General features: G+C 33.1%; 1 protein-coding gene and 1 long non-coding RNA gene across 4 annotated transcripts; one reads left to right on the forward strand and one right to left on the reverse strand.

Moving 5' to 3' along the window:
* The first annotated feature begins 10,084 nt into the window (after positions 1–10,084).
* Positions 10,085–13,782, forward strand: LOC123557422 (uncharacterized). Of its 3 annotated transcripts, none has more exons than XR_008368365.1 (3): positions 10,085–10,155; positions 12,238–12,351; positions 12,969–13,782. It is a non-coding gene; the product is annotated as an uncharacterized LOC123557422 (long non-coding RNA). The 3 variants fall into 3 exon arrangements; XR_008368364.1 differs by lacking the exon at positions 10,085–10,155 and adding an exon at positions 11,273–11,392; XR_008368363.1 differs by lacking the exon at positions 10,085–10,155 and having other exon boundaries at positions 12,151–12,351.
* A 181-nt stretch (positions 13,783–13,963) lies between these two features.
* LOC123538811 (receptor-type tyrosine-protein phosphatase kappa-like) lies at positions 13,964–49,054 on the reverse strand. Its single transcript, XM_053529869.1, has 22 exons — positions 48,919–49,054; positions 45,725–45,850; positions 35,085–36,119; positions 33,999–34,161; positions 33,032–33,108; positions 32,619–32,927; positions 32,186–32,307; positions 31,707–31,794; positions 31,375–31,433; positions 29,629–29,668; positions 27,983–28,086; positions 23,150–23,275; positions 22,483–22,631; positions 22,058–22,193; positions 21,299–21,418; positions 20,879–20,975; positions 18,399–18,463; positions 17,755–17,889; positions 17,025–17,153; positions 16,604–16,764; positions 16,148–16,283; positions 13,964–14,628 (listed from the first exon to the last, which is right to left on the reverse strand). Exons 1-22 carry the CDS (start codon positions 49,052–49,054, stop codon positions 14,542–14,544), a joined length of 3,600 nt encoding a protein of 1,199 aa, XP_053385844.1. The 3' UTR covers positions 13,964–14,541.
* Positions 49,055–72,089: the final 23,035 nt, after the last annotated feature.

Consider the following 72,089-nt stretch of genomic DNA (forward strand, 5'->3'; position numbering starts at 1 on the left):
CTATCGTACTTGCAAAATCCTGTTCAGTTTAAAAGTTTAAACAAGTGGGGGAGAATTTTTTATAAGCTTAAAATTTCAATTTAATCCCTTGTTAACTTTTTGTAAACTGTAGAATTGTTATTTGCACGCGATACTAATAGTTTTAATAAAAATGTTTTAAAAAAAGTTAAAGAAAACGGAAGGTACCCTTGGCAAGGCAACACCGGGTTCCCGGGAATTCTATTGGGAAAACTTTAGATTTATGAAGGGCGTAATGAAATTGCCCCTTTTTTTGGCTGCCCCGGTTTATAAAAACGAACCGAGTTTACTTTGCTTTGTTGCAGCGACGTTTTTTCTCACAACGAGAAAATGAAACATCAAGTTTGTTGGGTCGCCCTTCTTCTTGCAAAATGATATAAATTGAGATAGGACGTTCCAAAATAAAAAAAAAAAAAACAAAACAAGAAAACATTTTGATCAATACCATATAGTTGATTAATAAAGTTGTCATTTATTGGGTATTTGCTTTGGATTCTCTTACACTAGAAATGTAACAAAGTTAATATGAAATCACCTGATTAATAATATATATCAAAATCACAACAGAAGTCATCGAAAGCCGGTGCTGGGAATGCGTTAGGGGTTTTCTCTTACATCACCTCTTATGAACATTAAATGCGACTCATGAATTTCATACAAATTAAAATAGTAAGTGCATGATTGATTTTGTTCCGTTTATATCACCTCTTTTGAACTTTCTCCATCAAAAGTAAATATTATTTTCTATTTGGTTGCATTCCCGTGTCCAAAGGATTTCGTACTTTTTATTTTTTGAAAAGTTTTGGGTTTTTCAAGCCGCAATTTCACATTACATTTTGATGTGACGTCGTTGCCATGATGGTTAACATGTGGGCAAAGTAGGTTGAGGTAAACTAGTTCATTAAACCTTTTTTGGCTCTGAACCCGGACAAAGTTCCCCCAGAGTAAATGATGGTTTTGGGTGCTAACCAAACATGTTTAATGGCTTTACAAAAGTGTTTTTTAGATTTTATTTGAGAAAAATAACGCTTTTTGATGTGCGTTGAAATGATTCCCCATATATACGGTTTTAAGCAAATTTTTAAAGAAAAATATTTAAATGTATATTTTTGAAATGATAATACTAACCCTAACTTTTAGTAGTATATTATACATATTATAACTAAAAAGCATGCGGACATGCAAAAATTTGGATTTTTGCCCGTGCGCTCCAATTGAACCCACTTCCGGGCATGGCAAACGGCGCACCCAATCTGTAATGAAAAACTCGTATTTTATTTTTTATCCTCTAGGAACGTTTCGCGACCTATATATCATCAACCAAAATACCAATTTTTTGTTTCAAAATAATGTGAGGGGAAAACGTAGGATTTTTTATAAGGAAAAAAATATTTTGTGTCAGTTACTAAATATGTAGTTTTTATGATAAAAGACAGTTAAAGTTTCAAACAAAAATTTTATATATTAACCCTTTTGGGGATTTTTAAAATCTTTCTCAGACTGAAAGGTCTCTTTAATCTGATCAAAAATAAAAATACAAAAGTAATGCATCTTTTAGATCACCCCCATATTGATTTTTGGGTATCTAATATAAAAAATAGTTTAACTGCCTAAATTCCCTAGACGTAAAAAGCTTTGTGTTTCAGTGTATACAAAATTGCAGTTAAAAATTAATATATAGGTGATAAAAAGGTTCAAGCCTAATGAATTTTCAATTCCTTTATGAACATAATTAAGATCAAGTATTCATTTATAAGGCCACAATCTTGTTTAGTCTTAACAAAAAAATAACACTTACCTATAAGGGTTGTGCAGTTGATTCCCCTTTAAAATGGTAATCGGGGGGGAAAAGCAAACAATTTTGTTTTAAAATTGACATTAAAGTTGATATTTCCCGAATAAATTTTAAATAAATTTTATAAAGAAACCCTTTAAATATTTTGTCGCGAATGAGTTTGATAACGAAACACAGAATGTGGAGATATATGAATTAAACACGGCTTCGCATATAGTAAACGCACTCATAGCTGGATTTACTGTTTTGTTAAATACTATTGTTTTGGTCAGTTTAAAGACTTGTCGGAGGAAACTGCCAGATGCAATTTGGTACCAACTTCTAAATCTCACTGTTGGCGATTTGTTATCAGGAGTATGTTTTGGCCTTTGGTGTCTCACTCTATTTTCCTCTGTGAATACAAGCACAGTTGCATGTACTACAATAATGTTGCTCTGCGCCATATCACAGTACGCTACCTTATTGAATGTGTGCGTATTAGCTATACACAGATGGAAAATAATCAGACGGTTAACCCAGCCTTCAGTCTCGGTATACCGGAGTGTTTACTCCTCGCTCTACTCTTGGATGTTGAGCCTTCTATGTCATCTGCCTTTTTTGGCATTTATTCCGAAACGTCTGCAGATTAACGGCTGCTTGGCACCTGATATAGTCGACAACTGGACAGCTGTTGTCTATATTCCTTTTCTGAATTTCTTATCACTACTTGTGGTTAATGGCATTTATTGTCATGCTGCTATAGTACTCTCCAGAAGACACACTCGTGAGGTGGGTTTAGGAAATGAAAACCAATCACGTACGGAGATGGTCAACATAGAAACGAATCAAGGCAATAGCAAAAATGTTAAAAATCGGAAACGGAGTATGGATTTTAAAAGAGACGGGAACAGCCCCGCGTGCAGCAGACGCCCTTCAAACCAAATACCAACCATTTCAAACGGTGATCTTTCGGTTGATTTTGAATTGAGCATCACAGAATCTGCGTCTGCGTCACAAACGGACGTGACATCAGTAAATGAATATGGAGAAGGATTTTCCGTAAGTGGTTGTCAAGGAGATACTGTTTCTCGCTCTGTCAGTATGATTACGACCGGTGCAATTTCAGTCACTGCGGATCGAATCCATGAAAAACGAGCAATTAAACTTTTGTTGATAGCACTCATCACAGTTGATATAGCGACCTTGTCATATATTGTCATTTTCGTAGGCTACATTTTTGGGATTTTGTCAATAGATCCAAACAATGTTGCTGTTCCTGATTTGCAAATGCTTGCTCTGAATTCGCTTTTAAATCCATTGATCTACAGTTTTCAGGTAACAGAGATTAGAACGGCCCTGAAGGAAAGTGTGAGAGCATGGGTAGCGCGAACGTAACAAAGTACGTCAAAAAATTCTACATGTCGAAGCCTATGTACCTGTATTATGTGCTCGATTATGAGACTTATTTTACAACATTAGTTTTAAGTTACAAACAATTCGCTGATTCCTGTAGGTCGTGCTTAGCTTATATTCCGGCCAGCATCGTATTTGAAAATCTTCTCCACAACAATTGCCATGTTAGGAAACAATTGTTAGTGAAACAATGTGCCAAACGTATGAGAATAAAGTTTTTTCTGGCTGAAATTGTTGGTATGGAAACCTTATGGATTAGTTAACAATATTCGGCTCATAAAACTATGAACTGGAAACATGTAATTTCAAGAGGTCATTCAGTACTTTAAATGTATAAGTATATAAGAACTCCGATTAAACATAGCCCGCTATGCACATTCCAGAAGAAGATATCCCGAATATTCAAGTTGAACGCGCTACAAGAATTGGATTACCAAGGACTGCTAAGCCGAAAAATGTGTTAGTGTCCTTCAAAGATCTGATTATGTCAAATCGTTTAAAGGAAATATATACCCAAATACTTCGGTCTATTCATGCATGATAAATTTAAGTCTTAAGGACTGTATCGCTGACGGAATAAATGTTGTTAGAAATAATTTTGATACATGATACAATTATTTGGATTAAACTGGACAGAAATTTCTTTGGAATAGAAAAAAAGTATTTCTATGCTCTACGTGTATTTGAGGACAAGGCTCGCCAGCGTATAGCGTGGCCAGTCAGAACTTAATTTGTTTGAATTAATTGAAAGTGACACGAGCTTCAACAGCAGGGTAAAGTTATGATTGCGGGAGGTGTAAATAGTTGAACCGGATAAAAGGCGGTTAACTTACCCCTTGGTCGCACTTTAGTGGACAAAAACAGTTAATAATTACGGTACACAATTGTTAGATTTACACAAGGCGACAAGTTACGGTTGTGTTACGGGAGACTATAACCACGGGGGACGTTTACATATACTGACTACAGAACAAATACAGTTATAGATAATTTGCTTTTTGAACAGTGCAATTTCAAATATATCTTGTCTTTTAAAATATCCGATTTAACTGTGTTTTCCGATCATGCTATATTACAATTTGATATTTGCACAAACAATAACAAATACCCAGACATTGAAAACGGACGCTAATTGACGCAATCTACTAGTATTTGAAAAGAAATAAAAATATAAAATTTGCACTTAAAGTAAACGAAGACGGTATAAAACAGATAAAAGATTGAATTCCTGAAACATAAAAAGCCACGTGATTTATTTTTGGAAACAGAGCAATAAAGGTGATAATATTTCTTTAACAGATTCTTTTTCGAGTACTTTAAAAATTTGCCAGTTGATATTAATATCGCAGTAGACGAAGAACATTTTGAAACATTTTGTAATGAGACTATACAAATGATGAACTAGATGAGGCGATTTCATTAGAGGAAATACGACGAGCAATAAAATGTTTAAAGATAGGTAATGCTAGTGGTTGTGACTCTCTCATTAACGACTATTTTACCGAAGCAGGCGATATCATCGACGAACATTTAAGAGACATATTCAACATGGTGTTATTATCTGGTCTCTTTCCTTTTTCATGGGCGGAAGGGTTGATAATTCCAGTTTACAAGAAAGTGGATGATACTGATGTGCAGAATTACCGAGGAATTACTCTTGTTATCGTGTTGGCAAAACTGTTCACGTCAGTTCTTAATAAGAGACTTACGGACTGGAGTAATAAGCATAACATTATATCTGACTCGCAGTTTGGTTTCAAAGCAGGACTTGGAACCAAGGACGCAATATTTCTGTGTTATCAATAATATGCTTAACAATTGGAAACGCTTATATACTACATTTATAGATATGCGCAAAAGCTTGATAGCGTGTACGGAAATGCTCAGTGGTTGAAGATTTCTAAGTTAGGAATTAATGGTAAAATGCATAGGATTATGAGTTCAATGTATGATCATGTAAAGTGTAGGGTGCGACATGTGAACAATTATTCTGATTGTATAGAAATAGCTGTTGGATTAAAACAGGGAGAAAACTGTTCACCGATACTATAGTCTAAGTTTACTGAAGACTTGGAATTATATCTTATATCCAATTCTGATAGTGGCATTAATTTAAATGATCTTACAATGGCATATTTATGTATGCAGATGGTAGTGTTGAAGATTTACAAAGAAGTAAAAATGACCTGCACACTTATTGTGAGCGTTGAGGTCTCACATGGAACACTGATAAGACTGAAGTAATGGTTACTAGGAAAGGTGGTCCTATGCGTAATAACGAAAGATGGACTCATAATAGAACTTTACTTGATATTGTTGATAATTTCAATTATTTTGGTGTTGTTCTTGATTCAAATGGTACATTTAATCACAATGCTCAAATGATCAAAAGGTAAAGCATTAAAATTAATGAATTGTTTGTTAGCAAATACAAAGGAATTTAACTTTTCACAAAAAAACTATGTTAGGTTTATTTGTATTCTTTTGTTTTTTCTCTATTCTAATTTCTTCAGCAGAAATATGGCGTTATTCTAAGAAAAGAGATATTGAAAGAACTCGACTGAAGTTTTGTAAAATAATTTTGATTGTAAAACGTTCAACGAGTAATGTTGCAATATATGGCGAAGTGTATCGCCACCCTTTGTATATAAACAGATATACGAGAATATTGAAATACTGGTTTAAAGTAATTAAAGCTGATAAACTGGTGTTGTTATGTAAATGACATGTTATACGTAAATAGTTTTGGCTGTAGGGTTAACGCACGTTTTTTTGTGTAACAACATCTGCAGAATCCCAAGGGATTGGTTGGTGCACGAGCCCGTAGGGCGAGTGCACCAACATAGCCCGAGGGATTCTGCAGATGTCGTTTCACGAAACAAACGTGCGTTATCGCTATTCTTGCATAAAACACAACTTAAGTGCTGGAAATATCGAAAAAACAAGACTATCCAGCTGACATTAGCCGATCGAAGTCGGCCGTTTCAGGTTGTTATGGACACATGTTTTATTTATGCATTTCCAGGGCATACAGAAACAGTGCGTATTATGTCGAACGGACATTCTTGTTGTGGTAATTTCTTTAATATTAAATATATGTAAAATAAGCATGACTTCCCCTTTTTCCGATATATCGGTAGGAACTTTAGCTTTAGAGGCTGGGAATTATGAGAAAAGGGCATAACCCTACACGGCATCCTGTCTTTACACAATTTGCAGGTGAGGTGCCGACAGAACACAATTCTGCTTGGTTTAAATTAATAGTCTGCCCCTTACGCTTTTTAAATGTAAATATTATCGTTTAATAGAAACTGGTATCAATACCTATATTCTTCATGTCGTTAAGAATGAAATCTCTAGGCCTATAACTAGAAAATTTTGCTTTGCACCCCACCCCATCGCGATCAAAGTTTGATAAACACAAAAATTTGAATTTTTCCAACATCGATATTATCAACTTAGATTGGATTTATAAACTCAAACATGGTTGGTGAGATCTACAAATAAATTGAAAAACATATAATAAATACCTTCTGTTCATCAAATGTTCATTAACTGTGGAAAAATCCTTCAAACTTTACGCTTCGTCATGTTTATGCTTTACATTACACACCATCACTGTATCAGTAGACTGCATAGATGTGTAAAGTAGACACAAACATTTTTTAAAAGGGATCCATAATTTGCTTACGTTGGACCCACAACAGCATATTCAAAACGTTCACCAACAGCGCGTGCTCACGAGAATCTCCTTGTTTGTACACGTTTTTTCCCTGTTTGTGCATGCCCAAAATCGGCAAAAAACAAAGGTTTTATGCAAGAATATGTATTGGAAATGCCTGCTGTAATAAATGTTAAACAGCTCATACCGATGTTTATGCAAAGGCTTATTGACAATTTCATACAAACCTGGAGAAACAGTGTACAAGGTAACCAGGTGTTAATTGTATATAAGCATTTGAAACAAGACTATGAATATTCAAGTTACCTTAGTATTGTAAGTGATAAAAGATACCGAACATTGTTAACCATGTTCAGAGTCTCTGCACATTATCTTAAAGTTGAAACTGGACGTTATGGTCAGAACAGAATTGACAGAAGTGAACTAACTTGTGATTTTGTGGTTGTAGAGACATAGAAGATAAGGTTCATATGATATGTGTTTGTCTGCATTATAAGATGTTGAGAAAACATTATATTGATAGATAGATATTACTATGAACGACCAAATATGTGGAAATTTATTAAGCTTTTGTCATGTACAAATGAAGAGACACTTAATAATTAAGCCAGTTTTATTAACTGTGCTTTAAAAGAAAGAAGAAATACGTTAGAAAATTAAGTATTTATTTCCAATTGTAAATGTCCAAGTACATTTATCTATACCCTCTAATACTTTTTCTTATAAATTAGTTCATGTTGTATTATTTACATTCTGACACATTTAATTGATATTTATAGTTGTTGCTGTGTTTAAATGTCTTTTAAATTGTTTTTCATGTTTGATGATCTTGATTTAATATGTATATCTTGTAGGGATGAGGAGCTCATTGCTCAAACCTGAATAAAGCTTTCTGTATTTGAGCCGCACCATAGGAAAACCAGCATAGTGCATTTGCGACCAGCATGGATCCAAAATAGCCTGCGCATCCGAGCAGACTGGTCAGAATTCTTGCTGTTCGCTAACGGTTGCTCTAATTGCAATAGGCTTTGAAAGCGAACAACATGGATTTTGACCAAACGCGGGATGCGCAGGCTGATCTGGATCCATGCTGGTCGCAAATGCACTATGTTGGTTTTCTCTTAGTGCGGCTCATTTGGAGTTTTTTGTTGAAGAATGAACTTCAATCAATCTTCAAGTATTTAGTATTCCTATCAGTTCTTTTTTGTATATATACATGTACAGTTAAAACTTGGTATCTCAAATTCCAAAGTATCGAGTGTTTTATTTTGATATAACACAAATTCATGGCGCGGCTTATTTCTGTATTCTGTATAAAAAAATTACATGTACATGTTTTTATCTGTTGTTGTTTTCTCCACTTAGAGCTGATGTAAGATTATCATTTGTATACAATGTTGTACATAACGAAATTCTCTAAAGCTCACGTAAAATAAGCCAGTTCAGATACCAAAAAGTAACGTATATATAATTTCATTGGCATTGTACTAAGCGGCTCAGGTTCAGATATTTGCACATATTTATACTACTGACACAATTTTTTTAAATATCTTTTTTTTCAGTTAAATGCCGTTATATATTTTTCAGCTGTATTTACGCAAATACATGCTGCTTCTGTCAAATAGAAAAAACAACAACATAGGTTTGACCATAGTTTCTACGGTTGCAGAATCTACTTTTATCATCTTTTCACTATCAGTCAATTGTATATTTTAAAAGTGAAAATTGTAAATGTCGTAATGTATTTTCGCAGCATTTTGGTGGTAGTTTATAAAGAAATAATCATTTATATACCTTTTACTTCAATTTCTTAAATAATGCATGTTAAATATTACTGTAACAGTAAGTTACATAGTAAGAATATGCACCAACCCAAGACTCTTCAAATCGAATTTTACTTTAAAACAAATAAACACCGATTACGTCACTTTTCTTGCAGATGCTACAAATCAAAACTGAGTCTTGTAACTGGGACTTCATTACGGACAAAGGTTACTATTACGTGTATTTCTGAACACGCCCTTTATGTACCTTCTTTTTTATCCGCACTATTTTGCGAAGATCAGTTTTAAGTTAAGGAAAGAAATTTATCTTAAATTTATTATTTGTATGTATTGACAATATGAAAAACACAAACTGGAACAAATCGCAAAACTATTTTTTTATTTTTGAAAGGTTATTCTTATATAAAGCTTGACAACAACATGCTTAAACAATAAAATAAGGCAATAAAATTGCTTTACTTAATGCTTCAAACTAACCAGTTATTATTGACAATGACAATGGGAATTAGAAAGTGCATCTAGTTGCATCCGCAAGATGCGTGATAAAAAAAGATGTAGCATATTTCCTTTCTAAAGATTTTAGCAAACATAAATGCGACCAAGGTGCCATTAAAAAAAAAACATGAATGTTTGTTAAAGAGGTATATTCTTTTTCAGTTTGAACAGTCGTGAATTAGAAGAACATTATTTTCCATTGGTCGTATAGTGTAGCCGATTGTTTTGTACTTGCACGAAGTTTTCGTGCTCGCGCTACTGTACTTGAGTTGTCATTTATCTTTAGGCGATTGACGGGACATTATTGATATATTAAAAGAATGGCAGCTTCAAGTATTTATGACATATTGCTTAAAATTACTTCAAGTTTTTAGATTTCTTAAATGTCTTTAACTCTTTATTAATCATAACTCTGTGATTTTCTATATATAATCAAACGTTTGCAGTAATGCTGAAATGAAAATTGAACTCAATACTTTGAATGTTTATTATGATATTTGCTATTATAGTAGTCGCAACTTGACCGCTATGTTTGACCTTAGGCTGATTATTCATATCGATTATTTCATTGTAGAAATAAGGGGTGCTTAGGTTAGCCGTGTATCTAAATTTATGAATGCTAAGAGAGGAATCGTTTTACGTACACTCCTTTTCAATAATAGGTTGTGCCTCATTATGTATTATAATACAAAGGTCAACCATCGGGGTCAGGTTGCGTCCACTATATCATGATGTTGAATGACGTATAATAATTATGATAATTTATAATGTTTGTATGATAATAAGTGATGTGTATTGATCTTTAGTATTGTGATGTATGATTAATAATTATACATGTCTTGATTATCCCAAACGAAAAAAATAATTAACAATACACTAATAAAACACTTACAAAACATCAACAAAACATATTTTGATATTTTGTTAGGATGTTTTGTTAGTACAGCATTTAACAAAACACCAATACTGTACTTCCAGGATTTTAAGTGGTTAGTATTTTGTTAATGTTTTGTTATATCAGTAATGTTTTATTGATGTTTTATTACACTTTGGAGAATGTAAACTATGTTTTCTTAGTGTTTCATTACACTTGAATTTGTACATGCTACATTTTGTTGGTATCTAATTTGACTTATAGAAACAGGAGCTTTTGTCTAGGAAAGTTGGACTTAACCCTTAGCGTGCTGGCAGCAAGTGTCTATGCCTTTGCGACCAGTGCAGACCAAGTTCAGCCTGCACATCTGTGCAGTCTAATCATAGTCTGCACTGTTCACTATGCTGTCTGTAAATTTTCAGCGAACACCCCTTTTAAAAGTTAATGGTTCTGTCCAAATTGGAACATGGACAAGTTCATTATAGAAATTTAGCAGGGTAAGGGTTAATTAGTAAAATTTTGGAATGGAAAATAGCATGAAAAATAATAACTTAGAAAGCTTTTGTGATGGAAACTATAGTCACAGAAGTTTTGGAAGGTATTTCTTGTGAACATAAAATATTTTAATGTATAAGTATTTTTATGACCAATAACTACAATAAACTCAATTAGATAGGTAACAGAACAAATGGGATTAAAACATGAATTGTAATGCAACTTGTATATATTATAATGTATTCATGCACTTTGCAGAAAAGTTCATTTTGAACTAATTAAGAATTTATTGAAATAATTATCATTACTTTTTCACCTAGAGTTACATCAAAAAGAACATCACTAACAGTAGTTGCATATAGATATTTTTCCACCTGGCTGTTAAGGGGTGATAAATTAATCTACTGCAGTGTACATGTTGCTTATCTCACAACAGGAGATTACCACAGACTGATAAGATCTTGTCTGCTTTATATTTAGAAACTCTACCAAGAGGTCAGCCAATGAAAATAAAGTCAGGGAACTACTTCTGGCGACTGTGCATGTACCACAAAAAGTAATCCTTAACTTTTTGGGTTTTTATCAGAGTAATCTTTAAAATTTATGTGTATCTAAATGGAATAAAATCTTACTCTAGAACAGAAATAGTTTCCACATCCTACATGTATCTTTCATTAGCTGACTGTAAATGACACATTTGCCCAAGAATATTAAAAATTCAAATCTAAACAGGAAGTTCTGTGAGAGCATGATGGAGTTATTTCACTACAAGGAAGTTTATTTATATAGCTCTTTGTTTTCTATGTGCAGTTTATATTTAACATGGAAGTTTAAGAGTGATGAAAATAATACAAATGGTGAGTCAATATAATTTATTTATTTTCCAACAGTAATCTAGATTACCTGTAACTATGATAAATCATGGATTCAAACTGGAAGCAGGTTGTTTACTTTTCGTTTTGGTAGCTTTCACAAATGACTGTTGCTTCACATATTTTTTTTTTGTTCAAATGCTTCTGTTTTGCAAATTAAAAAGCTGTATGTTTTAGTTTATCATGCTTTTAATTTACTAAATAAAAAGTGAATACTTTTAAATGAAATTATTCAACGGAGACAAAAACTTTAAACCAGTAGAGTTATCTCCCCAATCACAGGGTAAACAATGCTACCAGTCTGCTTACCATGGCACTGCAATTACTTCAGTCTGTAAATTCAGAGAATAATATTTTGCTTTAAAATTAGTGTTTTAACCTGTTTTTACTTATTAATTAGTCTATTGGTGTTGCACACATTTATGTTAAGGTAAATGAAAATTATTGTTAACAAAAATAATTGTTTATGGATTATTTACTTGCTTTTATAAATGATTATATGAGCCAAGCCATGAGAAAACCAGCCACTATGTTGGTTTTCCCATGGCACGGCTCATATTGTTTATTTTACAAGACTGGGGTAATTAAATTTATTAATTTAATCTTGTTCATCCAGATAATTCTTTTAATCTATTGAAGAGTATAATGTAATAAGAATAAAGACTTATGTAACCCTCTATTTAAATTGCTATACATTTGGTAGAACTAGTAACATTTTTTGGCTCCATTATCACAATGTATACAGTTAAAATTTTAGTTCATTGACATACCCAATAATAAACCAAAGGTTTTTATGAACATTTTAAGTTTTAAACTAAATCTATTTTCAGGTATAGCACCATATGTCATGTATGTATATAGGTATGGCACACATGAATGAATTGGGACCTTATCAACGTATTGTGTTCAAAGAAAACCTAACGAATCCAGCAGTTCAAAAACATGTAAGTATATATACTGGCATTATATATTACTATATACATGTATACACTGTCAATACCATAGTTGTATGTTTGATTGAATGTGGGCAATTGAAAAAAAATTCCTGAACATGACTTAATAGATCAATTTTAAAACTTACTTCCAGCAAACTCATGGCAGGTTTTATAATTATCTCCTATATATCAAGTCCAAATCAATATATAATAATTAAAAATACCAAATTAAGTAATCACAACTTGAGGTGTAAGTGCAGGTAACTGGCAGAAATCAAACTAAGTTACTATTTATTATAACAATATGGAAAGGGTAACACCAATGCATAAGACCAATCTATTAATCATTTTCCCAAATCATTTAATATCTGTCTGCCATCGCTGGAACCTTATCAACATTTGAAATCAAATTTAGAAAAATAAGTTTCTTGAAAATATAACAAGTAATGTTACAGTTGTTACTGGATTAAATCTGCAGTGTTGCCTGTATCATAAAGATGCACTATTTTGAATACCAAATATTACTATGACTATGATAATTTAATTTTGAAACTATAAACAAAGGAAAAAACTAATGAAGAAACTGCTTTTATGATTTAATATCTCTTGGTTTATTACATCTTCAGGTTTTGCAGTGAGACGAATGGTGACAATGGCTTTGTGGCAGTTAGTGAAAAACTGTGGCATTTTACACTGATGATGGCTACAATTTACAGAAAATTTCTCAACCAATAGTGACATTCAATTGAAAGTAATAGCATATCTTACACCGACTATACATCAGAATGTTGCTGAAAAAAGCCATGGCAAAAAGTGGAAAATACTGATCAATATACTTCAATGACTTTAGAACTGAGTAGAAAATGGTGACATTTTAGCACCATATTGTGTGTATACTTTTTCTTGCATCCGCACAGTCCGGCCAGGATCCATGCTGTTCACTAATGGTTTCTATGGTTGCAATAGCATTTGAAAGCGAGCAGCATGGATCCTGACCAAATCAAGCTGATGCGCAGGCTGGTCTGTAGCCATGCTGATCGCAAAGCCTCTATGTTGGTTTTCTCCTGGCACGGCTCATATATAAATTCATGTATGTAAATAATGTTTTGCTTATGGTATTTTGTCAGCACAGGTAATGAAATACTAAAAAAAACATAAAATATTTTGTTAGTGTTTTGTTTAAATTTGTGACCTTGCTCTTTTGCATATCATATGTTTTGTTGGTATTTTGTTAGCAGTGTTTTGTTAGTGTTTTCTTTAGCACATATAATGAAACACTAATAAAACATTAAGTATTCTGTTAGTGTTTTGTTTAAGCCTAATTTGCATATCATGTTTTGTTGGTATTTCGTTAGCAATGTTTTGTTAGTGTTTTGTTAGTGTTTTGTTACCTCATTTGCATGTCATTTGCTATACTAATAAAACATCATCAAAACACAGTGGAGTATTAGTGTTTTGTTTAAGTGTTTTGTTTCCCCCTTTTTTCGTTTGGGTACACACACAGTTCACCCAAGTGCTTCTTACAAAATAATACAAGTATATTATCTCATTTCTGTAAATGTAAATTTTATATCCGGAACCTTACTTTTTATCTTAAAGCTATTTGCCCACATTTCCGGTGAAATTTTTCAACATGTTTATTTTCACCAAGTTTGGCATAGAAAGTACACATGACACTGAAAATGATAAAATAGAAAAACTAGCAGTTAGTTATTGGTAGAAATATAAGAAGAAAGCATATTTTCTAAATTATTTCAAAAGCGTTGCAACCGTTTTCTACCTTCTGCACACTGTTTTTTGTTATTTATAATAATATCTTGCAAAAATCTTATGTCAATAAGTTTGTATCACAAGTCACTTTCAGAGTACATGTATACACTTTATGGATTTTTGAGAGAAATTATTTGTCGCCAAAAAATGTGTTGGTTAGTCCCTTTAAAGCAAACACAAACATCCCTTTACACATGACGCAACATTATTTATGTCTCATAACTTAAGAAAAAACATAATGGCAAACACAAGCATATATTGCGGCTAAAGGAATATTGTATGCTAGTATAACAGAAATAAATGTGTGTTTTTTGCAGATTCAGAATGACTGTATTCACGTCTTCAAACTGAGCAAAATGAGTTCCTCTATAGAGAAACAGTACGCTTGTTTTTGTATTGCGTTCAAATTAAATATTCATTTCTTTGTATTCATACATTGCCAATATTGTAGTACGTGTTTGTGTCTGGCATCTCCAACAATTCTTCAATACAGCTGTAGCAGAATCGTAGCTGTTCCTGAAATGCAAATGAAAAATTAAACGCAATTTTTGACTTAAAATTGAAACTACACATGTCAAAGTAGTTTTACTAAAATTATCTTAATTTCGCGCCGGATTGTTTACAAATACAAACGATGATTGCGTTTGTATAAAGAAGCAAGGTATGTAGAGACATCTTAAAAAGATCAAATTGATATCTCTTGCGTTTTTGGGTTGTTTTACTTGTTTATCATCTATACAATATACGACGTATTATAATTACTAATATTTAGTGATATGCTTGATGTTATGGCTTTTACTGTAGTGGATAAACTATATAATATAAACCTATTGTATTTTCATTGTAATACCTTTTTGCTGTTGTGAATAAACTATATAATAAATAACTTTATGTATTTTCAATGTCCAATATCATTGATAAAACAAGAGGGCCATGATGACTCCATATCGCTCACCTATTAAACTTGGCCTTGGAATCATCAAGATAAACATTCTGATCAAATGTCACGAAGATAGGGTCATGGATGTGACCTCTAGGGTGTTAACAGGATTTTCCTTTGATATGACCTGGTAACTTAGTCTTTGACCCCACGTGACCCAGTTTCTATCTTGGCCTAGAGATCATCAAGATAAATATTCTGTGCAAGTTTTGTTTCAAATCAAAGTATAAATGAAACCTTTGTATGGCGGAATAGAAAATTTAGCCCCTATCAGGGGTATTATCTCTAGAACCAGTGCTGGAATCTAGTCGGTTTCGAATATTGTAACTTAAGTGTGGTTAAATTTGAATGAACAAATTCACTTCTACCGTGTTCACAAGGTAAAAATTAACAAATGTTGGCTCTTTCAGGGGTCAATCAGAGCGTAACTGCGGAACATATAATCGGATCTGTGTGATTTATCATGGAATCCAAGATCTATTGTTGTTAAAGATATTTTGCCACTTTGTATTAAATCAAATCATAAATGAAGTCTCTACATATAAACTACCATCCAAGCTAAAACAGAAGTTTCTAAGTCACTTAGAAATGGTAGTGAAGTTTGCCAAAATCCTGGCTTTGCAAATATATCCCGGTTGCTGTTTATGGCTGTAAAAGCAAAAATAAGGGGCTATAACTCTATAACCCATGAAGGAATCTGGCCAGTTTTCAAAAGGAACTCAGATATTATGCCATTACAAATTGTGTTTAAGTCTGATTAAAGGCTATCGTATTCACAAGCCAAAATAGCAAATTTGGCCCTTTAAAAAGCCATAACTCTCGAACCCAATGTGGGATCTGGCCAGTTTTCGAAAAGAACCAAGATGTTATGCCAATACAAGTCGTGTATAAGTGATTGCAACATGTGGTCTCAATCATGTTCACAAGAAACTGTGGACGAATGAATGACGAAAGGCGATCACAAAAGCCCACCTTGTCACTACGTGACAGGTGAGCTAAAATCTATAACCTACTATATCTCCACCTTGAAAAGTTTGATATTCTACGTCTGTTTGTTGTGAAATAACTTTGTTATAATATAAAAAATCAACTCACAATATCCTGAATAGCAGACCTCCTTCTTGAGCGAACCTGACAAATTGTGTTGAGCACGCTCAGTTCGTTCTCAATAGTCATCTTTTCTAAGAGTACGGACACTACACAGAAAAGACCACTTCTCTCAGACCCAGTCCTAGAAAACAGCTTCCTTGTAAATTCTCAGAAAAAAATTATATCAAAAGAAATACTTACATTTATAGGTTGATACTATGTATTATAACTATCCATTCCTGAGGTGCTGGCGTTGGTTAAAATACAGCAGTTGTTTGATGTTGTTAACACTGTATGAAGGGCCTCTACATGAGATGTGATGTAACTAATTAACTAATGTTTTCAGCTTTGGACCTAACCGCCGAATAAGATCCATAAAGGTCACCCACAGTATTCATATTATTAAGTCCTTAACGTTATGCAATAATTATCACATTTTGAAAAAGATTATAAAATACATACAAGCAGTGTATAACTATTGGTTGTTCTGAGTGTGAACCTTTTCTGACTTTTTCAACATCTACGACTGTATTCAAGAATGAAGAGGTTTTCTTTGGAACAATGTCTTGTCTTTTCCAACCTTTAAGCTGGTAGTGACGGACTGTCAACTCTTTTGCAGGCGGCTGGTATCCGACAAAAAGAGTAAAAGCAATTTAAAATTTAGCATCTTACATTGCAAATTAGCAAATAAAATTGATACAATTACCATCTTACTTGGTGGAATAGCGGGTTAAAAGATTGATTATTACATGCTAAGATAACCATACATTAATCTTGTAAAAATTCTGAACAATTTTACATGAAATTGTTTAAAATCAACTAAAATCTTCTTTCACATTACGATATATAAATATGAGAAACAACAACATTGCATTATACGCACCGATCCAATTCGCGAGAGTTTCAACTCTCTAATAACAAAACATTCCCTTGAATCACTTCTTGTGCATGACACTTGAAAATGACCAAATGTTGATACTTTGTTGGCTGGTGGAATATACTGAGCAACTGTCTATAGAATATAATCATAGCAAACTAATAATCGTTATCAAGTTTTATATTGTCTTCTTATTTATAGACTCAGCTATCAGTTAATATGTTTGTTTATTGTTTATTTCAGTCTCATCCATTTACATGTTTACAGTATAAAAACATGACATATACATAATAAAACACAAGTAAATGGCCACTCAAATTTGAATTACAAGAGACTATATATATAAAATTTCTACATATCACATATTTCACATTATTCAATATATGTTTCTAATGATAATATAATGAGCATCACCGTGTGACAGCCAATGCAAGTGGTCCAACAAGCGATATAGCCAGCAGATCCAAGCCACCAGGAACAGAACCACAGCATCCTCCCATCCACATAATATGTTGTAATCAATCTGTTTTGTTTGCCTAGTCTAATCGTCAACATCAGAAATCATCATTGATTAACTGCTTTGCTCACTGATAATAATTACATCTACTTGAACCGAACCTTTTGGCAAACTTTATTTTTAATTCTTCTATATTCATGCTATAGTACTTGTATATTTTTATTTTGCAAAATAGCAAACGAACTGTTTTAACCAAGGATATTCTGTTTAAGGTTTTACCTTATCATACATATTTTCCTCGTCCAGACAGACAATACATGAACACCTTTCTTGGTATAACATGGACACAAAGTCCTCAACAGTATCCGGCAAAGGTGTCTGTGCAAGGATAAACTTGTTTGTTTCTATATATCCCTAAAATTATACATAAAACTAGTTTACGTAAGAGTTACCGGTAACAATATATCACCCGTCATGAAAACAAGCTTTTAAAAATAAGTTATAGAAGGTATTAAGATTAAGATGAGATATATAAAAACATTATTTCAAACTGAAATGTGGAAATTTAAATTCCCGTCCTTGGAGTAAATGCAATCAAGCTTCCAGTTTGGGCTCAGAGTAAAATGAAATGTTTTCTTATAAAATATTTTTATTTTTTTGTATTATTACAAGCAATTGCTCAACAACATAAACGCCTTGTCATGTCAGAAGTAGGCCTATCCCGGCTCTGTGAAATAAAATATTATCTATGAACAAAATGTCTTCAGAAATATATACAGAAACAGCAGGACGTCTGAATTAATCATGATTAAGTAGATCTACCGTTCACCCAATATATTATAAAAATGTCTATTGTAGTATCGAATACATTCAAAATTTTCTCTACTTGCAAAAACCATTATGATATACGTTTTTTTACTTACATTAACGTAGACAGCATTTATATAATCTTGTTTTGTCAAAGTCAATCGAACTCTATAACCATCCCCTGGAAAGAAAATACTTCAGACATTTTATTCAAGCAGGACAGACTTACCCAGATAGGAGATCACCTTATATAGATAACTTCACGTGCGCATATTGAAATCATAATTTGATCTCATGTATAATGTCTTAGTGTATGAGAGAATTTTAGTTTACAATATCTTTGAAATTTGTTGCGATAATAGCAATGGTGGGCAAGAAAAATCTAACATGTCTTCCAAAGTCAGTCAGGTGTTTTCCTAACCCTCGGGATAGCGTGGATGAAAATTCTTATTAGCGTTCGGTTTTACACAGTCCTGTGACTTTGGAACATGATAGGGGTAAGAGTGAGGTCAGGTGCACCATAAACCGGTTTAAGCTCCCTAGTGGTGGTTTTGCCACTGACCATTCCAAGGTGGTGCCCCACTGTGTTCCTATATTTGTTTGTGTTGTGCTTGTGTGTTTGCTTTGTGTGTGTGGTGTGCGCCTGCGTTCGTACGTGCGTGCGTGCATTTGTGTGTGTGCGTGTGTGGATCGTGTGCGCGTCCACGTGATGGGTTTGCGTTAGGGGAGGCTGCGTGTTTAGAACGTGGCTTTCCCTGTTTGATATTCTTGTTTTTTTTTATATCATACTGTCACTAAGGTTTGAGAAAATCCTTTCTTGCACAAGCAAGTATGTGAGATCCTTTGATACTGAAATCTAAGAATCAGTTTCATTATATTTATAATATGAAAATTGAATTATAATTAAAGATTATGAATGCAGAAGTAAAACGAAATACTTATTATGACTAGTACCATCAATATAACCTTGATATTCTATTTCATGTCATGGAAAAAGGTTGTTCTATAATAAGTAGAGGATATTTGTTTATTTCGAAATATCTTCCAACGAGTGCGCATAGGATGCTTTATTTTCAAGAGTGGCATAGCTAGGTATGAAAATGTAAGCTCTAGTATCCGCGAGTGAAACGATATTTTAAGTGTACATGTAAAACAAAGACATTTTCTTTTATAATTCATTTCTTCAGAAGTTTTAACAAAAATTCACCAATTTTGTTACAGTGAAAAATAGATTTGATCCTGTTCTCTATGAAATTACCTGTTATATGATTATAATTTCACTCTTATATTACTATAATTCATTTAATCATAATACACTCCTCTACAGATGATAGATAATAAAACAACACGGGCCTTCAAAACGGTATTAGATATTATTACAACTACTTAAAGACATTACATATTGATTATTGTATAGACATTTTAGTATGTTTTAGGAAGAAAACTCATGTTTAATTCCCTGCTTTAATTTTGATGCACGAAATACGATTTGGAGGCAGTTAGAACTGTCTTCTGTCTTATTGCATTGAGAACTATTTTAGATGAATGTTCTTAATGTTAAGAATGCTCCATACTAACATGAAAGCATTAATGCTACTGTTTCTTTTTTACAATCAAATATATAATGGTTGACAAAACCACGTTGAAAGTTTTATTTTCGTTCAATTTGAATAAAGTTAGATCTCTCAAGATGTAATCGTGGTTTCAAACGCATAGCTTACTTAACTTCCTTATTGGATTTTCACTCATAATATGAAGAAGGAAGTTTAATGAACACAACATGAATAGACTTAAAGCAAAAATGTCTGTAAAATAAATTTAAAAACATTATGAATATTTTCATTTGTACACTTTAACTCTTTTTAAGTCTGATTTATACAAACTGAATTTTTTTAAATTTTAATTTAATTTTTAATGTTTACAGAGTTGGTTGCGGAAAAGACTTTGACACTTTAGCTGATTAGAATCACACTTAAATGTGTTTCCTGTATCTCTTCTTTGTGTTTGTGAAATCAATAGTAGCGAGAACAGCTTGTCACGGTCCGAACGCAGTAAATATCAGTTCTTTACCACACGAAGACTGCACAGAGAACTAATTACTTTGTCGATTGAAAAATAAGATATTCAATCTAGAAATTTAAATGCAGTCAATTTTGAAAATATTCTTCCTGGTCTCTTTTCACAAGACTTTTAAATGCGCACACTATATAACATTAATCATATAATGGGCACTTTTCCAGCAATGCTTTGTTGCATTTATTATTCGCTCGGTCGTAACTACGCACACTATATAACATTAATCATACAATGGGCACACAATAACTACTACTTTAAATATCTTCCCAACAAAATCTAAAGAATAAATCAAAATCACACGACACTAATCATCGTTAACAATCTCATGTATAATATTAATTTAAATACATGCAGCTACCGATATGCTTTTATATCTTATATACATTATTGCAAGTTTAGTGGTTTTGTATTAATGTGCAAATACAGACCGTAATTAAATGTAATTAAACTAAATGCACAACCCTATATGCACTAATCTGAAGAGAAAAACTCCAGTTAAAACTCAGACAAAGAATTTTACCAGGGATATCGGCCCCTTTTCTGTTTTCTTTTCTGCTTTTGGCTTGCACCATCAGCCTTTTATTTTTGTTGGTCAGTAGCGTAAAATTCTGCAACGACTAAAATATAAACATTAAACAAAATATACTTTTTACTTTTATTACAGGAGTGACCACAGTATAAATGGTATTTTAAATACTTTATAATAATTTTTGTGCAAGTATAATCCTGTAAACTGAAACTAAATCGAGACAAAAATGTTAAAAAATGATTACAAGATTCACATAAATAGAAAGACAAATGCCTGTTTTAAAATATTCGAAGGTGTTCATATTCAATCTGCCATAACATTTAAAACAAGTGAGACATTATATTAACGCAAAAGAAACAGAAAGAATGGCTAAATCAAGGCAGTTTCGAAGATATTTGAAATGCTCGTTACCTGATATTGTGTCGCTATTTTCTCATCTGTAAAGACATGTGGAATAGCAGCGTCAGGAAATATGTCAGACTCACATGTTAGAGCATAAAGAACACAGTGGTGAAGAAATATGTATTGTTCCTGCAAATGAATTCAAAAGCATATGCTTCACGATAAATATAAACTATACGAAAATATAACTTTCCGTGGCACATGAAATAAATTGCTTGACATGGATATTGTCATAATCGTAATAATGTAGATTCTAAACAACTACGTTCTCGGCCTTCGCACAACTCTTATAAATCAACATCAGAAAGGTGTAGCTTTGCCAGTCATTCCGGCCCGTCATATTTTTGTACCTTGATTTCTGTGTAATAAGCAATTGGCAAGCCGAGTACCAGCAATTAGCCAAAAGCTCTTTCTAACTTGGCTTTTGCGGTATATGCACATCACTACGCGTTTCGGCATAGTAACAAGTCATTGACTGTTAAATGTAAATATGAATCAGGATAGAATTCTTAAAAAATGTAAGAAAAAAGTTTGCTGAAGAAAAATTATCTTAAGCAGGACTAAGATTCCTGTTACAGTTGGGTATACTTGTTATTATTCTTATTAAATGAACCCAGGTTTACTTTATGGCTGTACGTATGTGCCATTGTCATCGTCTTTAAAGGAAGTGAATGAGGATATTATTCAAAATCAGGTCATAGCGACACATCTTTCAGTCCAGTAGCATAACAGGCGATCTACAAAACGCTACAAGTGTGACGTACTTACAACATTCTGCACCAGGTTAACTCTTTGTCCACGTAGAGCTATCACACATCCGAAAATATCAACAAAGTCTTCTTCCTTGCCTTCTCTTATCAAAATGTCAAGAGCAATGTATGTTCCTGTACGTCCAATGCCAGCACTGAATACATTATTAAACTATTACATGTTTTGTCAATAGTTGTAGTAAAGTATGAGGTTTTATGAGTTGAAATTATGGAAGGAAGCTAATATGTATTTAATCTATACATATACTTTGCCTAACAACAATAGGAATATATCAGAAACTCACACATTCGATCGAAACTAATTAAGCATATAATACTTACAAAGACCGTCTCAAATTACCTGCAGACGTTATTAGAATAATTTTAAGAATGTAATAAAGATGATTGAATTTACGAATTAAAGTAAATAGGAATACAAAGTACCTGCAATGCACTATCATTGGACCAGTAACTGGTGCATTTCCCTGCTCTACTTTATCTCTGAACTCTATCAATGATGCGACAGTATGCGGAACTGTTTTGTCAGGCCATGCTGTGTAATGGTACTGCGTTACTTTTCTTGTTTCGGAATTCTAAAAAACGCAATTTTAGCTAAGTAGGGAGTGTTGGTTTACGGATAGCGGGGTCGCGAGTTTGATCCCCGGGCGGAGCGTATGTTCTCCGTGACGACTTGATAAAAGACATTGTGTCTGAAATTATTCGTCCTCCACCTCTGATGATTCATGTGGGAAGTTGGCAGTTACTTGCGGAGAACAGGTTTGTACTGGTACAGAATCCAGGAACACTGGTAAGGTTAACTGCCCGCCGTTAAAAACTGACTGAAAAACTGTTGAAAAATGGCGTTAAACCCAGAAAAAACAAACAAACAAACAAACAAACAAACAATATATTCAGTTTGTAACAGTTTGTAAGGTGATTAAGCTGTGTTAAGGCTAAAACTTCAGGCAACGCTTAGATTTGTGTATGTTTTTGTGAGATAATGTCAGGCATAAGTACTTGCCTATATGTCTTTTAGAGTACTATTATTTATGACTATCTATTTCAGCAAAAAATTAGACAGAAAATACACGATATTAACGTTTTACAATACCTGAGCTACTGTAAATTCCCTGACGACAAAGTCTGAAAACACCTTCTCAGCAATGGAAGTCACGATTATATCTCCATATATACTTCGACTTCCTCGATCTGGCCAGTATTGTTGGCATTTCATTTTCTTAAAGTAGAAATACCCATGTTTTAAAGTACATAAATCAGATTAAATTACGTCTACAATGTTTCAAAAGTAAGATTATAAAGCAAACACCTCAAGTAACCTGAATTTGTAGAGAAACTGTTATCCGTAATATTGAGTTAATCGTTATAAACAGGGCCATCCTAGTTTGTTTTTAAAGTTTTTTTTTTATTATTTATTGTTTTCCCTTCATGTACATCATACAGACAATAATAATAACGTTATATAATACATATACAATTTTACCAACTAGTTTTATATATCGAATACATGTCTGCTTCTATTGTTTTTCAGTTTTATACCATGATGCTCATATATTATCATTTGTTTAATGTACATCAGGAAATTTCTTGAAATCTCACATCAATCTCACACCCACCCTTAAACATACACATTTTCATACAAAACAACCTCCCACGCAAATCATACACACACTCACACATATCCTTATATACATATGTGATATCAGCAGATATAGTGTTGTATATCTACGTTTTGTATCCAACTGCCATATTCCAATCTAAAAGTACGTTTAGAGAGAGTTTTTTTTTTTTTAATTATGTAGTTATTTGTAGAGGGAATCCATTCCATTTATGGTAATATTCATTTATTTTGTCATGTTGTAGCGCTATTAACTTTTCCGTTTCCAATCTTGTCTTCAAGTAATTTAAGAAATGTTCCAAAATTGGCATAGTTTTATTTATTTTATTTTTATAAATAAAATATTTTGCTGTTAAAATGATACTATTTTTAGCTTTACTTTGTAGAACTGGTTCCGTAATTAAAAAAGCCACTGTCTCATATGTGAGTTCTAAATGTACGTTATTTTGTTGAAGAAATTTTCTCAAATCTCTCTAAAAAATTTGTATATGTGGACATTCCCGGAAAAGATGTTCAATGGATTCAACATGCATCTGACAGAAATCACACAGGTTTGATTCGATAAGACCTTGTTTTAGTAGAAGTTTATTTGTCGCTATTATTCTGTGTATAAATTTATACTGGAAGTTTCTAAATGTACTATCTATCGTTGCTGTAAAGATATTTCTATATATTGATTTCCATATTAAATTTGCTTTTGAAGTAATATTCTCCCATTTCGTTTCAGCTTTATTTTTCAGTGCTTCTTTTTTTATTTGATGTTCATATAGGAATTTATTTGCCCTTTTTGTGTCTGTAAACCTTTTCAAAATAGCGTTTCTTTTTGAAGTTAAAGGGACATTTTCTATCTTGATTTTTTGTTTTAGTTCGGTAGCTATACTTTTTATTAAAGACATGTATTTGAGGTAGTCATGTTCAGGAAGACTATATAGTTTTTTAACGTCTTCATATGTATAGAATTGATTTTTTCGGAAATCATATAAATGTTCGAGATATAACACACCTTTGTCGATCCATGTTCTATAGAAAAATGTTTTATCGTTTACTTTTATTTTCCTGTTATTCCATATTATCTCTTTATTTACATTTGTGCATTCGGACAGAATACCGATTTCAATCCACGCTGTAATGATATCTCTTAAAAAGGGATTTGTCTTATATTTTTTAAATATTTCTCTTTCATTTAAATTACATTCAAAAATCAAGTTTGCTCCTATTTTTTCTAGTTTATTTATGTAAATAGCTTTTATTATTGATTTGTTATTATCATCCAGTAACTTTTTAACCCAACAGGCCTTTAGTGCTCTATTAAACTTGGAAAGATCTATCATTTTTATACCTCCATTTAAATAGTTTTTCTTTATTGTTTCCCTTTTAATTTTATCCGGTTTCTTATCCCATATGAATTCAAACATGTTTTTTTCTAATTGGTTTATTGTTTGTTTTGGTGGGGTTTGTAAAACAGATAAATAGTAAATCAATTTTGGTAGAGCAAAACTTTTTATAACTGTGACTTTTCCCAGTAGTGTCAGTTTCCTATGCTGCCACTGTTTGAGGCAGTTCTTAAAGGATTCAATTTTTGTTTCTAAATTTTTAGATTGTGACTTTTGTTTATCTGTGTAAAAGGTAATTCCTAGAGATTGCGCAGAATCTGATGTCCATCTAAATCTTTTATTTGTACAATATTTAAAATTTGTCTTACGTATTGAACCAGCTTTTAATACTTGACACTTTTTTTCATTTAGTTTTAGACCGGAAATATTTCTAAAATTGTCTAATATACTTATTAACGTTTCAAAAGACTTTCTTGATCCATCAGTTATAAAAGTGGCATCGTCAGCAAATAACACATTTTTAACTTCAATATCATCGATATGTATTCCCCTTACATCATTGTTTTTTAGAATACAGTTTGATAATAACTCTATACAAATAATAAACAAGTAAGGGGAAAGGGGACATCCTTGTCGTACACCTCTTTCGACTTCAAAAAATTCTGACATATGACCGTTATTTATAGTGCAACTTTTTGCTTCTTTGTAAAACAGTTTTATCCATTTTGTTATGTAATTACCAAAATTGAAGAATTCAATTGTTTGAAACATGAAATTATGATTAAGGCTGTCAAAGGCCTTCTCGAAATCAGAGAAAAATAAGACTGCTTCCTGTTCTGAATTTTCAATTTGTTCAAGAACTTCAAAAATAACACGAATGTTGTCTCCTATGTGTCGCCCTTTCATAAAGCCTGATTGACAATTGTTTATTATCGATGGTAAAACATTCTTAATTCTATTAGCTATTACTTTAGCCATTATTTTATAATCTGTATTCAGCAGGCTAATGGGTCGCCAGTTTTCAATATATGTTGTATCCTTGTTTGGTTTCGGTAAAAGCGTTATTATACTTTGTATTTGCAGCTCTGTTAAAGAGTTAGTTTCAAAGGAGAACTTAACGGATTTTATATAATGTTGTTTTAAATCATTCCAAAATATTTTGTAAAACTCTGTTGTTAACCCATCAGATCCTGGACTTTTATTGTTTTTCATGTATCTCAAGGCAATGCTGAATTCATGTTCTGTTAATTCTTCACTTATTGTTTTATTTTCTATTTCACTTAGGATGTTTATTTGTGGATCCATAAAATTGAATTGTGATGTTTTTTGCTCTTCTTTTTTGTATAGATTTTGATAAAAACGTTTTTGCTCTTTCAAAATTTGCTTTTGATCAGTTATAATAGTTCCGTTTACATGTATCTGTTTCATAGATTTTTTCTCATAGTTTTGTTTTTCTAAGTTTGAGAAGAACTTACTATTTTTGTCATTATATTCAACTTGCTGAGCTTTTGACCTCATAATTATTCCTTGTATCTTTTTCTCATTTAATTCATTTAATTCTGTTGTATACTTATCATATTCCTCTGTTAGGTTATCAATATTGTTTTTGTCATGTGAAATTTGTTTTTCTATGTCTTGTATTTTTAACTGTAATTCTTTTTCCTTTTTTTCCTCTTCTTTTTTTACTTTTGTAGCATATTTTATAGTTACATTCCTAATGTTTCCCTTGATAACTTCCCAAAGAGTATTTGGATTTGCCTGTTCGTTTAATCTAGCTGTTTCCTTGATTATATCCTTTATTTCTTTTTGAAAGTCATCTTTTAATAAGAGACTGTTATTCAGTTTAAAATATCCTTTCCCTTTCGGTTGATTTTGTATATTCAGTGTTAAACCTACTCTTGAATGATCTGACTTATACCCGACATCTATTTCGCATGAGTTTGTATTATTGACAAGACTTTGAGATATCAGAAAATAGTCTAATCTACAAAAAATAGGCGGTTTATCGCTAGAGTGCCAAGTAAATTGTGATTTTTTAGGATTTTTTATTCTCCAGATGTCGCAAATACCAAATTTTTCCATTACATCTTTTAATAATTTTCTGCATTTTTTATGAGTGTTTGGATTTCCGTTCTTTTTATCTAATTCCGGATCTAAAACTGTATTTACATCGCCTCCCAATATAACATTTTTGCCTTCATGCTCTGTAAGAAATTCTTCTAATTTACTAAAAATTGAAATGTCATCATTATTCGGTCCATATATGTTTACTATCAGAAAGGATTTCTCTTCAATGTCTAGTTCAATTGCTGTTAGATGACCCCTGATTATTTCTGTAAATCTTACGTTTTCAAATGCAAAATAATTGTTTAACAAAATGCATGTACCTGCACTATTACTTTTTTCCCCACTGAAATATGACCCCTTTCCCCAGTCTGATTGCCAAGTACTACTTTTATCGTCATTTAAGTGAGTTTCTTGCAAAAGATATATATCATATGTTTGCCGTTTTAGGAATAACTCTTTACGTTTCGACTTATTTCCTATCCCTCTGACATTGAGACTACACAACTTAATACTCATTTACATAAAACAAAGTCTCTATTCAGAAACACGACAGATGGATACAAAACGCAAAGAAATGGTGAACACATTAACTTATTCGTTTTTGTTCATTTGTATCTTATTGCAATAGACATGTAGCAACTACATACAGGAACGCACACATATATATACCCATACACATACATATACATACACATAAACATATATATATATACATCCTAGTTTGTTAGCTACTTGCACATGAGTACATGTTTTGACGGATACAGAAGATCCACGAGTGCTAATTAAGTTAAACAAATCGCCATCACATAACTTTTGAGAAATGACATTATATTAGTATACTAGTGAAACAGTCTTTATTATCGCTGTTATATTAAACAATAATTATACTACTACTATAAACTACAACCTTGGATTCCTCCAAATTTGTCAACATGAGGATTTTATTTGAATTCTCTTGCCATACCATCTCCCAAAATGTTGCAAAATTGTCCATGGTACTTTTTGTAGGACCTTAAATATATAAAACAATAACATTAATTTACACAAACGCTCAATTTTGTTATACGTTGTGTTAGTATATCAAATATTTATTTATGACCTGACTAATGCTTAATCGTAGAATAGAGTCATAAACAATGTCTATAGGTTCATTTATACTTTATTTTAAGGCTGAACGTTGAATTAATAATGATTAGTTTATACATAATTTATTTTAGGTCATTGTGAAGGATGTTCTACAACTTATATTAATCACTCTTGACAGCTCGTTCCTGATGAAATCCATAGCCACGAGGGTATGAGAGAAGAGGCCAGTCTCCCTTTTAATGTTAAGCGCCAAGCAAGGGAGCTACTGGTACCATTTTTCACGTCTTTGGCATGACTCGGCCGGGGATCGAACCCACGACCTCCCGCACTCGAAGCAGACGCTCTACCACTAGGCTATCGAGGCTGTTAAATAATAATGATTAGTCAAAACAGTCAATCATTTTGACTAAACTGAAAGAAATACGAAATAAGAAATTAATTAACTTATTTATCATTTAAATAATGAAAAAATATATGCTAAGTATATCATGATAGATGTTTTAAAATTCTTTTATTTATATCAATGATGTCCGAATATGGCCATTAGCCGAGATTAACGCAAGTCAACACTTTTCAGACAATTTCATTAGTTGAATGAAATTCTAAGAAATTAATATACCGTTCACTGTACACTGTCATTTGATATTTTAACGGATACACGAGAGATTTTAGTTTTGTCGAATTTGCATGTATTTCGCATTATCTTTGATAAGTTGGTGTTTTTCCATGTCATTATGTTCACATTTACAAATAAGACAAATGAATAAAATATTTCTCCATTACCTGAAATAATAAAACGGGTTTGGCCAATGAGGGAACTATATAGGATCTTAATTCATCTGGATTTTTCAGAAAGAAAATAGAATTCCTTCTTATGATCACATAAAGTGTGAAATTTATACTGATTCTACGAGCTTCTTAAAGTAAATGATTATACACCATGTGGTTCATCCTCGTTTGTACAGGCACACCTAGAAGGCAGTCTTAACACTTACAGGAAGGCTATCGTATCTATCAGTTTTTATATGGAGCAGTACCACTCTTAGACTTAATAAATGTGCCTTAGTATAATCTTTTTTATACAATATTTTTCCACTTTAATATTCTGTTAAAATGTATTATATAGTCTTATATAGTCTAAGGTTATTTTCGCCCGCAATACTACGACACTACGAACAGTATCACAGTGTATAGCATATTGTGACACTGATGTGCGGGTTGATTAAAATATTAGGTAATATTACATTTAAAATATCATGTTTATGAGCAAAAGCATTAATGTCACAACATGTTTCAGTTAAAAATTTGCCATCTTTGACATTGAAATTCCAATTTCTACATTTATTACTACTTCTGTTATTTATTCAAGTAAAATTTTTATTTAATGTTAACAATACTAACATACCATTATAATATTTTTTCTTTACAAAAGCATAAACAGTTTAATGAGGGATATTATGAACTTACCAAGAGAAGCAATGTAAGAGTTTTGTGTCTGACCTTGACCCTGAAATTATGAATATTGTAATTGACTAAAACATATTTGATATTATTTTCGTAAATAAGCAATTAAAAAAAGAATTTTATGTCGTTACAGGGTGAGGGTCCCTGTCTATAAGGGCCACGCCAACCTTAACAAATACATCCAAGTTGGACGATACTAGATAAAAATTATACTGAATGCATTATAAATGTATTGGCCAATATTTTATCACATGTTTGACGTCGCGGGAGTGTAATAAAGCTATTAAATAAAAATGATAATACACTAATGTAAGAAAGCTCTGACTTCGACGTCGTTAATAGCATATGAGACGTTGGTCAAATTGACCTGTTTATATAAATAGAAAGTAGAATTTTTTTTATATTTCGACAAGAAAGGCTAACTTAAAAAAGGTGATAAAAAGAATTTTACATTTGTGACTTTCCGTATTAAAGTTTCAAAAACTGGTTGAATAAAATTGATAAAATGCTCGACAGAGCCTCGCATTTTATCATTTTATTCAACTCGTTTAATAAATACAGTATGAAATATCCTCAGTTTCTCTATTATATATTATATATGCATAATTAATTGTGGAAGAATTATGGATATTGTGCACAGCACATTGTTTCATTATCTGGCACATTAGTGTCAGGTAATATCAAAATCCCTTGATGGATGACAGCGTAATGGACAAGACGGGAAAAAGACCATTATGACCTTTGACCTTCGGCTTGAACTTGACCTTTAAGTCGGGGATACGGGTGCTGCGTAAGACAAGTCGTCAGCTGATGCTTAAAACCCGTTTTGTATAACAAAGTTATGGATCAGACAGGAAAAATCCCTACTAACCTTTGAACTCCAAAATGACCTTGAACATTGAGCAAGGATTGTATGTTGCACATGATACGTCGTCTGATTATGGGTAAAATCTATGCCAAATAATATTGTAATCCCTCGATAGATGAGAGACCCTGTTCATGCCATGTTAGAGTTTGAGTGCTAAACTTTAAGCTAGGGTTCTGAAAGTTGTGCATGCCACTTCATCTTATTATGTGGTACATTAGTGTCAAGAAAGACCAGAATTTCTTCATGGATTGTTGGGATATAGGCCGGACAGCAAAAAAACTCTGTTGACATTTGACATCCGAATCGTGACCTTGACCTTTGAGCTAGGGGTCAAGGTTTTACGCATGACACGTCGTCTTCTCATGAAAACATTTATGCCAAGTCATATAAAAATCCTTTGATGAATGACAGAGTTATAGACCGAACACGAAATTGCGGACGGACGGACGGACAGAAAAGCGCAATCATATAGGTCTAAAAATCTCTCTAGTGAATATCAAACCTTTGTTATACTCTCATAGTCAAAACATAAATGTTTTGAATGAATTAATTACTTGACAGATCAAAATCAGTTTAATCACCATTGAGTAATAAAAGACAGTTAACTTTAAACTGTAAACAAAAAGATAATCATACAGATTACATTGTATTAAAGGTTAACCTTTACCCTGCTAAGACTCTAAAATGGACTGGTCTATAATTCAATTTGGGCAGTACCATTTATTATTTGAAGGGGAGGTCACTGAAAATTTACAGGCTGAATAGCGAACAGTGCAGACCATGATCAGACTGCACGAATGTGCAGGTTGATCTTGGTCTGCACTGGTCGCAAAGGCAAAATAACTTGCCTTCAGCAGGCTAAAGGTTAAATATATACTTACATCGATATAATTTGCATTGATAAAGCTTTTGCTTTGCAGTTTTACACGTGTAGCATCATCTAAAAGAAAGTTTGATACAATTTACTGAGGTCAGTATTAATTTGACATGCACATTGAAATAATTTCAAATATGAAATAAAACATTTAGTCATTTAATGAACAATTATTGAATTATATATTGCCACCGAGAATGAAATATCTATTAATCAATTCATAAGTCTGTACTTACATCGAGAACGAAATATCTGTTAATCCATTCATTAGTCTGTACTTACAATCTCAAGATAGGATATACTTCTTTAAAATAGTAAATTAAAAATGCATATACTAACAAGCATATATGCCATTGTATCTATTTTTGGGACGGTTTCCTGGTATCAGTGCTTCGTTGCAAGTTCTAGTCAGTCCTTTAGGTAGTTTCTGCGAATATTTTAGAAGTTTATTTCATTAAAAGGAAAACATTCAAACAGATTTTGAAAACGGATAGAGTAATAGAATGCTTTCGCTATCACAGAAAAAAAGGTACATTCAACAAAGTATACTTATACTATTATAGGATTGGAAAAGAAAGAAAGGAAAAGATACATAAATAATCGAAGCTTCTATAATTTATTTCCTTAAGACAGGCTTTCATGACGACCAAAAATTATATCAAAACACCTTTCCTTCAATTATAGAAATGTGGTATCTTTATAAAATTCTCTCATACGATTTGGGTAAACGGCATTAAACAGATACAAAACCATTACATATATATTTAAATACTCCTTTCATCAGAACTGATTATAATAATATGACTACACAACGATACCTCAAATTCGTTCTCAAAATCTGTCTTGTTTTTTATGTAGACAAGCAGTTTTGAGATTTCAACCCGGCTTCTCAACAAACTAGCCATATTGTAATATGTATCTGATTTTGGCACGATCACTTCTAAAACAAAGAAATAGCAAATCAGTGTCTTTAACTGTATAAACTGATTCTCAGATTCTTTTTTATGTAAACACAAGTTGCTTGTTATGTTTATTAACACTTATATTACAAAGATCTTCCATAACTAAAATGACACCAGTTTTCAAACAAATTTTTAAAGGGAATATTTGAGAAAAAATGTATTGGTAATTTTAACTATCACTGATGACTAGTAACTTCTTCTGCTTTGCTTCAATTTAAACAATTTAAATGAAGTTTTGAAATATTTGTTTAAATCGTACGAGTGTTCCTAGAAGAGTGCATTATATTACCTGTCATTATAAGGCTTTTAGGTTCATCGTCAATATTTTCTAGCAATATTGCATCTACATCAGTTTCTTCTGACACCGGTATTTCTGTTTCAAAATGATTCTCTGCTTCGTTATCAAGATCAATCACAACATTGTCATACATTTTCTGAGGTTTGCTGATTTCCTCCTTCTTATGAAGTACGCCCTTCTTAGGTTTGTTTGGCTGGGCGTAAATGTAATCTTGACCTTCTTTTCTTTGTTTGTTTGGTTGTGCATATACGTAATCTTGACCTTTTTTTCTTTGTTTGTTTGGTTGTGCATATACGTTGTCTGTAAAAATCATAAATTTAAAGATGTAAAGTGAAAGCGGCTTCAAATGATCAGTTGTATTTGACTTAATTTCACATAAATAAAATGCTACAAGTGAGATTTACCTGTACCATCCAATGATTGTTGTGTTGTTTCCTTGAATACGTTGCCACTACTTGAAGCACTGTCTCTTGCTTGTTGCCTGAAAATTGAAAATATGTAACAATGTTGAAAACAGCAATAGTCTGTTTGTCATTGGTCAAATATAGTTTTGTCAATACTATTCATGCAGCTTTAGGCAGTAAAGCTATGCATTGTTTCTGAATAAGTACCAATGTTTACTTGTTTTCCGAAATTAACGACAGCGGCTGACGAATATTTGCTGTTGTCAAGTTGAGCGATGACCTGACAACCTTAGTCACCCTTACTGTCAAGAGTACCATATACTAAGCTCGCAAGGTTAGCTGAAAGTAATAGCGTCAATATCATGAATCGTTGCATTAATTTATATCAATTTAATTGGGACAACCTTTTACAAATATTCATATGCATTATAGTATGATCATTTATTCTATATTGCTAATCTTCTTATTGCTTCTAAAATCCATTCTGCAGTAATTGTGCAGCTGAATTTATAAGAGGTATCATTTTAATTAAAAAGTTATATTCAAAATGTAATTTAGATATGTGAGATTGTAATTCATTGATTATTTCCAAACTTGCAACTGTTTCAAAATCAGTGAACTTCTAATATACTTATAATATACCTCTTTTTCTTATACTGAATCAAAATTGAATAGAATTTACCAGATTAAATAGAACAGCGAAAGCCATTACTTTTTGTGTTTTTTTTCCCATAAATGCCAGTTAAATGAATATCCAGAAAGACAAACTGCTAATGATGTAATACATGAGTGGATACCTTGAACGTTGTTTTGGAAACAACTGAATATTGTTACTCAAGAATTTGAAAAAAAAAATCGTTTACAAGAAGATAAACATTATTTTCATTTTCTTTCGATTCTTTTGTCGCGGTTATTATGTTGACAATGTATAAGAAAAAGTAAAGAAAGCAACTTTGAATTATTTTACCTTTTTACTACACAAACGACCACAACGACCATCAAAACTAGTATCAAAAGTCCTCCACCTGCCCCAGCTCCTATTGTAATAGCATCTTGATTATTTTTGTCCTCATGACTATCAGAGATTCCCGTTACATCATTTGTAGTTATTGTTGATACAGTAGTGTCATCTGTGTTTGCGATATACAAATACTATAGTAATATTAGTAACATAATAAGTTTAAAGAGTAAATAAACATTAAATGTTCTTGTACAATACTTGATCAGCGATAAACGCACTTTCAAAATTATAGTCTTTTGGTGGCATGCGGCGGCCGTGACATGCCTAACTGGTCCCTTGGGATCATAGAGTTCATTCAGTGTTTTGTAACAACAAAGTTCCGTTAAAGCAGACAAAAGGGGGGCGCGAGGATGATGAAAAGATTCAGTCAAACAGAGCATTCTATCCTTTGGCTTCGATGCGTTACATACTTCCAAATAGCTTTTTAAAGGGTTTATTTACATGATAATACTTATGCTGACCATTTAAGTGCTTAAGGTAGATACTTCTGGTCGGTCATTTCAACTGTAGTGGCTGACTAGGGTGTGCAGTTTTCGCTGTCGACTACGAAGATAAAATGTTAATGTTAAACAAGCGAAATGTTTAGACCTTGGTTAGTCTGGAATGCTGTATGTCGGCTATACTGCTCATAAATGCAGTAAAATCCAGCACTCTAAAGGCTGAAACAGGTTTAATATGAATCGATGTTTTTTTGCATTGCTTTATATTACTGATACGAAGAACCACACATATCAGCTCAGCACAGCTCTAGACAAAGTAAAACATACAGACAACGAGGGCAAACAGTAAACCAATATATAGTGCACATCGAACCTCACTCTTAAACTTCCCCAACACTGTACTACAAAGTCACAATTAAGTGTAAAAAAGTCATTCACGCTAGGTGAATGCCATCACACGACATGTACAGCACGAACATACTTTTCTAAAGTTATATAAAGCCAGTCTTTAGAACTAGAAATGCATATACCGTACGTTGCACTAGTACATAAGTAATTAAGGCTCTTATTTATAAATATATTATGCTTTTACCTGTTGAGGTTGATGTAGAGGCCGCGAAAATATTCTCTTCACAGTTACTTCCTTTGTATCCATTTTGGCATCCATTTAAGCACGTTCCATTATTGATGTAGCATGTTGCCTTGTCGGATACAATGGAACAATGTGAACTACAGGGGATAGAGCAATTAGATGTATAGAAGTCCCCTTCACATTTCGTACATAAAGCAGCAATGCTCTGATCGCACTGACGACAGTTTTGTGTACAGCCGCTTGCACATTTCAGTCCTGTCCAACCATCTTTACATCCACCTGAACAGTTTCCATAACTGTCACAACCGTTATTGCAATTTTGCGAACAATCATTTTTTTCAGCAATACAGGTATTATTCGCAAGTTTGTATCTATTTACACACTCTGTACATTTTACAACATTGTTATCCTTGATGCATTTTTGGCAGTTCGATATATTGCAGTCGTAGCTACATCTGTATCCATATTTTCCTGAATTGCAAACTGTGCAGTTATTAAGGTTATTGCATTCTTCACAGTCCGGTGGACATTGATAACAATAATGTTTCCCATTATTGCTGCTGTATAAATAGAAACCATTTACACACTGTTTACAATTTGTCAGACTATCACATAATGTGCAATTACCAAAACATTTCTTACATGTTTTAAAACGATTAAGAGTATCAGCATAGTATCCATCAACACAGCCTATTGTACACTGACGAAGTTTACAAGCACGGTTTACACACAGAGAACAGTTGTTTTCACACGAAGAACCATAAAATCCTAATTTACATTGAAGACAGTAACCGGTCACATCATCACACCCAATCTCTCCACAGTTTTCATTACACGCACTTCCGCAAGCATGAAATGGCTCGATGTTCCAGAATTGTGTTTTACATTTTGTACAGTAAGACGTGTGTGTACATTTTTCACAAGTTTCAGGACAAATAAAACAGCTTCTGTTAGATAAGAAGTATCCGTCTTTACATGCTTCACAAAAATTCGAGTTTCCCTGACATTTTGCACATCCATTATGACAGCCTAGAGCTGGAATACCAAAATCATATAGTTAAACAATTAGCAGAGTATTTGCACTGACATAAATTTTGATAAAATTGATACGTTCACAGAAATTGCATTTAAACGGATTGCTAACATTTCTTAGAATCTGCTAATATGAGAAAATGAAAATTAATCAAGCAAGTTTTTTTTTCCAAAATAACAGTTTTCATAACATATTGCATGCGAGAATGTTTTTACATAAGGTATGGATTTCATTCAATTTGAATACAAAAAATGTACTTGCATATAAAAAGACCATACATGGGTAAAGCAATTTTCAATATCCATTTATTATCATTTAGAATGTTGTGTATTTTTATTGATATATTGTTTGTAGAACTTTTGGCATAAGAAAGAAACACACTTGTCGAAAAATAACAAGATCAATGAATAGGTATTTAAGGGAGATGTAGTATTGGTATAATGTAATATTAAATCTCGGTGTTGAGTGTAAAATCCATCGATCCGTTCGTGGACTATATTAAATAGATAGGCTGTGATTTAATACTTGTACGGATGATCGTTGGTGTATATTGCCTTGCGTATTTTGATATATGTGTAATGTCTTAAAATTTAGTTTTCCGTGTATCAAACAACCATATTCAATAGATCTCTCTACAGATACCATACATAGAAAGATTATATACAACACTCGTACACGTATAGTTGATTTTAAGTGCATTCGGAAGGTGTTTGTTTCGTTCGAATGAATTAAAGTTAACAAGGATATTTCAACACGTATATGTGCGTGTGTACATGTGTATCCTAATGTATAGCAGCAAGTGTCTCTAGTAAATCTTTTAAACGTGTACGGCTATTTTATAATGGATTTCTGTATTTTGAGTTCTAACATGCTTTGAATGTTTGCTTTTGTTGCGTTTAACGTAACACCAATACAATCGTAAGTCATATATCGACACTCCAGTTGTTATAGTAGAGGAAGACACATTAGCGGGCATTTGCGTATAATCTATTAACCATATTGATGGCTTCTTCCTATTCTACACATTAATCAAAGTTATAATCCTATAGCGATGAGAAGACAACGGCCTTAACTACTCGGACATAGAGACCCTCAGATGCGTATTGAAATATAAAATATTTACGGATAACCTTTTACGTACAAGTATGAACTACCAATATTTATTCTGTCATTTGGTGTTATAATTCTAATTCTGAAATTCAGGTCAATAGGACGGTATTTGCAGGATTTATTTTAGAGGTTCTTTGACATTCTGCCTATATTCAATATTGTTTAAATATTCATGAAGTAAAATCTATGAATCAGAGGTGGAAGATGTATGATTTCAGATACAACGTCCTTTACAAAATCGTCCCGGAGAATATACGGCCCGCTCACGGATCATTTCACGACCCCGCGATCTGTAGATCGGCGCTCTATCTATTGAGCTAATTGGGCAGGTTAAATGATAGAGCGCACAATTCGAATGCATGAGTTCGTTGGCTTCGATTCCTGACAGAGTCGTACAAAAACGTAAAAATGGTACTCGCTGTTTGCTAGGCATTAAGAGAATAGTTCTTGTACTATGTGAGGATTAAATATTATATATCATATATTATGTCTACGTGACATTCAAGCGAGAAAATTGAGCATTTTGTTTATCTTTCTTAATTATCGTTAATTCTTACGAATAAAAACATTAAAAAGAACAATTTTGAAACGACTTTGCTTTGTTAACAGTCAAGTTATATTTTAAACAATTAGCAATGCCTCTTTTTCTGTTGGTAAATGTTTTGATTCCATACCACATGTTTTTATTTCAATGTAAACGAAATGTGGAACCAAAATTTGTAGTCCTGTTTGGCGCCATATAACCTATACTGTGTTGGTGCGCCGTAAAATCCAAATAAATAAATAAATACTGTTGGTAAATGACTGTCTGAAGTCAAAGTAAGGATATTTTTCAAAAATAAACACTAAATGATCCAAAACATCAACCAAGTTGTTCTTTCAACTTGACAACTCAAATATATTATGCCCATGCATTTACCTGATTTATTTACGTATATCTTTCAGTTTGAAAAACATTTACTTCAAAATAAATCTATAAATCCCATTGATTCCCCATGTGTGTGTTGCAAGTTCAAAATGTTCTAACAAATATTTCTGGTCAAGCATATTCCTTTAAAATGGCTTTTACTGAGTATTGCAAATGTAATTGCTTATCTTTTAACAGATTTATCATTGTCTAAAGACGAAAAGCCCAACTTTAAAGAATCATAATCATGTGTTAAACTATGGACGCTGATTAATGTCGATAAATGCGCAGTATTTGTAAATTACTTTACATAATCAGATACTGTAGGGATAGCAACATTCTTTTACCGCGTCACAACTCACGCTAAGAGGACAAAAAATCATGCGGTAAAATGCATGTATCTCCAACCGAGCGCTTCGGCTTATTAGATGATCCGCATTTTGGTCGATATATTCATAGAAAATGAAATGCGTTTAGACTATCGGAGGCGATGCAATCGACCCTTATAATAATCATCTATCCATCATTAATTTGTTATCATATTACTCCTTTTTTTCCATTTAGGCTCTTTAATCACTAAAATAATTAAGAGACGATGATGATGATCATCATCATCATCATTACTGTTTTTGCTGTAAGGTTTATAATATATTTTTATTATAACTATAATTATTATTTTGTATTACATATTAGTTTTTAAAGAAAGGGTTATAAAAATGCTAAGACTACTATTTATAATAATAGAAAATATGACTTACTTGAGTCCAAAAATGCGTAAATGATTATAACGAAAACACAGACTCCAGAATTGTATCTAGTTCCTGTCATTTTTATTATCCTGAAATCTAGCTTGTTATGAATAGCTGCCATATATGTAAAGCATAGTCTCTGTCTAATTTTCCAACTATGTGTTTGCACATCTTATACACAGTCATATATCAAACAAACCCGGAAGAACATTTGTATTTTGTACTGCATGTCGCTTGTCGAATAAGAAATCCTGTCTTGCGTACAAATATAATTATTCAAAACTGCATAAAGATATTTTACCCTGGTTTGATCAAACAGTTCATTGTGGGTATTCTGTGTTTCATTATAAGTACTTTTGGCGTTTATTCTGTTTAAATATATATATGCCAGTTTGAAATTTAAGTCGTTTTATATTTCACTTGACTAAACTTTAACGATATGTATTATATCTAACATGTAGTATAATACAAACGTATTTGGTTATTTATAAACAATGCTCAATGCTGAATTTAAAAAGTTTTAAAGTAGGTCTCAATTTGCAATACTGAACTGTTTTAAATTGTCTTTATTCAACTTATAACATGCACGTTAATGATTCGTCCGTGCTGAGTTCACAGTTTATAGTACAAGTGAGGTAGAGGTAATTAACTACAATGATTGGTGAAGGTGAGGGCATTTTAATATATATGGATAAATCTTTCAAATATTACTCTGCACTTTTATCAAACAATGAAACAGACATGCTAAGAAAATGATATTTCTACTGTACGCTCTTGTTTAGTATTAAGTTAAGTTATGCAAGTAAAACAAAACAATTTATTTCTGCGTTTGAAGTTCTGTTAGGGAAGGAAACCTTACAGTCTGAATTTTAAGATTTAAAAATCTTAAAACATAATTTAAGAACCATGTAAAAAGTATATACATCATTCTATTTACATGTAGGTCTCTATGTATAAAAGAAGGAAGACACAGTGTTTGAATTTTTGAAGAATCTTTAAATATGATAAAGATAAGCAAATATTCTTTAAAGGAAACCTCATGTAAATTACACATTTTCTTGGTACATTTCACTTTTAACGAAAATGCGATCGTAGATGCATCTGGTGTCTGCAAACATGCAAATCTTGGCGAAAACTCATTGCTGTAAAACTCAAAGAGATTCATTCGGAAAAAAGAGCATTTTATCCCGTAGTACAGGGTCGTTTATCGTTAGTACAAGATTACCCGCATTACCTAATTACAATTTATTCATGATGACTTAATATCTCTACGAGAAAATGTTTTGTTATCACAATAGTAGTGATATCGTTATTTCCTATTATAATAGGGAGATTATTGCGTATAATATTATTCGTAATTCCGTGTAGTGAATATCTAAGGAGATTGTCTTCTTTTTAAAACTTTTTAGTAGAAAGGAAATGTGAAACTGCAAATTTCTACGAAAGTAAGTTCGGGTTGTATAGTTCAATAAATGTCTGTTATGGCAAAAGCTGTAACCAACTTTATACGTACACTGTATAAGAAACATAGGCCTGCAGCGTTTAAAATATATTTCTGAACATTCCGTTATCATTGGACACTTCCAAAACGGAATTTATTATGTTTGGTAGCAGACCTCAATGAAACAAATGTTTCACAAATTCGATTAACATTGCTGGTGATGGATAAGTGCAATGACATACTGTATGGTGTAGCTAACGGTGAGGTGCGCAAGATGAAACGTATTCAAAACATGTGTGAAAAACTTGTCCTTAACAGGAAGAAATTTGACAATTCCAAACAAGCATTGCATGACACTGGTTGCCGGTGAAAGCAAGGATTGAGTTTAAGACCATTTTTAGCTCACCTTAGCAATGCTCAGGTGAATTTTTGTGATCGCTCGATGTCCGGCGTCAGTCATCTGTCTGTCGTCTGTCAACATTTAGCTTGTGTATGCGATAGAGGCTGTACTTTTCAACTGATCTTTATGAAATGGTCAGAATGATAACCTTGATGAAATCTATGCTGAGTTTGAAAATAGGTCATCTGGAGTCAAAAACTAGGTCACTAGTTCAAATCAAAGAAAAACATTGTGTATGCGATAGAGGCTGTATTTTTCTATTAGTCTTCATGAATTTTAATCAGAATAATTACCTGAATGAAATCTAGATTGAGTTCGGAAATGGGTCATCTTGGGTCAAAAACTAGGTCACTAGGTCAAATCAAAGAAAAAACTTGTGTATGCGATAGAGGCTGTATTTTTCAATTATTCTTCATGAATTTTGGTCAGAATGATAACCTTGATGAAATCTAGGCCGAATTTGAAAATGGATAATCTGGTGTCAATCACTAGGTAACTAGGCCAAATCAAAGAAAACCCTTGTGTATGTGATAGATGGTGTATTTTTTAATTTATCTTTATGAATTTGGTCAGAATGAATGCCTTGATGAAATTTAGGTAAAGTTTGAATATGGGTCATCTGGGGTCCAAAAGTAGGTCACTAGGTCAATTCAAAGGAAAACCTTATGTATGCGATAGAGGCTGTATTTTTCATTGATCGTCATGAAATTAAGTCAGAATGATAACCTTGATAAAATCTAGGCCGAGTTTGACAATGGGTCATCTGAGATCAAAAAGTAGGTCACTAGGGCAAATCAAAGAAAAACCTTGTGTTTGCGATAGAGGCTGTATTTTTCAATTGATCTTCATGAAATTAAGTTAGAATGATTGCCTTGATAAAGTCTAGATAGAATTGGAATATGGATCATCTAGAGTCAAAAAGTAGGTCACTAGGTCAAATCAAAGAAAAACGTCGTGTGTGCGATAGAAGCTGTATTTATCAACTGATCTTCATGAAATTATGTCAGAATGATAGTCTTAATAAAATCTAGGTCAAGTTCGAATATGGATCATCTGGAATCAAAAACTAGGTTACTTGGTCAAATCAAGGAACTTTGTGTATGCAATTGGGGCTGCATTTTCCTCTGGATTTTCATAAAATTTAGTCAGATTGGTTGTCTGATAAAATCTAGGTCAAGTTCGAATAGCCTGTGGTCAAAAACTAGGTCACTAGGTCAAATCAAAGAGAAACCTTGTGTATGCGATAGAGGCTGTATTTTTAATTGATCTTCATGCAATTGGTAAGAATGATAGGTTTGATGAAATCTAGGTCAAGTTCGAATATGGATCGTCTGTGGTCAAAAACTAGGTCACCAGGTCAAAACAAAGAAAATACTTGTTAATACTCAAGTTTTCTTTTTAATGATAATTGGTCAATTTCCATGAAATCACTAGGTCAAACATGTTTACACTGTTAGGGTGTGTTTCTCAGGTGAGCGACCTAGGGCCATCTTGGCCCTCTTGTTTCATGTTTAGCTTTCACATTAGCAGAACACCTATGTATTTAACAGAACTGCTTACAGAGTATGTTCATAGTAGACATGGTTTGAGATCATTAGAAAATTCTGGAAGTCTTCATGTTGTTCCGTACATCAAGTGCAAAACAATCAGTGATAGAAGTTTCTGTACTGTTGTTCCAAAAACTGTGAAATGAACTGCCGTTAGCATTAGGCAAAGATAAATCTCTTGATACATTCAAACAAAATCTTAAGACTGTATGGCATTGTTTTATTTTTTGATACTTATTTTAAATGTGATAACTGCAGGTGTTAGTTTTTGAATTATTGTGAGATTTGACATTTTATCATTTATATTTTAAAGGCTGTGAACAATTAAAACATACCTCAGAGGACTTTACTCTCAATTCATGACTATGTAGGTGAACGGGAAATGCTGATGGATCAATCTTTGAGGGTTTCTAGACCTTGATGGTTTATCTTTTCAGCATGCAATACTGCGTTTTACTTTTCAAATTATGAATACTCTCTTACAATATACAGCATTCGGCGACTATATTTTACAAGCTGTAGGATTTTGCGTATAGTTGAATAATCTCTTAACAGAGAAGAAGTCAAACTTTGCAGGTGATGACGTTACAAGATTATATTGCGAAGTATAATTCTTTTTAAAACGAATGAATAAAATTAAATTGTTTTTACAAAAAAAGATATACAAAATTAGTTCTTTATTTAAAGATCGCACTTATACGAGCTTTGGTTTCAAGAATTAAAATTCTTTTAAATACATCTTTTCGTAACCAGATGTTTTCTTGATTTCTCTTTGAATATCAGACACATCCATTCATATTACACATCAGACTATAGAACTCCAAGATAATTAAAGTTATATCAAAAACTAAAGAAGTTGTTACAACTACCTTGTAACCATCCTGATCAAAACACACTTTGGGTGGAATATAGCTTATTACAGATCTGGTACATGATACACTAGGATTGCAGAACGATACCGGGATAACGGTTCCATGACACTAAGTCATTCCATTCTTTATTTCATATTAAAGAAAATATATAGAGACATCATTTTCAGTATTCCAGCATTTCAGTGAAAGACAAACCTTATAAAGTCAGTTAGTGTAACATGTATACTTACCAATTACCTTAACATATTGAGATATGATGCTTATTGAGCTTAATGTGTCACGAATTAGAATGCGTTTGATCAAACTTTAGATTCCTTTACTTTCTTATAAATGAATATTCATTTCATTTTTGATGTAAAAGAAATACATATGTTAGTATATTTAAAAGCTGAATGTATCCACTGTAATTTAATGATTGGGAGAAAGCCACAGTAAGCCCGTGATTTAAGAAAAGCGGTAACATCAAGTCACCAAACTCTCAATCGGTATCCTTTGAAAACATGTAAATTATTAGAACCTGTCACCCATAGTCATGGCATCTACGTTTTCCGTTATACCGTCAGCGCCAAACTGATTTATATGAGAGCCAGTTCCTTCTGATAATAAACGACGTTACTTTCAGTTAAGAAAAGTCCGAACGCATTGATGCCATACCACTTGATTTTTTCAAGGCCTACAAAAAGATTCCCCAAAGAAAACTCGATGATAAACTGAATCCCTATGCAGTTATATGGACCTAGCTTAGCTCTATTAAGAGGTAAGCTTACTGTCCAACTGCATCCTGGTTGTGATACGCGGTACGTAATTAGCACCGTTTGCATTAGGCGGTCAACTGTGCTTGGTCCTTTCCTGTTTCTTTTTCATAATAGTAACTCCACTGAACGTCTCATGTCATAATCTAGTTATTTTCTGGCGACACCATATTGTAAAATACCATCCAAACAGAAGTTGATATGCTAAAAGACTGGTAGTGGGAATGGCTGATAATCTTCAGGCCAGACAACTGCGGAACCAAATACATAGCATTTGAACGCAAAATTGTCATGCAGTCGAACAAGCTCTTTGCGACCATTACAGACAACCTAGTCTAGAACGCAAATATAGATTAAATTACCAGGAAAGTCGACCAGGGACCGTATTCATAAAGCATCTTAAGTATAAGTTTTGACTTAAGTTGAAGATTTTACTTAAGTTTGTGGTGATTTCAGCTTAAGTCTAAGTAAAAATCTTAAGAACTATTCATAAAACAGCTTAAACTTAAGATACGTAAGAAATGACTTAAGTCAGAAAACAAAAAAGCGTCGTGAGTACGATTAAAGTGTTGTTTTTCAGATAAAAGCACTTTAAACATAATTGTGCATGTTGTATCTGTCTGAAATTAATGTTTTTTTTTTGTTTCTTTTTAATGTTTTCGTCCACAATAAAAGCCAAAAATTACTTATTAAGTTGTTTTAAGAATACCAAATATACTTAAGTAAAATAAATTTCTTAGCTAAGTAATACTTAAGTAAATAATCAATTTCTGATACTTATACTTAAGATGCTTTATGAATACGGCCCCAGGACTTCCATTGTAGCAACATGTCCGGCAAAATGCAAGGGAGCCTGTTAAAATGTGTACATATTCTGTTCTTTAGTAGTTAAACACTGTCTTGGACTCCCAATACTCAGGCTAACATGAATGAAGTTGAAGTTGTGAAATGCAGCGATGTCAGATTGTTTCAGGGAATATTTAGCCCAATTTCAAGCTCAGGAAATGTTATTTGAGAGAAATCCTTTCGTAGTTCCTAATGTCAAAGGTTTTGAAATCAACTATTTTTTGCATACTTGGGGTTTACACAATGAATAGTTATACCGCCTTCTGTTTGTAATATACATCAAATGCACATGTAAATATACATTCTATAGTTTTGAGCTTCTTGTGCTACCAGTTACAAGACTCTTTCCTGCATCTTTACACTGGTAAGTGGTTCATTTTTATTTCCATATGACAGTTTTTATATTATATTACAAATTATTTCCAGTACATGTTTGAACTTCTGTAAATCTGAGATAACTCGTATCTTTCCGTGACTTGTTATTTGTAGCTAAATCAACATGAAACTATGTGTTCATTCTCAGTGAATCATAAAATGTAAAAATCTACAGTTTTATATAATGTATTTCCTGCAGTTTTTCTACTACTGCAGATATTTTGGTTTACTATTGAAAGCGATCAGGCAACTGAAGTTTATGGCTTAGCTGTTTGGCAAGTTCTGTCATATACATTTGAGGATTACTAGAGTAAAATAGTACAAATGTAAATCAAATGTAAGTCATACCGAATGAAACGGAAATCTTGGAGAAAAGGAGCTTGCTACTCCTACCATGTTTCCCTATTATAAAACCGAGTTAATAAATTTAGTCCCCACCAGATGAATTCTTCACATACGAAGGTATCCACTGGAACACATTGTAAAACACAAGTGTGCTCATGATACACAAATCATTATAATATCGTGCTATCTTCAACGTTTTTCCAGGAGCACCGCCCTAAATACAACTACCAGCAACAATACCTCTATCTAAGCATTTCCATTACCACTACCGACACATGTAAGGCCTTCATTTCCGTTACATGCCCCTTCGCCCCACCCTCCCCCTGCTTCGTTTGTACTCTTTAATTCTAAAATATTCAACATAACTTCATAAAAGAAGGCGTTGTACTCTGAAAACAAGCAAGTAAACAAGCCTGTAAGTACATGCTACTTTTATGTATTTATTTTATTTTGGTGGGTTTAACGTTGCACCGACACAGTTATAGGGCATATGGCGACTTTCCGGGTTTGATGTTGGAGGAAGACCCCAGGTGCCCCTCCGTGCATTATTTCACCACGGGCGGGCACCTCGGTAGAATCACCGACCTTTTGTAAGCCAGCTGTATGGCTTCCTTACATGAAGAATTCAACGCCTCGAGTGAGGCTCGAAACCATATCGATGAGGGGCAAGTGATTTGAAGTCAGTGACGCTAACAACTCGGCCACGAAGGCCCCTCGTTACTTTTATGAGTGACGACCAACATTCATGTACCATGGAAACAAAAACGGCTGATGAACAAAAAATACATGGTTAAGTTATATTTTAGTGAAATGTATTAAAAACAGTCTCAAATATTGAATATAAAAGTCCTTTCAGTGATCCACACATATATGTCGCATGACATGAAATACACGTGTAACACACGACGTGAGAATGCTATAATGACGTAATTGACGCCAAATCTAAATATACGTTCGGTAACTTGACATACATCTTTTTTTTTCACCGAAGGGTCAGTATGCTTGTGAAATCTTAACATCATACTTCATTTAAGGATATTATTTCACCTCAATGTGTATTTAATCTGTCTAGGTTTGAAATTAGGCTAGTGAAAAGAAATTCCTCTAAGCTATACATATCTTGAACCTTCATCACATACTTCCTTCTTTCATAGGTCACAACTACAAAATATTTTACTAGATTAATGATAAATTGACTACATCGTCACCACGACGATTTGATAACACATCATTAATTTGGCCTACAAAAGACCGTAGATATATATAATATTCTGCATTTAAAAGTTTATCTCAATCACATGTAGAGCTGGCAGCAAGTGATTCTGCCATGTAAATAAACTTGTTACTTTTATGAGTGACGACCAACATCAGCCTGCACGTCCGTGTATTTTCTGTTATAAATTTGAAAAGTATAGTTGTATGTTGAACATTTGATCGTTCATGGTTGTTGTCTGTTATAGATTTGAAAAGATACTGCGTGAATATCTACCTGATTTGGTTACTTATAGCATTTTTCCTTAATCTCTTTTATTAACACATGGTAACGCATTTTATCTTAATTTTTAAATATCACAAAGTAATTGCTTATTGATTATCAGCTGTCGTATGTAACCGCTCGTAATTGGTAGTCTTTGAATAGCAATGATTAGCTGCATATTAAGTATTAACTGTTGACTTTAACCGCTCGTAATTGGTAGTCTATGAAAAGAGTGATTAATTACATATCATTTGTTGATCGGCCATTGGTTTAACCAGTCGGTGGGCATACTACGTACGTATGTAGGAAAGAATACTTCAAATACGAAAGTAATGTATTCTCATGTTTTCTAATTTTAGCCGGTATATTTTTATTTGAATAGTTCAGGTGATTATTTGACTCTAAATAATAGCGTACATTTAAACAACTTGTAAAACCGTTCATTAGTTGAAAATGTGTTTCTTTCATTGTATATTGTCAGTTCCTTCTGTAGAACAAATCAAATGTAATACTGGTAAGAAATGCACGATCACTAATTCGGCTAACTGACCATCGTATACGAATGAAACAGTGTTTTTAAGAACGGCATGAAGCCAAAACGCTTCTGAATCTTCATTAAGGACTGTTTACTCATTGCTGCTCGCACAGCTAAACGTCCTGCACAAAACAAATCCTTGCTAATCCACAAATTGTAGTTTAATATGCAGAAACGTAATGTCAGCGGATGTGATTCAAGATTTCTTTCTTGAGATATTAAATCTTAAATCACTTTGCATGCTCTAAGATATATATATCCATTTAATAGTTCACGTAATTATTTGACCCTAAATAACAGCGTACATTTAAACAACTCGTAAAACCGTTCATTAGTTGACAATGTGGTTCTTTCATTATTTTTAGATACAAAAATAACACAAAGAATATGCATTATTTAGAGCTAACATAAAGGTTTTAGTATTGCCATTGCTACTTCACATATTTACATATCCAGTATCATGCTGATCTGTATGTCTTTCCAATCCTGAAATAATAAAGAACATATTCTATATGTTCCAAATAATCTAATACTAAATTAGGGCCGGTGGTCCAGTGATAACACGCTTGACTGTCAATCCAGAGGTCCGGGGTTCAAATCCCGGTCAAGGTACTGGAAAATTCTGAGATGCTATTGAGTGTCTTCCACCTAACTAAGAGGCATGTACTGGTTCTTTCCAGGAAAGACGGGTTCGCGTGTATCGGTGCTATACACCATGCAAGTTAAAGAACCAGACTGTCTATTCGCAATGAGCTAGGCTAAGTTAGCCGGACAGGCCTGTATATAACATGATTTTTCTCTACCTGTTCTGGGGGCTTTATATCAGATCGCCCTGTGCCTGTACTAGTAGAGGATGAATTTCGCGCCCTGTGTGGCTGCATTTGCTATATGTAAAGCGCATTCAAACGTGTTTATCATGAAAAGGGCGCTATATAAATCTGGTTTAATAATAATAATAATAATAATTATATATTAACGCCCATCATGTAACATAATAGAATCAATTGTAAATGAAATATAAGCATATTATATCATATCTATTCTAAATGCAGATCGGAAAGAATTAAGAAAAATGCTAACTAAAACTATTGTAATTATTTTCTAATTATGAGTTGTAAATAAAATCTGACAGAAGATTCTTTGGAAGCATAGAAAACAAACATGTAAAATAACGCAGACTGGGTTTGACATAGTCTTTTCATGAGAAGTTATGAAATGTGCAATACCCTTCTCGCCATCGGTATCAAACATATATTGCACAACTTGCACATTACCATTACTTCGACAGTGTTAATTTTAATGCAGCACATCAAAAATGTATGGGATCCGAAAATTTATTGAACCTTTATTTGAAATAGTTTCGAGCAGCCTTACTTTCCATTTTAAGAAAATATTTCTCGATTGAGATTTTTTTCTTATATTTTTTTTTTCAATAAAAATATTACCGCTATATTGATGTTGATCTTCGTGGGTGTCATTGCCTAACCTCTCATATACACTTTGGGGTGTTTCATCTACTGTTTGGTTATATCCTACATTATCAATGCTGCCTCCTGTCTCTGTGGAGGAAACAGCTTGCATCGTTATGGTGGTATTTATATACAGTCTATCCTCCCTGACATTCGGGCTGCTTCTTGTTCTTAGCCGTCTGTAGTATAAACAAAAATAGCCATATACTGCTAACCTGGGTACAGGCCTTCTTGATAGAGGACCTCTACACAATGCAATATGACAAACAATTAAACTCTTGACCTTGACGTTTTAGATAAAAAATATTTTATTATGAATTGTACCGTCCACCCTCTCTAACTTTAGATTAGCAAAACTCAACATTTATACATGTTACAAGTACAAAAATTTAATTTAGGGACATCAGCAGATGTTTTCATACGGCGGTATACATGGAACCTTCAATGATACTCACAGAGCAATTCCATGAAAAAACCCAGACTATTGTCGGCCCCAAGTTAAAGAATGGGTTTGCCTTATAAGCAAATTAGATTTCAACGAACGTAATTTATCATTTTAGAGACTTGTTTCATGGTACCATTTAGGAAACAAGGCGTATCTCTTGAAAACAATATTGTTATAAGGATAGCTAGAACAACATAAAATAATAATAAAAATTGACATGAAAATAATATGCAATCTCAAAGAGAATGCTCAGATGATTTGATATTTTATTTGAAATGCGTTTAAATGTTTTATAATTATATAAAAAATAATAAAGCAGTTATTTGTTCGAATGCTTTCTCAAGTGTATAGTAATACTCACTCAGGTTCTTACTGAAAATAGCTAAAACTGCTATAGACTGCGCTTTGTTATACATTTATGCAAATAACTAAATGGAATGAAGACAATATTCGACGATGTCTGCGTTATACAAATGTTTCCCTACCTTTTTATTACGCACAGTACTATAATCACTAAACAAATGACAACAAGGAGTCCTAAACCTGTTCCTGCACCAATTACTATTACACTTTGCTTTTCCTCTTCCAGACTTTGCTTGGTGATCCCAGTTATTTCATTCTTGTTTGTTACAGGAAAAGGTGTTTCTGAATTGAAAACATGAAGAAAAAATAGACAAACAAGTGCAGTATGGAATTTTTCAAATTACGAAACATAGTTCTGAATTTCTTGTGGGATCGTTTAAAAACGCACAAAAGCTGCGCAAAGTACCGATCCGAGAGCACATGGAACACACAAACGACCACAGAAGAACAAAGACAGTACACAACAATGCATCTAAACGAAACTAATCCGCCGAAACAAAACAAAAGACAATGCAGAGAGCTTAATCCGATTTAACCAATTTAACGGGTACCAAACCTCGCCTTCAAAGCGAAAAACGCCTCGATAGCTTAGCAGTTGAGCGTCCGCTTTGATTGCGGGAGGTCGTGGGTTCGATCCCCGGCCGCGTCATACCAAAGACGTGAAAAATGATACCGGTAAGCTTCCTTGCTTGGTTTTCAGAATTAAAAGGGAAACTGGCCTCTTCTCTCATACCCTTGTGGCGATGGATTTCATCAGAAATGAGGTGTCGAGAGAGATTAATATAAGTTGTAGAACTTCCTTCACAATCGACCTAAAATAAATTATGTATGAACCAAAGCAAAAAATATTTAAAGCAGTAACAACAGTGACCTGTGCTTTATCTGCCCATATTTGCCTAAGAAACTAATATTCTTTTTTAAAAAAAAAACGTGTCTTGAAAGTATAAACAATTTGATCCTACATCATTAAGTCGTACTTAAAAATATATATTTTGAGAAAACAACATGAAATCAAACGCTACTGCTTGCAACTGCCACGAAACAGTGAGGGCAAATCCATTAGATTTCATAAAAAAACAATCAAAACCCTATAAAACCATCAAAAGACTACGACCACTATCAGAAACGATAAAGTTATTCATCTGATCCAATTCCTATTGTATGGCATTTTTGTTTATTTTGATCTTCAATACTGTCTGAGATCCCTATTCAGTCAGCCGCACTTATCAACGTTTCTATAGTATTCCATGTGTTTGCCTTATAGATAATAAGTAAACTGTACATCAAATGTTGTTTTCCTTCTTTAAGAGGAGATATCTGTCACCGCGTTAACACCAGATACACCAGATACAATGTTGTCATGTCTGATATAGCCGCTACATTAGTATTTATAACAAGTCTGGTGTTCATGAATGAAGCAGTTGAATAAAAAATGTAGCCATTTGTTTCATATCTTTAAGTTAATTGTTTCTAATTGTAGCTTCGCAAAAACGTACTTTCGCAACAGCAGTCTGTTTGTGCTATGTGGCGGCTGTTAATAGTCAACTTATTTTTGGACTTAGTGTTGTTATTATTTCTAGTCCTCTTTGATCATGTAGTTTATTCAGTGTTTTTCAATAAAACGCATTCAAAGTAGGCATCTGAGGTAATGCACATTTCATTACCTGTCATTAATAGATTCAAACAGAGTAAGTTTATCAATTTGCTTATAAGAATCCATCTTCTTAAACATTTATCATGTTTATTCATATTATAACATTTATGCTCAACAGACGTTTTTATGTTATTTTTACATTGCTATGTATTAATGATAAACAGAAACTATTTAAAGAAATGATGTATATTGAATACGTTATCAACGATAAAAAATAACAGTCTTCTTGACAAGAGTACGATTGATGTTCTTCCACAACTCATTTACTAAAATATTCTGACTACAAATGCGCCCGAACGGTAGATCCATTAGACAGAAAAAGCAAAACATACAGACGAAGACAAAAAAAGGTCAATAGTAAAAACTATACTAGGGAGCTAAAACCTATTTAAAGTACGCACCAATCCTCACTCTTAACCTTCCCTTTTCACCACTTTGTTATAAAGCCACTGGGCAGTGTAAATAAATCAGAATTATTCACATTATTTAATGACAACTGAAGGAATAACATGTACAACATGAACATACTCTTTCAAATATATGTAATATATATATAAGCCAGAAACGCATGTTTTGTACGTTGCAATAAAACACAAACTGAGGCACAACTGGTAATAAAACATTGGGCGTTTACCTGTTAACGTTGACGTGGAGACCGCAAGAATTTTCTCCTCGCAAGTGTTTCCTTTGTATCCATGTTTGCATCCATTTAAGCACGTACCATTATTAATGTGGCATGTTACCTTATCGAATAGAATGGAACAATGTGAACTACATGGTATAGAGCAATTAAATGTATAGAAGTCCCCTTCACATTTTGTGCATAAAGTAGCGATATTCTGATCACATCTTTGACAGTTCGTTGAACAGCTGTTTGTGCACGTCGGTCCTGTCCAACCACCTTTACACCCACCTAAACAATGTCCATTACTGTCACAACCATTATAACAATTTTGCGAACAAGTAATGTTTTCATCAATACAGGTATTATTCGCTAGTCTGTACCTGTTTGTACACTTTGTACATTTTACAATTCCATCCTCAATGCATTTATGGCAGTTGGATATATTGCAGTCATAGCTACAATTGTGTCCATATTTTCCTGACTTGCAAACTGTGCAGTTATTCAAGCTATTGCATTCTTTACAGTCCGCTGGACATTTAAAACAAAACTGTTGTTCAACATTGTTGTGAATTTCGCTGTGTAAAAAGAAACCATTGGCACACTGGTTACAATTTGTCAGACTATCACATAATATGCAATTACCATAACATTTCTGACATGTTTTAAAACGACTGAGAGTTTCACCATAGTATCCGTCAACACAACCAAATGTACACTGACGAAGTTCACAAACACTGTTTGTACAAAGGGAGCAGTCATTTTCACAAAAAGAACCATAAAATCCAGATTTACATTGATGGGAGTAACCGGTCACATCATCACAACCAGTCTCTCCACAGTTTCATGACACGCACTTACACAAGCACGATACGGCCGGATGTCCCAGAAATCTGTCTTACATTCTGAACAGTTAGAGCTGTTTGTACATTTTTCACAATTATCAGGACAAGAAAAACAGCGTTTGTTTCGTAAAAAGAATCCGTCTTTACATCCTTCACAAAACTCCGACGTTCCCTGGCATCTTGCACAACTACTTTGACAACCTAGAGCTAAATTACCAAAATTATATTAACAATAACAGAATATTTATACTGAGCCTTCAAACGTTACCATTTTAAGAAAAGAATAGTCATATATGGTGTGCTAAGACATTTTAAGAATCCGCTAAATTATAAATAAACAATAAATGTATTGATCATAGTTGTTCAAGCTAGCTCTCTTAACAAAGTAGTTTAATGCTTATATTGCATGCATGTTTTGCATAAAAATTAGGTATGGATTTTATTTAGTTTGAATACTTGCATATACAAAGACCATACATGGCTGAGATAATTTTCGATATCATTTATTATCCCCCGCCGATGAAATCGGGAGGGGGTATTGAAATGGCGTTGTCCGTCCGTCCGTCCGTCCGCAGCCATTTCTCAGTAACTACCAAGTAGAATTTGATGAAACTTGAAATAAACATGAACCAACATACTGTAATGACGCCCGTCAAGTTTTTTTTTTGGGATTTGTCAATTTCCCTTAGAGTTATTGCCCTTGATTTAATGAAAAATGTCCACCCGCAGCCATTTCCCAATAACTAGCAAGTAGAATTTCATCAAACCTGAAGTAGACATGAACCAAGATACTGCGATAATGCCCTTCAAGTTTTTTTTTCGATTGGTCAATTTCCCTTGAAGCTATTGCCGTTGATTTAACGAAAAATGCACAAAAATGTCCGTCCACAGCCATTTCTCAGTAACTAGCAGGTAGAATTTCATCAAACTTGAAATAAACATGAGCCAACATACTGCAATGATGCCCGTCAAGTTATTTTTTGTTTGATTGGTCAATTTCCCTTAGAGTTATTGCCCTTCATTTAATGAAAAATACACGTCTGCAGCCATTTCTCAGTAACAAGTTTGTAGAATTTCATGAAACTTGAAATAAATATGAACTAACATACTTTGATGATGCCCGTCATTTTCTTTTTTATTGGTCAATTTTCCATACAGTTATTGCCCTTTAATTGTTTAAAAATCCACAGATTTTTACATAACAAACCAACCAATTGGAAGAATTGCATTAAACTTTTTTCATTCTTTTCCATGAACATTTATTATAAACATGTGAAGTTGTGTACCCACATCTGGTCGCCATCTTGCCTTGGCCACACCCCTCCCCATCCCAATCCCCCCTCTCCACCCACCCCGAATTTTTTTTTTCATTTTTAATTTTCCATCAATATTTATCATGAACATGTAAAGTTTTAAAATTGTTTTAAATGAAATTATTTGCTTCTTTGTAACATTCTTAACTTTTTGCTGGATATATTTTTTGCCGTTCCTCACCACAGACCCTTTCGGCGGGGGATACTAATTCATCGAATTTGCTTGTTATCATTTGAAAAGTTATGTATTTTAATGATATATAATTGTTTGTAGAACTCTGGTTAGAAGAAAGAAAGAAAAATAACAACGTCAATGTGTAAGTATTAAAGACAGTATTCAAAAATGTAAGTATAATGTAATATTAAATCTCCGTTTCAATTTATAAATTGGTAGTTTTCATCTGAGTATGGCCTCATCTAGCCTTTACTGAGTGTTGCTAATGTAATTGCTTATCTTTTAACAGATTTATCACTATCTAAAGACGAAAAGCCCAGCTTTAAAGAATCATAATCATATGAAAACTATGGACGCTGATGATGTCGATAAATGTGTAGTGTTTATAAATTATTTTACATAATCAGATATTGTAGGGACAGCAACATTCTTTTGCCGCGTCACAACTCGTGCACAGAAACCGTCCGGTAAAATGCACTTATCTCCAACCGAGCGCTTCGACCTACTAAATGATCCGCATTTTGGTCAATATTCATAGAAACTGAAATGCGTTCGGACTGTCGGAGGCGATGCAACCGATCCTTATAATAATCATTTATAATCATTTAGTTTGTAATCATACTCCTTTCTTCATTTAAGCTTCTTAATCACTAATATAAAGAAATTAAGAGATAATAATGATCATCGTTATCATCATCATTAGTGTTTTTGCTATAAGGGTTATAATATATTTTTATTATAACTATAATTATTATTTTGTTTTGCATATTAGTTTTTAAAGAAAGTATTATAAAAATGCTAAGACTACTAATGATAGAAACTATTACTTACTTGAGTCCAAATATACGTAAATGATTATAAAGAAAACACAGACTCCAGTATTGTATCTAGTTCCTGTCATTTTTATTATCCTGAAATCTAGCTTGTTGCGAATAGCTGTCATATATGTAAAGCAAAGTCTTTGTCTAATTTTCTATGTGTTTGCACATCTTATACAGAGTCATATATCAAACAAACCCGGAAGAACATTTGTATTTCGTACTGCATATCGCTTGTCGAATAAGAAATCCTATCTTGCGTACAAATATAATTATTCAAACTTGCATAAAGATATTTTAACCTGGTTTGATCAAACAGTTCTTTGAGGGTATTCTGTGTTTCATTATAAGTAATTTTGGCGTTTATTCTGTTTGAATATATATACGCCAGTTTGAAATTTAAGTCGTTTTATATTTCACTAGACTAAACTTTAACGATGTGTATTATATCTAACATGTAGTATAATAGGTATAAACGTATTTGGTTATTTATAAACAATGCTGATTTTACAAAGTTTTAAAGTAGGTCTCAATTTGCAATACTGAACTCTTTTAAATTGTCTTTATTCAACTTATAGCATGCACATCCATAGATGTTCATGATTCGTCCGTGCTGAGTTCACAGTTTATAGTACAAGTGAGGTAGAGGTAATTAACTACAATGATTGGTGAAGGTGAGGGCATTTTAATATATATGGATAAATCTTACAAATATTACTCTGCATTTTTATCAAACAGTGAAACAGACATGCTAAGAAAATGATATTTTTAGTGTACGCTCTTGTTTAGTATTAAGTTAAGTTATGCAAGTAAAACAAAACAATTTATTTCTGCGTTTGAAGTTCTGTTAGGGAAGGAAACCTTACAGTCTGAATTTTAAGATTTAAAAATCTTAAAACATAATTTAAGAACCATGTAAAAAGTATATACATCATTCTTTTTACATGTAGGTCTCTATGTATAAAAGAAGGAAGACACAGTGTTTAAATTTTTGAAGAATCTTTAAATATGATATAAGATAAGCAAATATTCTTTAAAGGAAACCTCATGTAAATTACACATTTTATTGGTACATTTCACTTTTAACAAAAATGCGATCGTAGATGCATCTGGTGTCTGCAAACCTGCAAATCTTGGCGAAAATTTCATTGCTGTAAAACACAAAGAGATTAATTCGGAAAAAGAGCATTTTATCCCATAGCACAGGGTCATTTATCGATAGTACAAGATTACCCGCATTACCTAATTACAATTTTTTCATGATGACTTAATATCTCAATAGTAGTGATATCGTTATTTCCAATTATAATAGGGAGATTATTGCGTATAATATTATTCGTAATACCGTGTAGTGAATATCTAAGGAGTTTGTCTTCTTTTTAAAACTTTTTAGTAGAAAGGAAATGTGAAATTGCAAATTTCTACGAAAGTAAGTTCAGGTAGTAGGTCAGTAAATGTCTGTTATGGCAAAAGCTGTAACCAACTTTATACGTACAGTGTATGAGAAACATAGGACTGCAGCGTTTAAAAATATACTTCTGATCATTCCGTTATCATTGGACACTTCCAAAACGGAATTTATTATGTTTGGTAGCAGACCTCAATGAAACAAATATTTCACAAGTTCGATTAACATTGCTGGTGATGATATGAAACGTAAACAGCATGAAACATTGAACTTTAAAGATCATTTAATTCGCAAATGTCGCCGTATTGAACTCTCCGAAAATATTTAACCAAAGTAGCCACTGTTATTTTAGTTTTGTCTGTAGTTTTTCTTCACATCTGGATTACTGCAATAACATACTGCATGGTGTAGCTAACGGTGAGGTGCGCAAGATGAAACGTATTCTAAACATGTGTGAAAAACTTGTCCTTAACAGGAGGAAATTTGACAGTTCTAAACAAGCATCGTATGACATTGGTTGCCGGTGAAAGCAAGGACTGAGTTTAAGATCCCTTTTTTCATGTTTAGCTGCCACATTGGCAGAGCACCTATGTATTTAACAGAACTGCTTACAGAGTATGTTCACAGTAGACATGGTTTGAGAGCATTAGAAAATTCTGAAAGTCATTATGTTGTTCCGTACATCAAGTGCAAAACATTTAGTGATAGAAGTTTTTGTTCTGTTGTTTCCAAAACTGTGAAATGAACTGCCGTTAGCATTAGGCAAAGATAAACCTCTTGATACATTCAAACAAAATCTTAAGACATCTTAAGATTTTATGACATTGTTTTATTTTTTATGCTTATTTTAAATGCGATAATAGCAGGTGTTTTTACATTTTATTATTTATATTTTTAAGGCTGTGAACAATTAAAACATACCTCATAGGACTTTACTCTCAATTCATGACAGTGTAGGTGAACGGGAAAGGCTGATGGATCCACCTTTGAGGGTTTCTAGACCTTGATGGTGTATCGTTTCAGCATGCAATACTGCGTTTTACTTTTCAAATTATGAATACTCTTACAATATACAGCATTCGGCGACTATATTTTACAAGCTCTAGGATTTTTCGTATAGTTTAATAATCTCTTGACAGGGAAGCAGTTAAACTTTGCAGGTGATGACCTTACAAGATTATATTGCGAAGAATAATTCTCTTTTCAAAATAAATGAATATAATTAAATTGTTTTGCAAAAATAGATACAACATTAGTTCTGTAAGTAAGTAAGTAAGTAATTCTTTTATTATAGTGACCTGTGCATAATGCTACATGACAATACAAAACTATACTATAATCTATACAATAATTTCACCCGGCCCAATGGGCCTATAAGTCACTTTCAAACATAAATTTTATTATAATTTCACATGATAAAAGTATAGAACTAAGACATCATTATATATCTGACAAACTTTAGCACATATATATCCAAAGACAAAATAATACGAAAATAATCAACAACTGTACGCATTAGAAGTGCATTGGTGATCAGATATCAAATGATACAGAAACTTGGAGATAGTGAAAATTGTTCACTCCATTAGATGCAGAGTAACTACCTGTACAATGAATTTTTCCTTTTTAAATATGCTTTTACAAGATACTTTGCCACTTTTCTTGGACTATTTCTCATTAAATGCCTTAGTTTACATTCTGAAGACATCGCATTATATTAATCAGAGTAGCTATCGTTAAACCATTCTTCTCTAATTCTACAATAGAAAGGGCAGACAACAAGAAAATGTGTTTCATCTTCTATCGTATTTGTATCACAAAGTTTACAGAGTCTCTGCTCTGGGCTTTCATCCACAAAGCGTCCAGTTTCTACTCGCAGTGGTAAAATACCATACCTGAATTGTGCCAGTAATGAACGTTCATTTTTCTGTAGATTTAATTTCAAGTAGTGTTCAGTATTAAATGCGTCTTTAAAAGTAGTGTATGTCCGCAGTTTAGACACATTTCTTACGCTGCGTGACCATAAATTTGAGTAAAATTGTCTAACTCCTGCTTTCGCTGATTCATTGCTGATAACGGTTTTTCTTTCAAAATGACCTGATAATCCCAATTTGGACATAATACCTTGCATTTCACAACACCAGTTATTGGCACATCTATTATAATCCATATTGAATACCTTTTTTAACAAACGATTATCGTCCAAGCATATAAGTCTGTTCCAATATCTTAACATAGTAATCCATCGTCGATAATGGCTCGGGAGCCAACCTGCATCTCCAAGTAAGGCAAGAGTTGGCGCGAATCTGTGTACACCAAAAAAAAGTAACGGAGAGCACGATTTTGTATATTGTCAATAGCTTGTGAGTTTTAAAACCCCAGACTGATGCACTGTAGTCTAAAATGGGGACTTTGCAAGATTCATACAACTTTTCATAAGATTTAAAACCGAAGTCCTTCAATCTATGTATCTTTGATATGATGCAACCTAGGGCTCTGCCTGCACCTTTCGCTAGTGTATCGCAATTGTAAGAAAAGTCACCTTTGCAGTGAAAAATTACTCCTAGGTATTTATACATGTCTACAGTTTCTGTATTTAAAGATCGCAGTAATACAAGCTTTGGTTTCAAGATTTAAAATTCTTTTAAATACATCTTTTCGTAACCAGATGTTTTCTTGATTTCTCTTTGAATATCAGACACATCCATTCATATTACACATCAGACTATAGAACTCCAAGATAATTAAAGATATATCAAAACCTAAAGAGTTTTTACAACCACTTGGTAACCTTCTTGATAAAAAAAACACACTTTGGTCGGAATATAGCTTAAAACAGATCTGGTACATGATCCAGTAGGAGTGCAGAACGATACCGGGAGAAGGCTGCATGACACTAAGTCATTCCATTTTTTTTTTATTTCATATTAAAGAAATATACAGAGACATTATTTTTAGTATTCTAGCAAGTCAATGAAAGACAAACCTAATAAAGCTAATTAGTGTAACATATATACTTACCAATTGCTTTTTCGTTTTGAAATAAATTATACGCATAACTATTTATCTTGTTTCCAGCCCAAACCATTGTAAACAGAAAAATAGTTGTTCATGTCAATAGCCTTAACACAATCTCTGCGATTAAAAGAAGAATATTGACATGCGTAACACAACAGTTACTGCAACAAATGAGCGCTGCTGTCAACACGAAATTGCTATCCGAAATAACGTTTGCCATTTAAAGTGATTTGAAACAATACTATCATAATGTATTTCATTGCAAAAGTTGCAAAAGTAAAAGACACCTGTTGTGATTGGGAAGACTTTCATCTGTTACTTTTATTTAATAAAAATGACAATACTATTCTTGCACATAGTACTAGAATTGCATTACAAGGAAAATTTGTATAAGTCTTAAACAAGCAATGTTTTGAAAACAGTGGCTAAACAATTAAACTACTTACACCAGCGTCAACACAGTTCTTAGAGGCATCATCAAATTAAGGAAATTAAGTTAACAACTGGATGTAAGCCACAGTGAGCCCAGGTCTAAAGAAAAGCGGTAACATAAAGCCGCAAAACTCTAAATCAGTATCCTTTGAAAACATGTAAATTATTAGAACCTGTCATCCAAAGACATATTTTGGGCATCTACGTTATCCGTTATAACGTCAGCGCCAAATTGATTCATATGAGAGCCAGCTCCTTCTGACAATAAAAGACGTTAATTTCAGATGAGAAAAGTCCGAACGCATTGATGCCATACAACTTAATGATAAACTAAATCGCTATGCAGTTATATGGACCTAGCTTAGCTCTATTAAGAGGTAAGCTTACTGTCCAACTGCATCCTGCTTGTGATACGCGGTACGTAATTAGCACCGTTTACATTAGGCGGTCGACTGTGCTTGGTTCTTTCCTGTTTCTTTTTCATAATAGTAACTCCCCTGAACGTCTCATGTCATAATCTAGTTATTTTCTGGCGACACCATATTGTAAAATATCATCCAAACAGAAGTTGATATGTAAAAGACTGGTAGTGGGAATAGCTGATAATCTTCAGGCCAGACCATTGCGGAACCAAATACATAGCAGTGAACTCAAAATTGCCATGCAATCGAACAATCTCTTGGCGACCATTACAGTCAACCCAATCTTGAACGCAAATATAGATTAAATTACCAGGAAAGTCGAAAAGGACTTCCACTAAGGCAGCATGTCTGGCAAAAACCAAGGTAGTCTGTTAAAATGTTCTGTTCTGGAGTAGCTAATCACTGTCTTGGACTCCCAATACTCAGGCCAACATCAATGAAGTTGAAGTTGTGAAATGCAGCGAAGTCAGATTTTTTCAGGGAATCATTAGCCTAAATTCAAGCTCAGGAGAAAAAATTATTTCGTAGTTGCTAATGTCAAAAGTTTTGAAATCAAATATTTTTTTGCATACTTGGGGTTTACACAATGAATAGTTATATCGCCTTCTGTTTGTAATATATCTCAGTTGCATATGTAAATATAAATTCTATAGTTTTGGGCTTCTTGTGCTACCAGCTACAATACTTTTTTCTATCTCTTTACACTAGAAAGATGTGGTTCATTTTTATTTCCATATGATAGTTTTTATTATCATTTTACAATTTATTTCAAGTACAAGTATGTACTTCTGTAAATCTGAGATACTTTATAACTCATATTTTTCCGCGGCATGTTATTAGTAGCTACAGGAACATGAAAATATGAGTTCATTCTCAGTGAATCATAAAAATGTAAAAATCTACAGTTTTATATGATGTATTTCCTCCGGTTTTTCAACTACTGAAGATATTTTGGTATACTGCTGAAAGCGATCAGGCAACTGAAGCCTATGGGTTATCTGTTTGGCAAGTTCTGTAGAGTAAAATAGTCCAAATGTAAATCAGCTGTAAATCATATGGTATGTAAAAGAAGTCTTGGCGAAAGGAGCTTTCCGAGTTAATAAATTTAGTCGCCACCAGGTGAATCCTTCACATACGAAACGGTATCCACTGGAACAAATTGTAAAACACAAGTATGCCCATGATATACAAATAATTATAATATCGTGCTATCTTCAACGTTTCGCTAGGAGCACCGCCCTAAATACAACTACCAGTAATACCTCTATCTAGGCATTTCCATTCCCACTACCGACTTATGTAAGACCTTAATTTCCGTTACCTGCACCTGCAACCTCGCCCCCCCGCCCCCTTCGTTTATACTGGTTGATTCTAAAACATACAATTTAACTTCATAAAACAAGACATTTTACTCTGAAAACAAGCAAGTAAACAAGCATGTAAATACAAGTTACTTTTATGAGTGACGACCAACGTTCATGTACCACGGTAACAAAAGCTGCTGATGAACAAAAATATATTGTTTAGTTATATTTTAGACAAGTTTTAAAACAGTCTCCAAATATTGAATATATAATATCCTTTCAGTGATCCGCATACATATGTCGCATGGCATGAAATACACGCGTAACACACGACGTGAAAATGCTATAATGACGTAATTGACGTCCAATACGTCTGGTGACTTAATAAAAAGCATTGTGATATTCGTATTATGACATACATTTTTTTTCAACGAAGGGTTAGTATTCTGTGAAATCTTAACATCAAACCTAAGTTTAGGATATTATTTCACCTAAATGTGTAGCTAATCTGTCTGGGTTTGAAATTAGGCTAGAGACAATAATTTCTTCCAAACACAATACATATCTTAAACCTTCACTATATACTTCCTTCTACAATATGTCACAACTACAAACTATTTTACTAGATTAAAGATAAATTGACTACATCATCACCACGACGATTTTCACAAAGTTGAAAACACATCACTAATTTGGCCCACAAAAAACTGTGCGTATATATAATATTCCGCATTGAAAAGTTTATTTCAATCACATGTGGAGCTGGCAGCAAGTGATTCTGCCATGTAAGTACATGTTAATTTTACAACCAACATCAGCCTTGCACGTTCGTGTGTTTTCTGTTATAAATTTGAAATGTATATTTGTATGTTGAACATTTGATCGTTCATGGTTGTTGTCTGTTATATATTTGAAAAGATACTGCGTGAATGTCTACATGATTTGGTTACTTACAGCATTTTTCTTAATTGCGATGACTCTTTTATTAACATACAGTAACGCATTTAATTTTAGTTTTAAATTTAAATATTAAAAAAATATATTGCATATTAATTATCAGCTGTTGAATGTAACTGCTCGTAATTGGTAGTCTGTGAATAGCGTAATTAATTACATATCATTTGCTGACCGGCCATTTGTTTAACCACTCGATAAGCATACTATGTAGGAAAGAATACTTCAAATACGAAAATGTATTCTCATGGTTGCTAATTTCAGCTGGTATGTTGTCAGTTTCTTTCGTAGAACATATCAAATGTAATACTGGTAAGAAATCCACGATCACTAATTCGGCTAACTGACCATCGTATACGAATGAAACAGTGTTACCGTATAAGAACGGCATGAAGCAAATACGCTTCAAAATCTCCATGAAGTATTGTTTACTCATTGTTACTCGCACAGCTAAAACGTCCCATACAAAACAAATACTTGCTAATCCACACATTCCTGTTCAATATGCAGAAACTTAATATCAGTAAACGTGATTCAAGATTTTTTCTTCAGATATTAAATGTTAAATCACTTTTCATGCTCTAAGATATATAATATATATTTATTTAATAGTTCACATTTAAACAACTCGTAAAACCGTTCATTAGTTGACAATGTGGTTCTTTCATAATTTTCAGATACAAAAATAACACAAAGAATGTGCATTATTTAAAGCTAACATAAAGGTTTTAGTATTGTCATTGCTACTTCACATATTTACATATCCAGGATCATGTTGATCTGTATGTCTTTGCAATCCTGAAATAATAAAGAACATATTCTATATGTTCCAAATGTCTCTGAATAACCTAATGCTATATTAAAGCCCATCATGTTACATAACAGAATCAATTGTAAATGAAATATAAGCATATCATGTCATATCTATTCTAAATACGGATCGGAAAGATTTAGGAAGAATGCTAACGAAACCTAATTATGAGCAGTAATTAAAATCTGACAGAATATTCTTTGGAAGCATAGAAAACAAACATGTAAAATAATGCAGACTGGGTTTGACAGAGTCTTTTCATGAGAAGTAATGAAATGTGCAACACCCTTCTCGCCATCGGTATCAAACATATATTGCACAACTTGCACATTACCATTACTTCGACAGTGTTAATTTTAATGCAGCACATCAAAAATGTATGGGATCCGAAAATTCATTGAACCTATGTTTGAAATAGTTCCGAGCAGCCTCACTTTCCATTTTAAGAAAATATTTCTCGATTGAGTTTGTTTTTCTTATATTTTTTTTCAATAAAAAAATTACCGCTATATTGATGTTGATCATCGTGGGTGCCATTGCCTAACCTCTCATATACACTTTGGAGTGTTTCATCTACTGTTTGGTTATATCCTACATTATCAATGCTGCCTCCTGTCTCTGTGGAGGAAACAGCTTGCATCGTTAATGTGGTATTTATATACAGTCTATCCTCCCTGACATTCGGGTTGCTTCTTGTTCTTAGTCGTCTGTAGTATAAACAAAAATAGCCATATACTGCTAACCTGACTCAAATGGGTACAGGTTTTCTTGATAGAGGACCTCTACAAAATGCAATATGACAAACAACTAAACTCTTGGCCTTGACGTTTTAGATAAAAATATTGTATTATGAACTGTACCGTCCACGCTCTCTAACCTTGGATTAGCAAAACTCAACATTTGTACATGTTACAAGTACAAAATTTTAATTCAGAGACATCAGCAGATGTATTCATACGGCGGTATACATTCAATGATACACACAGATCAATTCCATGAAAGAAAAACCCGAACTATTGTCGGCCCTCAATTAAAGAATGGGTTTGCCTTATTAGCAAATTAGATTTCAACGAAAGTAATTTATCATTAGCTCGACTATTCGAAGAATAAGTAGAGCTATCCTACTCACCACGGCGTCGGCGTCGGCGTCACACCTTGGTTAAGTTTTTCGTACCAGTCCACATTTTGACAAAGTCTTTTGAGATAAAGCTTTGAAACTTTCAACACTTGTTTACCATCATCATGGCCAGTTATAGGCAAGGGCACATAACTCCATCAAGGATTTTGGCAGAATTATGGCCCCTTTTGACTTAGAAATCATGGTTAAGTTTTTCGTACCAGTTCATATTTTGACAAAGTCTTTCAAGATAAAGCTTTGAAACTTTCAACACTTGTTTACCATCATCATGGCCAGTTATAGGCAAGAGTACATAACTCCATCAGGGATTTTGGCTGAATTATGGCCCCTTTCGACTTAGAAATCTTGGTTAAGTTTTTCGTACCAGTTCATATTTAGACAAAGTCTTTTAAGATAAAGCTTTGAAACTTTCAACACTTGTTTACCATCACCATGGCCAGTTATAGGCAAGAGTACATAACTCCATCAGGGATTTTGGCTGAATTATGGCCCCTTTCGACTTAGAAATCTTGGTTAAGTTTTTCGTACCAGTTCATATTTAGACAAAGTCTTTTGAGATAAAGCTTTGAAACTTTCAACATTTGTTTACCATCACCATGTCCAGTTATACGCAAGAACACATAACTCCATCAAGGATTTTGGCTGAATTATGGCCCTTTTTGACTTAGAAATCTGGGTTAATATTTCGTACCAGTTCATATTTTGACAAAGTCTTTTGAGATAAAGCTTTGAAACTTTCAACACCTGTTTACCATCACCATGTTCAGTTAAAGGCAAGAGTACATAACTCCATCAAAGATTTTGGCTGAATTATGGCCCCTTTTGACTTAGAAATCTTGGTTAAGTTTTTCGTACCAGTTCATATTTTTTGTAAAGTGTTTGACATATGGCTTTTAAACTTTTATCACTTGTTTAGTATAATAGTCTCTATCTGTAGGAAAGAGAACATAACTCTGTAATCTATTTTGGCTGAATTATGGCCCTTTTTGGACTTTGAAATTGGTTCTGTTTTCATACAAGTCCATGTTTTGTCAAAACTATTTGACATATGGCTTTTAAACTTTGAACACTTGGTTATCATTATGATTTCCATCTGTAGGCAAGAGTACATAACTATTTTGGCTGAATTATGGCCCTTTTTGGACTTTGAAATTGGCTCATATATTGCCTTTTAGTGCAAGACTTATCGAAATCAAAGTAATACAGGAACATTGTTTGTCTAATCTATTTATTTCTTTTGTCTGAATATCAGTGGAAATATTTTGACCCCATTATTCAATCAATTCTTCGAATAGTCGAGCGCGCTGTCATCAGACAGCTCTTGTTTTAGAGACTTGTTACATCGTACAATTTAGGCAAGAAGGCATAACTCTTTAAAACAATATTGTTATAAGGATAGCTAGAACAACACAAAATAATAATAAAAAATGACATGAAAATAACATGCAATCTCCAAGGGAATGTTCAGATGATTTGATATTTAATTTGAAATAGGTTTTAATGCTTTTATGATTATAAAAACATAATTCAGCATTTATTTGTTCGAATGCTTTCTGAAGTGTATAGTAATACTCACATAGGTTCTTGCTGAAAATCGCTAAAACTGCTATTGACTGCGCTTTGTTATACTTTTATGCAAATAACTAAATGAAATGAAGACAATATTCGACGATGTCTGCGTTATACAAATGTTTCCCTACCTTTTTATTACGCACAGTACTATAATCACTAAACAAATGACAACAAGGAGTCCTAAAGTTGTTCCTACACCAATTACTATTACACTTTGCTTTTCCTCTTCCAAACTTTGCTTGGTGATCCCAGTTATTTCATTCTTGGTTGTTAAAGGTAAAGGTGTTTCTGAATTGAAAACATGAAGAAAAAATAGACAATCAAGTACAGTATGGAATTTTTCAAATTACGAAACATAGTTCCGAATTTCTTGTGGGATCATTTAAAAACGTGTAAGAGCTGCGCAAAGTACCGACCCGAGAGCACATAGAACACACAAACTACCACAGAAGAACACAGACAGTACACAACAATGCATCTAAACGAAACTTATCCGCCGAAACAAAACAAAAGAAAATGCAGAGATCTTAATCCGATTTAACCGATTTAACGGGTACCAAACCTCGCCTTCAAAGCAAAAAGCACCTCGATAGCCTAGTGGTAGAGCGTCCGTTTCGATTGCGTGAGGTCGTGGGTTCCATCCCCGGCCGCGCCATACCAAAGACATGAAAAATGGTACCAGTAAGCTCCCTTGCTTGGCACTCAGAATTAAAAGGGAATCTGGCCTATTCTATCATACCCTCGTGGCGATGGATTCCATCAGAAAGGAGGTGTTGAGAGTGATTAATATAAGTTGTAGAACTTCCTTCACAATCGACCTAAAATAAATTATGTATGAACCAAAGCAAAAAATATTTAAAGCAGTAACAACAGTGACCTGTGCTTTATCTGCCCATATTTGTCTAAGAAACTAATATTCTTCAAGGTTACAGATTGTAAAAAATGTCTTGAAAGTATAAAAAATTTGATCCTGCATCATTAAGTCGTATTTAACAAAAATATATTTTGAGAAAACAACATGAAATCAAACACTACTGCTTGCAATTGCCACGAAAGCAGTGATGGCAAATCCATTAGAATTGAAAGGAAAACCATCAAAACCCCATAAAACTGTCAAAAGACCACGACCACTATCACAACCAATAAAGTCATTCATCTGCTCCAATTCCTATTGTATGGCATTTCTTTTTTTTTATTTATTTGATCCTTTGAGATTCCTATTCAGTCATCTGGACTTACCAACGTTTCTATAGTATTCCATGTGTTTGCATTATAGATAATAAGTTAACTGTATAACAAATGTTGTTTTTCTTCTATAAGATGAGATATGTGCCACCGTGTTAAATACAGATACAATGTTGTAAGGTCTGAAATTGCCGCTACATTGGTATAACAAGTCTGGTGTTCATGAATGAAGTAGTTGGTACAAAATGTAAAGGAAACAAAAAATTTGCCATTTATTTCATATCTTTAAGCTAATTGTTTCTAATTGTAGCTGCGCAGAAACGTACTATCGCAACAGAAGTCTTTTAGTGCCATTTGGCGGCTGTTAAAAGTATATTTATTTTTGGACTAAGTGCTGTTATTATTTTTGGTCCTCTTGCATCATGAAACTTATGCAGTGTTTTTCACTAAAGCCGTGTGAGGTAATGCACATTTCATTACCCGTCATAAATAGATTCAATCAAACAGAGTATGTTTATCAAATTGCTTCTAGGAATCGAATCTATCTTCTTAAAGATTTAACATGTTTATTTATATGACAATATTTATACTAACAGATATAATGTTTTTCAATGTAGTTTTTACATTGCTTTATATCATTAATGAGAAGAAACTCTTGTAAGAAATAATGTGTATTTAAAACGTTTACAAAGTTAAAAGAGTACAGTTTTCTTGACAGAGTACAGTTGATGTTCTTACACAACTAATTTACTTGAATAATCTTACTATAAATATTCCATAAGTTCTATAACGCGGTTATAGACGGAAAATGACAGAACATTATTCACTCATTTTCTACTGAAACATAGATAAATATTCATCAGGTCCAGAAGTTCTATAACGCGGTTATAGACGGAAAATGACAGATCAGTATTCACTCATTTTCTACTGAAACATAGATAAATATGCAACAGGGTAAGCCACCTTCCAAAACCACAGCCACCCAACAACCGCAACTCACAGCAGCGCACGAACGGTAGATCTATTAGACAAAGCAAAACATACAGACAACGAGAACAAAACAAGCAAATATAAATACAATGCATCATCTTGGGAATGTCAACAGTCAAAACTATATTATGGAGGTGAAATCAATTTAAAGTGCTCACCAAACCTCATTCTTAACCTCCCTTCCCCCTTATAACCACTCTGTTATAAAGTCACGGACAGTGTAAATAAATCAAAATTATCTGCACAATGTGAATCCCTAAAGAACATAATAGCAACAGAAGGCATGAAATGTTCAACATGAAAATGCTCTTGAACGTTTATATAACGCAAGCCCTATAAGCCAGAAACGCAAGTTTTGTACATTGCAGTAGAACAAAAATAACTGAGGCACAACTGGTAATACAACGATGTGCTTTTACCTGTTAACGTTAACGCGGATTCCGCAAAAACCTTCTCCTCACAAGTATTTCCTTTGTATCCATGTTTGCATCCATTTAGGCACGCACCATCATTTATGTAACATGTTGCCTTGTCGGATAAAATGGAACAATGTGAACTACAGGGTATAGAGCAATTAAATGTATAGAAATCCCCTTCACATTTCGTACATACAGCAGCGATACTCTGATCGCACTGACGACAGTTTTGTGTACAGCTGTTTGCACATGTTAGTCCTGTCCAACCGTCTTTACACCCACGTAAACAAATTCCATTACTGTCACAACCGTTATAGCAATTTCGTGAACAAACAATTTCTTCAGCAATACAAGTATTATTCGCAAGTTTGTATCTATTTATACACTCTGTACATTTTACGATACTGCCAATCTCAATGCATTTTTTGCAGTTAGCAATATTGCAGTCATAACTGCATCTTTGTCCATATTTGCCTGACTTGCAAACTATACAGGTATAATCGCTATTGCATTCTTTACAGTAGTAAGAACATGGAGAACAATAGTATTGTGCAGTACTGTTATAAATTCGGCTTTGTAAAAAGAAACCATTTGCACATTTTCTACAAATTGTCGAACTGTCACATAATGTACAATTACCATAACATTTCTTGCAGGTTTTGAAACGACTGAGAGTATCACCATAGTATCCGTCAACACAACCGATTGTACACTGACGAAGTTCACAAACACTGTATGTACAAAGGGAGCAGTTGTTTTCACAAAAAGTGCCATAAAATCCTGGTTTACATTGATTGCAGTAACCAGTCATATCATCACACCCAGTCTTCCCGCAGTTTCCATGACACGCACCGACACAAGCATGATACGGCCGGATGTCCCAGAAATGTGTCTTACATTCTGAACAGTTTGAGCTGTTTGTACATTTTTCACAAGTATTAGGACAAGATAAACAGCTTTTGTTTAATAAGAAGTATCCATCTTTACATTCTTCACAGAAATCCGAGTTTCTCTGGCATTTTGCACAGCTGCTTTGACAGCCTAGAGCTAGAATACCAAAATTATATTTAGAGTTCAACAATTAGCAGACATAAACAAATAACAAAATTGATATGTTCACAGAAAGTGCCTTTAAACGAATTGCTAACATTTCTTAGAATCTGCTGTTTTGTATATACAAGAAATCTGCGAAATTGAAAAAAATTCAAGCTAGCTTATCCAAAACAGCAGTTTTTATAATGTTGCATGCGAGAATGTATTTTGCATAAGGTATGGATTTCACTTAATTTGAATACTTGCATATACAAAGACCATACAAGGCTAAAATAATTTTCAATATCCATTTATTATCATTTAAAATGTAACATACTTTACATAATAAATTGTTTGTAGAACTCCCGTTAAAAGAAAGAAAGCAAATTCTAGCCTAATTTGGTTTGACGCCGTTTTTCAACAGTATTTCTGTTTTGTAAAGGCGGCCAGTTAACCTAACCAGTGTTCCTGGATTCTTTACCAGTACAAACCTTTTTTACGCAAGTAACTGCCATTCCCACATGAATCAGTGGCGGAGGACGATTTTACAACGACTATGCTTTGTTAACAGGCAAGTAATATTTTTATACAATTAGCGAGTTCTCTTTTTCTATTGTTAAAATTACTGTCAGAACCAATTTAAGGATATTTTCCGAAAGTGACTATCTTTCAAAATTGTAACAAATACTAAATATTCCAAAACTTCAACCAACTTGACAGCTCACAAATATAATGTCAAATAATTTACCCGATTTATCCTATACATATATATCTTTCGGTTCAAAGACTTTCTTCAAAATATATATCCCATTGATTCCCCACGTGCGTGACGTAGTTGCTAGTTTAAATTTTTCTAACAATACTCCCGGTCATGCATACTCCTTTGCTTATCTTTTAACAGATTTAGGACTGTCCATAATGAAATGCCCAGTTCTAAAGAATCACAATCACGTGTAAAACTATGGACCGCTGATTGCTGTCGTCAATTTTGCAGTGTTTGTAAATTATTTTACACAATCAGATATTGTAGGGATAGCAACGTAAAATGCGCTTGTCTTAGGCCTACCAAGTGATCCGCCTTTTGGTTAATATATTCATAGAAACTGAAATGTGATCAACACATTTGAATCCTTATTATAATTATTTATCCATTATTTATTTTGCAATCATGTCACACCTCTTTTCATTGGGCTCTTTAATCACTAAAGAAAAAAAAAGAGATCAGCATCATCATCATCTTTATTGGTTTTGCTATAAGGGTTCTACTTTTCAGATTTTATTTACTTCACAACACCGTCTGTTAAGTGCTGTGTGGCGGTCGTAAAAAGTCGCCCCGACTCCATCTCAGTGTTGTTATATTTTCTAATTCTTCTGGATCATTGAACACATTTAGTACTGCTTAAGCCGGTGCTAGGGGGCGTGGGCAGTGTTGCATTTTCATTACTGCTCATGAACAGACTCAATCAAACCGAGTCTGCAATTTTCACTGTTTGCCTTGTTCTCGGTGCTTCCTAGGGATCTACTTTTCAGATTTTATTATAATTATTTTTTTATTATAATTATGATAATTATTTGATTTACATATTTGTTTAAAAAAAAGGGTTATAAAAATGCTAAGACTACTAATAATAGAAAATATTACTTACTTGAGTCCAGAAATGCATAAATGGTTATAACAAATACACAGAATCCAGTATTGTACCTAGGTCTTGTCATTTTTATCCTGAACTCCAACTTGTTGTGAATAGCAGCCGTATTTGTAAAACGAACTCTTTGTTTAATTTTATTACTATATGTTTGCACACCTTATACACATTCAAATTTCAAACAAACCCGGAAGAACATTTGTATTTTGTACTGCATTTTGTTGAATAAAAAATCCGATCTTACGTACAAACATAATTATTCAAAATTATATACAGATATTTGCCTCTGATTTGATCCAAACAGTTAAATACTTAAACGTTTTAAAGTGTCTTTACAATACCTAAATGCACATCCATAGTTGTCCATGCTCCGTCCGTGCTGAGTTTATAGTTTATAATACGTCAAGTAATTTACTACAATTCAGGTAAGGACATTTTAATATCTAGGGATATTACTCTACATTTTTTATCAAACAATGAAAAAGACATGCTAAGGAAATGATATTTTACCATACACTCTCTTTAAGTATTAAGTTATGCACTCTCTTTAAGTATTAAGTTATGAAAATAAGATAAAATCAAAT

This window comes from Mercenaria mercenaria, chromosome 18 (assembly GCF_021730395.1).
Source record: "Mercenaria mercenaria strain notata chromosome 18, MADL_Memer_1, whole genome shotgun sequence".
Classification (NCBI taxonomy): Eukaryota; Metazoa; Mollusca; class Bivalvia; order Venerida; family Veneridae; genus Mercenaria; species Mercenaria mercenaria.

Coding starts and splice junctions, on each gene's coding strand:
- LOC123538811 (XM_053529869.1), bottom strand. CDS start 49,054: ATGCAAGCTGTTTCCTCCACAGAGACAGGAGGCAGCATTGATAATGTA. Junction 31,795..32,185: donor ATTTTGAGAACGAATTTGAG/GTATCGTTGTGT, acceptor AAATATTCGCAG/AAACTACCTAAAGGACTGAC. Junction 17,154..17,754: donor AGGAAAATATGTATGATAAG/GTAAAACCTTAA, acceptor TATATTCTATAG/ACAGTTGCTCAGTATATTCC.